At 41.5% G+C, this 72,089-nt stretch overlaps 1 protein-coding gene and 1 pseudogene across 1 annotated transcript; one reads left to right on the top strand and one right to left on the bottom strand.

The window, feature by feature from the left end:
• The first annotated feature begins 29,279 nt into the window (after positions 1–29,279).
• LOC139365831 (inactive carboxypeptidase-like protein X2) lies at positions 29,280–46,471 on the top strand (annotated as a pseudogene).
• A 473-nt stretch (positions 46,472–46,944) lies between these two features.
• Positions 46,945–51,211, bottom strand: LOC139365989 (adhesion G protein-coupled receptor E5-like). The gene is made up of 10 exons (XM_071103059.1): positions 51,165–51,211; positions 50,970–51,059; positions 50,506–50,637; positions 50,287–50,324; positions 50,048–50,164; positions 49,752–49,914; positions 48,844–48,966; positions 48,537–48,703; positions 48,230–48,394; positions 46,945–47,237 (listed from the first exon to the last, which is right to left on the bottom strand). Exons 1-10 carry the CDS (start codon positions 51,193–51,195, stop codon positions 47,079–47,081), a joined length of 1,185 nt encoding a protein of 394 aa, XP_070959160.1. The 5' UTR covers positions 51,196–51,211; the 3' UTR covers positions 46,945–47,078.
• Between the last annotated feature and the right edge of the window lie 20,878 nt (positions 51,212–72,089).

Raw genomic sequence — 72,089 nt, forward strand, 5'->3', positions numbered from 1 at the left:
GGGGAAGATGCTACATCTTCTAATTAAAATTTGATCTCTGGTCCCGCGGAGGTTTCTTCTCCAGCCCTGGTTTGATGTCCCCCTCTTTAGGGTCTTAAAGGGATACTTCGGGAGTTTCGCAATGAGGCTCTTTATCTACTTCCCCAGAGTCAGATGAACTCGTAGATACCATTTTTATTTTTGTTTCTGTGTCCAGTAGGAAGGAAGTCAGAGGGGGTTTTGCGGGCTAATGCTAACTAGTGTTAGCGTAATGACTGTCTACGGAAGTCTATGGGCATCTACTAGCATGTCACCCTGCTTACTTGGGTATCTCTCCGGTGGTATAGGTTATTTACACTGGCAGCTGGCTCCCCATTTTACGAGTTGTTGTGTGGGATTTCAATGCACTTGTTTGTGTCCAGATGCTCGTGGCTGGGTAGCGTTGAGACACTGAGAAACTGTCAGCCGTTTTGGTTTATTGGAGAGATCCTCCAAACAGGCTGCGACACAGCAAAGGAGTTAACACAAAAGATGATTGGAATGGCTGTGGAAGTGCAAAATCACAGCAACAGCCTGTTTGTGTGTATTATTTAGAATGGGCAGATGACAGAAAGGGCTGAATTACATGCTTGGTTTTGCCATTTAGAGCCTTGAGAAAACTGCTTGTCACAGTCTGTCCATTTACAGCACAGTGACTACAGATGTGATTCACAGGACATAAAACCACAGATGGGGTGCTCAAAGGAAAGACCTTACTTATACAGTACCAGTCAAAAGTTTGGGCATACCTACTCATTCAAGGGTTTTTCTTTATTTTTTACTATATTCTACATTGTAGAATACTAGTGAAGACATCAAAACTATGAAATAACACATATGGAATCATGTAGTAACCAAAAAAGTGTAAAACAAATTAAAATATATTATATATATATTGCCTTTATGACAGCTTTGCACACTCTTGGCATTCTCTCAACCAGCTTCATGAGGTAGTCACCTGGAATGCATTTCAATTAACAGGTGTGCCTTGTTAAAAGTTCATTTGTGAAATTTCTTAACTTCTTATTGCGTTTGAGCCAATCAGTTGTGTTGTGACAAGGTAGGGTTGGTATAGAGAAGATAACCTTATTTAGTAAAAGACAAAGTCCATATTATGGCAAGAACAGCATAAATAAGCAAAGATAAACAACAGTCCATCTTTACTTTAAGACATGAAGGTCAGTCAATATGGAACATTTCAAGAACTTTGAAAGTTTCTTCAAGTGCAGTCGCAAAAAACATCAAGCACTATGATGAAACTGGCTCCCATGAGGACTGCCACAGGAAAGGAAGACCCAGAGTTACCTCTGCTGCAGAGGAAGCATGGAGGAGGAGGTGTGATGGTGTGGTGGTGCTTTGCTGGTGACATTGTCAGTAATTTATTTGGAATTCAAGACACAATTAATGAGCATGGCTACCCCAGCATTCTGCAGTGATACGCCATCCCATCTGGTTTGTGCTTAGTGGGACTATCATTTGTTTTTCAACAGGACAATAACACAAAACTCACCTCCAGGCTGTGTACGGGCTAGTTGACCAGGAAGGACAGTGATGGAGTGCTGCATCAGATGACCTGGCCTCCACAATCACCCAACCTCAACCCAATTGAGATGGTTTGGGATGAGTTGGACCGCAGAGTGAAAGAATAGCAGCCAAGAAGTGCTCATCATATGTGGGAACTCCTTCAAGGCTGTTGGAAAAGCATTCCAGGTTACTACCTCATGAAGCTGGTTGAGAGAATGCCAAGAGTGTGCAAAGCTGGGTGGCTACTTTGAAGAATCTCAGATATCTAATATATTTTGATTTGTTAAACCCTTTTTTGGTTACTGCATGATTGCATATGTGTTATTTCATAGTTTAGATGTCTTCACTATTATTCTACAATGTAGAAAATAGTAAAAATAAAGAAAAACCCTGGAATTAGTAGGTGTCCAAACTTTGGACTTGTACTGTATGTCACTACATTTAGATGTATCAATATATCATCACTTCACCTCACATCAGAGAAGCAAGTACTGTACAATCTTAGAAAGAAAAGTGCTATCTAGAACCTGAAAGGGTTCTTCTGCTGTCCTTATAGGATAACCCTTTGAAAGACCCTTATTGGTTTCAGGTAGAACCCTTTTGGTTTGAGGTAAACACCGTTTTGGGTTCCATGTAGAACCCTTTCCATAGATGGCTCTACATGGAATCCAAAAATGTTCTACCTGTAACCAAAAAGGGTTCTACCTGGAAACAAAAAGGGTTCTCCTATGGGGACAGCCAAAGAACCTTTTGGAATCCTTTTTCTAAGGGTGGAGTTCCAGCAGATCCTACAGAGCGAGGGCTCTATGGCAGGTCTCTATAGGATATGGTAACTGACAAACAAAGCAAAGTTGGCGAGCACTAATACATTAGGGATGCTGACCCCTGCAGTGTACTGCACCGAAGGAATACTTCACCGGAGGAGTGCTGCACCTAAATGAGTACTACACCGAAGGAGTACTGCACCGAAGAAGTATTGCATCGAAGGAGTACCGCACCGACGGAGTACTTGCACCAAAGGAGTACTGCAGCGAAGAAGGCTTCATACTGTCTGTTGTAATGCTTTTTAAAACCATGACTTTGTACTATATCAGTCTCTATTACGTTTTTCTGGGTAAGAAATATGGCTATTGTAATGACATTCTACAGCAATATCGCCATGTAATTTTACTACCATGAACTACTACAACAACATATAACCTACACTACTACTACTACTACTATTAGAATAACAATAATAATAATAATTGTTATTATACCACATAATAATCTTAGGAACATGGTGTTTGTGTCTCCTACTCTCCCCGTGACACCTGGACACACTGTACTGACAAGAGGGCCCATGTGTTAATTAAAGTCCCATCTGTATGGCCACTGACGTATTCGCACCCCGGGACACTGGGGACGGCGAGGTGCACAGAACAACAGCCTCTTCTCTCTCAACTTCTCCTCTGCTCAGAGTCCTCAGAGTATTCCACGGTTAAAGACAACAGGCCTACAGCAAAAAAAAGAAGGGAAAGTTATTTATTATTGGAAGAAGTTGAATACACAGGCTTGTTTTCAGAAGACATACATTCATCTGACAAATGGTCTGCAGTGGACATTATATTTCTGTATTTATCCAATGCTCAGTGGTCTGATATTATATTCTGACCTGTTCCAATAGATAAACAGTAGAATTCGGGTTCTTGCATGTGCTATACAATGGAACACAGTGAAGTCTTTGTTAAAAACATGCAGGAAAGGGACATTACTGAACATCACAATGCTGGGTTCTGGAAGGAAAGTCAAATTATCCATATTACACAGACTATTTTGAGAAGTGAATATTTCCATAATCTGCCAAAAATCTGAGCCAAAGTAATTGATGTTTCTTCATAATGGATTACTGTTATTTGGAAGAAGGTTGTGCTCTGTTGTAAACCATTCTCACATATTTTTGGACAAGGGCCTTTACAAGCAAGACAGCCTCCTATTGTACTGGAAGATCTATGGCTCCAGGCATGAGAACCCATTTGGTTGAGGTTGATTGTGCAATCTCATATTTTGATTTGGAATGGTGTTGGGTAAGTGCCAAGTTTAACTCAAATGGTGGGTTTTAGTTAAAAACCATCATATATTCATGCTGCCCATGTAAATCACAAGGAATGTTCCATACTAATCCATGCCGCTCAACAGCTGTAGGCAAATTATTCAAGGAATACATCATCGTGTTCACCGGATGTCCTCCACTTGAAAAACCCTCCATTTGCCTCAGGTAGTCTGCGCTCACACAGGAGAGAGGTGTGGGGAAGCTAGAACAGACTCCGAGGTCAATGCAACAATGGTGGAACAGGTTTCTGCTGGGTCACAAAGTTTGATGCAGAACTCGGCAACAATTTTCAAACAATACAATGGCGAGAAATGGAGATGAACTGACCTGCGTTGGGAAAGATGGTTCTGTGGTTCTTCAACCATCTGTTTCCTATTCTTTTCTCTCATACCGCCTTCTCTTTAAATGGCTGTATTAATCGTTTTTCATATGGTTTGAATTTGAAAACCTACAAAATGACTTAGTGGTTGCCATGGCGGCGCTCTCTCCAGGGGGGGTCAGGGGTTGAAACACATGTCAGGTTTGTGTCGGCCCAGATGGAGGGCTGAAATACTTCCTCCACTTCCTCTCACTCTCCCAGGAGTTCTGTCCCACTCCCACACTAGAGAAACAGAAGGGATAGGCCCACATGGGAAATACCATTACAAATCTTTACATTAGGGAGTGCTGTGTGTGTGTGTGTCTGCATGTGTCTGTGCGTGTGTGTGTGTCTGCATGTGTGTGTATTTGTGTGTGCACGCGCGCATGTGCGTGAGTACAATATGTGTGTCAAAGTACATTTACAACTGTGCAAAAAGTAAGCAGAGTTGGCATATGAACCTTATATTCTCCCTCCTTTGTTTTTTGAGAACTTCCCAACTTCCCAGTAATAAAGCTCTTTAGCAGAACCTCAATGTTCTGCTCCACTCTTCCAAGAGAAAATGCTTGAACACGCTGATAGATTGTGACATGGTAATCAGCAAATGATTCCATTATGAATGTGTCTCATGTATCACATATGGAAAGGCAGCAGTAGGCTGCAGGCTGGATGCCATGTCTGTGATGGCTCACCATTTGAGAGGTACATGTATGCAGGCCACTCTTATAGACAAAACTTTGCACACGTTGTTGCACTAATTTAGATGTTTATCATCCTCAATGGGGAGCATGTTCAGTTAAGCAGGCAGATTACTTTCAAATTGAATATATCTCCTGGGATTTCCACGGGGTAATCGCTGCCTCCCAATCATTTGTTTTGCCACACTGATGCATTGTCCATATCTCACATCCATCCATAAATTAATATTTGCAATATTGAGGCTGGAATGGTGGAAAATTGGAGTAGGCATACATTACAACCATATTTTATTTGATCAGTATTGGTGGTACTTACAGTATAATGTATAAAGTGCTTTTAAAAAATGTGGAAATAAGTCATTTACAATGAAACAACTTAAACTGTCAGACAGAGAACTCTTCCTAGATGACCGCGTGCTTAGTTTTGACTCGTTTTGAAAGGGAGCAGACTGTTTAAGTTTCATCCCAGTACATACTGATATTGTATTTGATTTCATATTTTTTAATCTTATTCAATGTTATTTTTTATTTTTTTATTTGCATCAAGCCACTGCCAGGGGAAATGGTAAAATACTGTAAATCAAAACAACCTAAAAAATGAAACGCCAATTCAATAAATCCTATCCATACTTGAACTGAAGTTGAGGAAGAGGCTTCAGTTGGGCATCCCTAGTGGATCTCTGGCTCTTATTCATTAACTGAGTGTTCATTCTTTGAGTGAAAGATGTGGATGATTTTATTTATTTATTATGTATTTCACCTTTATTTAACCAGGAAAAGACCCTTGAAGTTAAAACCAATGTTTTAAGGGGGACCTGATAAGATGTCAGCAGAAAGTTGTCAGTGTGTACCCATAACAATACAATACATTAACAATGAACTCTTTTAACAGATAATCAAACGAGACACGGTTTAGGTATGTATGTGCTTATAGTTAACATCTGACCTGTTAAGTTTGTATAGTGTACATTACCTGTTCTGTATAGAGCATGATGCCAATGATGCAAAGCCCCATTACACTTCAATCCACACGTAGGTTGAAGAGTCTATGAGTCAAAGTTGGGAGGATTACGTAATTTAGATGTGGGTTGATCCATTGGGACCTTATAGAAGAATTCCTGCCTCCCTGCTAATGGAGCCCTCTTGATGTTTTCTGCCCCCAACTTAACCTAAACAAACCACCAACCACAAGAACCCAAGGTACAGATGACTTGATTAGATCATTAGTAGCTAAACACAAATGTATTTAGTCTTTGTATTCTTTAGTTATCCTGTGCATTCAGGCATTCAGCTCAGACTGAAATAAGTTGTACGCAAGCGGGGCTTGTAGCTTTTTGGCAACTCTACCTCATTCACATTCTGTTCGCATTGTACCAAACAGGGGGGTGATGTGTCTGCCCAGGGGCCCTGCCTTCAAACTCTACAGCACGAAGTTTGGCCTACAGAGGCTCACCTCTCTGCAAACAAACGCCTCCCCGGCTCTCCGTGAGCACCATAAAGCGCTTTGTGGTGCTGGGCAGGGATTTACCGCCAGCTCCAGCCTGGGCTCCGACGCGAGCCTCCCATTTACATACGGGCTCTCTCCTCTCCTCATCCTTGGCCCCTGCGATGTTCAATATTTCAGATGATGCGACGGGGAATCGGGCTAATTACCGCCCAACAATCCCTACGACGGCCTGACCTGCGCTTGTAGAAAGGGTACATTTCCATGTAGCGCCGCTATGCAAATGAGAGCCTTCTCTCTCTTTTCCACCCTCTCTCTTTTTCTCTCTCAGCTTTATCAAAAAATGATGACCCCCGGCTAATTATTAGCGAGCAGGCCCCTCGCCGGGGGACAAGCCATTGTTCTTTCTGTGGTTTTCACATTAAAGATGGATGTTGAAGGCAGAGTGTAGGAGGAGAGGAGGGAGCACGATGCTGAAAGACAGACAGGGGCACTCTCACGTCCACGGGGGAGCCAGAGGAGAGACGAGAGGGCAGATAAGACTTAGATATAGACCTGGAGTCCTTGTCTCGCATCTTGCCTTGAGTATTCACCGCATACATTAGTATTATCCTAGGGCATCAAGGATAAGCACTGCAGCATCCTTTACGAGAGCGTTGGGTTTCAGCAAGGCAATTCAGGACAAGTGTCTAGCTCCAGGGCACAACAACAGTGAGAGCCACCAGGGAAATAGACTTGTGAACTCGTTCACCACCCGTCCATTTCCTTAATCATAATATCACATTACTGTATGCGTATCACTTACCCCGTGATTGACGCCAAAAGCTTAAAAGGTAAAAAACGATAATGTTTGCAGATGCTAAACGACATTTACGTTGGGATAACAAAGTGAGTTTAACGTTAGCTTACAGCTGTGGAATATTGAACATATTATACACAATGCCTGTAAGGGAAATTGCTATTAGCTCGTTTGGAAAACCGCGAACAAAGAAAGGGGCTGGGAACAATTCTTTGGGTTTTCAATGCATGCTAACGCTCCATCTGTTCCCCTGTAATGACCTTTCCTCCCATACTTTAATTAAGGGGCCCCTTTAATTGTCATATACACAGATGAAAGGTGTCACTCGCAGATGCCTAGTGATGTCACCGTGTTCACATCATGCGCTGAAGAAATAACACAACCAGGTAGACATCTAGGTGGTCAGTCCATCCAGCATATTTACGTGGGCGGAAACAAAGGAAGGGAAAATAAAGAGAGAAAAAGAAAGAGAGAACCAAACGTCAAGGTCACAGGGTCTTTCACAGGTTGAGAGAAGAGGCGTGAAGTCTTAACTTATGCTGATCGGATTCCGGTTGTCTCTCAAGGCTGGTCATGTGCCTCAACAGGGACCCTGAAGAGCAAATACAATCAAAATAATTGAGCCTGAAACCAAGGGTCGGCATTAGCTATGGAATGCGCCTCCCAGATTATTTGCATGCTCATTAATAATAAATGGGATATATTGGCATGAAATTCAAAAGGCTTTACGAGAGCACTCTGACACTTGAGGAGTTTATTCCGTGTTGTTAAAAAACACTCAGGGAGTGAAGTCTGCACTAAGCAACCTGGTGTGATCACAATGGAAATGCTTTTCAAGCTCTGCAGTGGTGGTTGAATATACAATCACTAGAACAAATGGATGCGTTTCGGCGGCAGCCTTTGTCAGATTTTGGAGAACAATAGACATCAACCATATTTATGGATGACATCACATTGCAGTACTACAAAAAAAAACATAATACTGTATATACATTAAAACTTCAGGAATATTTCAGTGAGTGCGGCTTTTTCCTTCCTTCAAGTACAGTGCCTTCAGAAAGTATTCACTCCGCTTGACCTTTTCCACGTTTAGTTGTGTTACAGAATGGGATAAAAACGGATTTCATTTCTTTTTAAATGTCAACGATATACACAACACACTCTGTAATGTCAAAGTTGAAGAACAATTCTAACATTTGTAAACAATTGTGAAAAAATGAACAGTAATACATCTTCATAGGATAAGTAATGTATTCGCCCCCTAGGTCAATACATGTTATAATTTCCTTTGGCAGCGAATACAGCTGTGAGTCTTTCTGGGTAAGTCTCTAAGAGCTTTCCACACCTGGATTGTGCAACATTTGCCCAATATTCTTTTCAAAATTGCTCAAACTCTGTCAAATTGGTTGTTGATCATTGCTAGACAACAATTTTCCAGTCTTGCCATAGATTTCAAGCAGATTTAAGTCAATACTATAACTTGGTCACATATTCACTGTCGTCTTGGTAAGCAACTCCAGTTTAGATTTGGCCTTGAATTTTAGGTTATTGTCCTGCTGAAAGGTGAATTCATCTCCCAGCATCTGGTGGAAAGCAGACTGAACCAAGTTTTCCTCTAGGATTTTGCCTATGATTAGCTCCATTCCCTTTTTTTATCCTGAAAAACTCTCCAGTCCGTAGCGATTACAAGCATACCCATAACATGATGCTGCCACCACTATGCTTGAAAATAAAACATAACATAACAAACATAACACTTTGTATTCAGGACAAAAAGTGTATTGCTTTGCAACAAATGTTTCTTTAGTTCATTGTTGCAAACAGGATGAATGTTATGGAATATTTTTATTGAGATGTTCCACTCTTTACAATTTACATAAACTTATGTAAATTGTAAAGTATTTTGTCTGTAATGTCTTTTTCGTTCTATGTCGGACCCCAGCAAGACTAGCTGTCACCATTAGCTTCGGCTAACGGGGATCCTAATAAATCAAATCAATTAGGTTAATATTGTGGATTTACTACAATGTTGTTGATCCATCCTCAGTTTTCTCCTATCACAGTCATTCAACTCTGTAACTGTTTTGCAGTCACCATTGGACTCATGGTGAAATCCCTGAGCAGTTAGGAAGAACGCCTGTATCTTTGTAGTGACTGGGTGCATTGATATACCATCCAAAGTGTAATGAATAACTTTACCGTGCTTTTCTTACATATCTACCAGTAGGTGCCCTTCTTTGTGAGGCATTAGAAAACCTCCCTGGTCTTTGTGGTTGAATGTGTGTTTGAAATTCCCTGCTCGAAGCTTCCCAAGTGGCGCAGCGGTCTAAAGCACTACATCGCAGTGTTATGGGGTTTTATTTGACTAATCGCACTCTAGCGACTCCTTGTGGCAGGCCAGGCACCTGGAGTCTGACTTCAGTCATCAGTTGAACAGTGTTTCCTCCGACACATTGGTGCAGCTGGCTTCTGGGTTAAGCGAATGGATCTTAAGAAGTGCGGCTTGGCGGGTCATTGGGGAGTTGCAGCGATGAGACTGGATCACAATTGGATATCATGAAATTGGGAAGAAAAAGGGGGTAAAAAAAACAACCTTATAGATAATTGTATGTGTGGGGTGCAGAGATGAGGTAATCATCTAAAAACACTATTATTGCACACAGAGTGAGTCCAAGCAAATTGTTAAGCAAATGTGTATTCCTGAACTTATCTAGGCTTGCCACAACAAAGGGGTTAAATACTTATTTTACTCAAAACATCCCAGCTTCAAATTTTTTATTCATTTGTAAAAATTTCGAAAAACTGAATTTCACTTTGACATTATGGGGTTTTGTTTGTAGGCCAGTGACCAACAATATAAACGTAATCCAGTTTAAATTCAGGCTGTAACACAACGAAATGTGGAAACATTCAAGGGGTGTGAAAACTTTCTCAAGGCACTGTATATTTACATTTTGAACACAGCACCCAAAGACGTTTTGTTACTACAAACATTTGAGCTGAGCACGCCAATTTTTATTTCTATGAATATACAACCTCCCGTTAGTCTTTATACACTTTAAAAAAGGGTAAAACAAAAAATATAGATTTCTGATGTGTCATATAAAATACATTTAATTTGTTTTTGTTTTGTATGCTTCCCAGTGGGCAAAACAGGCAGAACTAGTGGAAATCTGGTTCTAATGACGTCATTGATTAAAAAGTATTGGCCACTGGGTTATGTTGAAACTGGGTTTTAAGCCAACAAAATATTCAAGCTAAATCCAATTAGTCAACAAACTGCCGTTGTCAAGAATATTCAATGTAATTTCTAAAATGAACATAATTATACCAATTTGATATTATAAAATTGCTTACATTAAATTAAGGTGAGAGGTACAAATTGCTTTATTTGCTGTTCATAGCCTTCGTTCTAATACAGCTTGACATACCCATAATGCAACTCAAAATCTTCACAGGAACTCAAGCAGAGAACTACTTACAGAATGGGTTGCTGCTTAAAACTCTCACAAACCCACCTTGGCATTGACCTTTGTTCAATACATAAACACATATTCAATCAGTGCCATGCTCTAGTCTGTTTAATAATCACAGACCAAATGTACATACATCTGGGTTTCAGCAGAGGAAACAGTGTGGTGACCTTGTTGTTATCTCCTTGACCTAGAGAGTACTTGGACATATCAGACACTCTCAGCTCTTCGGTTTGATAGGAGGCCTTGGTGGAACAGAGACCTTGAGTGACTGATTAATGGACTGGACGGCAGAGCGGCAGTCAGGGGGCCAGATTACAGAAATACTGTCTCTCATCTGGGGACGCCGCCTCCTTCTGTGCTGCCACGCCGTGAACAGAAACATCCAGAAGCTTCTGTGCCAATCCCCCTCTCCCGCGATTCTCCGCTCTACCCTGGAATTCCAGACGTTGGGGAAATTAATGTTCGGATCGAGGAGGGTAAGGCAAAGCGCTTGCCAAGCCATCTGAGATCGTCTCTCTTTTTTTCTATTTTGTTTGCACCCGTGAAATGCTGCCGGTTCCTAGCCTGGAGTTTTTAGTCTCCCCGTCAAATCCCTGCAGTCTTTATGGATTCTCCAGATCTCATTACAGTCAATGATGCTGCAAAGACTTTCAGATCAAAGTGAAAGACTTTAGCTCTGCAGGAAGCAAAGGGGGCAACAAAAAAAACAGCCACAGCGAGCCAACAGCAAGTGGGAACCATCCAGGAAACACAAGTTGGGAATAGGCGATAAATAAAGAGCGGTCAACAAAGTTTGCATCAACAACCTCGCATGTATACATTCAAAGCATTGTGTTCATCATAAATCCAATGGGCCCTAGTTTTAACATATTCATAATTCGACGGTAGATACTGATTTCCAAGTCTGAGGAGCTTACAGGCCAGAATGTGAGGAGCTGAATGTATGGAACGGGACTCATTGGCCTGACCTTGAATAAATTGGCCAGGGGGAGTAAAAGGCTTGCTAGCGTCAATGTGACAGATCTGTGTGTCCTAATGAAAATGAATGGTTGTTGGTGGGCTAGTTCAGTGGAGAACTGATGGACTCTCAGTGATCGATCAGGCAGTGAGCGTGGCATTATGCTCGACACCACTGTACACTGTATCTGTCACAGAGAAGTGCTGAGCAGGAGCCTTTCGGCCTCTCACTGATTATGGAATGAGTTGGGGCTCAGAGCAACAATGTGCACTTCCTAAGTAGGATTATTAGTAAATAATGACTTTGATCTGGTTTGGAACTTTTTTCCAATTCTAACAACACAGCCACAGCTTCCTGTCATTCGTTCATAAGGAGCTGTCCCAAAAACACCTTGGAAACACTTTTTCTTAGCCTAGATGGTTTGATCTCATTATACCTCCTTGTACCTTTTTTCGGAGTTAAAGAAATCTGTCGATGTCGTAAAAGCTATGCAAAGCACTTTCTGATTAAGTGTTAGGAACTTAGTGCCAGACACGCTGTAAGTGTATTAAAGTGAGCCTTGCCAGAAAGGCTATGTGAATGTCAAAAGTTAACTATTATTCCAGATCATTTGGGAGAATTTTTCACCTGAGAGTAATAGTTTAACTTTGGTGTTTTTAACTGTCTTTTAGGAGTCTGGTAGATAGCAATTTGTCATCAAATTGGGAGTATCGTCTCTCTGTCTTCTCATTTCAAACCTGGGACACTAAAAATCTATGAAACGGGACACGACTGAATTAGCCAATCCTAGTTCTTCATTCCTATAGCTGGAAACCATGGTCCATTCACAGGGACGACACAAACGGTAATCCCCTCCATAACAGACAGCAGTGCAATTCACATAATTATACGTAATTAATGATATCAGTAGACTGTAACAGATGGGGTTTTTATTTGTCCACGGGAGAAACTGAAAGCCAAAGGCCTGCACCCAGATCCAATCCAAACATCTGAGTGTTGTCCAAGTTCAAGTCCATTTAGGCTGAGAGCAAATACCATAGAGAAGGGAATGTTTAGTATATTGGTAGTAAGGTTTATTGTCATTCCCCACATGTGCAAGAAAGAGCTTATTTACATCAGTCAGTTGAGTGGTCATACAATATCAAGTTTAAAGGGGGATCCACTTCTCACAGTCAGCTGGTGAAACATTGGAGGAGGCTCATGTGGGAGCCATGTTAAGACCAGCTGAGGGGAGTGTTGTCCTGGGGCCATACAAGTGGTTAGAACTAACTAGGTGTGTTACATGGAATCCTTCTCCTCATCCCATTATTACAAGCCTTTGTTTTGATTCTCTTTTGTTGGGCCCCTGGCTGGCCCCCCTCAGGGGCCCAACAAAAAAAAAGAGGAAAGGGGGGTACTTCTTCAACCACCCACCACCTACCAACCACAAGATCCCTCTCTTCCCCCTCTCCCTTCCATCCCTCAGTCAGATCCCTCTGCTTTCTCTCTCCCTCGATCCTTCCATCCAAACCCCCATTGCACCCAGCATCTGCTTGGAGAATGAATAAATGAGAGCCTCTCCGGCTCCCTTCCCCTGACTGACAGAGGCCTGTCTTAATTGTAGCTGAAAGCCGGCTTTCTCTCTGCTAATTAGCAGATCGCGCTGTTAAATGATTTAAAAAGTCGGGGCTTATACAGGCCTGCCTATCATCACTTATTCACGTGTAGCGCGGCACTTTGTGCGAACACGGCGCCCGAGGTAAATTAATTTACTCCAATTAGCAGGCCTTGTCAGTGCGCATCACTGTCTCACTTAAGACACGCTTTTAAAAAGTAATGGACTTATTTTGTCCTCTGGTTTAGTTACATCCAATTTCCACTGGAGGGGAACGGGGCGAACACAACTGGCCACAGGAAACAGGACGCCCTCTCCCCCCACTCCTTTCCTCCAGGATGCAGCAAGGGTGCACATTGGGATCATGGCGAAGCCTTGTTCCCTGTTAAGGTGGGCGGAAGAATCTCCTCTCTCCTCTCCCCTCTTGTTGTTGTTTTCTCCACAGGAAGTCCACGAAGAGTTCCTGACAAAGGAACAACGAGGAATGCATGACACTTTATGGACCCCATAAACATTCATAAACGCTTGGGTTGGTATGTCACATTACAGTCTATGATAACTTGCACTTTTAGACATAAGCATACGCAATTATTCATGAATGTCTGCAGTCTTATCAATCTGCTATACAGTGCTCATCAACGTACTATCTTTGGGATTGGCAAGGCACATAATTTGCAGTTTACACCTCAAACTGGGTCCGAATTCAATCCATTGATGTAACATGATGCTAGCTGTGTCTGCTAATGACATCTGACAGGTAAAAGCCAAGTTACATTCAACCTGTATCGTAAGAGAGAGAAAGTGCACAACCCTCCACTGGCGTTAACAGGGAAGCCAAAGCATTGAAAGACAATGTGTGCCAAGTCCCAACTAACATTGTGATCCAGAAGGAATTAGACAAAGGCAGTGAAACAGGACAGGTTTGCTGAACTCCTTCCAAATGATGATGTCAGACCTGCACTCTAGCAAATTCACAAAGCTTTCCCGCAGTTTGGAGTTATTTATGATTCCGACCAAATGAATATTTCTACTCAGGAATATTGTTTATAGGGCCTGTGGGCTTTCCTTGCATGCACTGTGGCATGCTTATCATGGGTGGAATTGTTGCTTGTTCTATTACTATCTGACAATATTAGAATTCGTGCATGTTGTAAGAGACCTATTACAATTAGACTACAGTACTATTGGCATCAGTGTCAGTATTATTTCTGTTGTAGTAATAGTAGTCGAACTGTAGCATTAGTTGCATTAAAACCACTATACAGAAATCCATTCTCTGTGGTTAAATAAACATGCGTATTGTACTTGAAATTAAAGTGAATAGCTCCCACATTTGGTAGCCAGGGCTCAAAACTTACCACACAACTTTTGCAACCCTTTAGGTCCTCATAAAAGTATGCTGCCCTTTGTCCACCAACGGACCTCTCACAGCGTCCAGCCTTGGTTTGCAGATGGGAGCTCTTCAGCTGTGGAAGGAAGCATATTTCAGTTGAGGTAAGCAGAAAACCGTGTCAATCTCATCTGTGATCAGGAATGAGATAGAGAACTGAGTAAATGACATCATAAGTGGCTGCAGCTGGAGGAAGGTTTCAGTTACCGACAACAGAGGTTTCACATATCAATAACCATGTACTCTCAGCCGTGTGGGATAATGTGGAAAACAGTTCGAGTGGAGGTCAGCATCAGATATGATTTTAAAGTCATTTAATCCATAATGATCTACAAGGACCGATGACAGATTTCCTGGTATGCCACCTCCATGAGAATTCCATAGGCTTATTTAGTATTCTAATTGAACATCTGGATTATATTCATATATAGTATGGGGATGTATAGTATTATACATGACAGGTATAGTATGTTCAAATATAGTTCATATTATCATATGAATGTAAACTAGGAATTTTCTTTATTTTTAGAGGCTTCACAATCACCACATTTAATATCCAAGCAGTCCTGCTTATTTAACGAGATTACCAAGGATAATATTGTATATCAAATCCAATCTTTGCCAACATCTTTTCGGCTATTTTCAGCGCTCTCCAAGGTTCTGAAAAACCACCAGTCTTATCTGAAAGATCTAGGAAACTGTGACATTTTCCTACTTGTGGTCGCATAGTCTCTTCACACTTGAAAGGCAATACAATAACATATTATTAGCCATTTCTATTAAAATTTCAGTTTCTAATTGGCACCTACAAGTAGGGCTGTTACGGTGACCGTATTACCACCATACCGGCAGTCACGAGTCATGACCACAGTCAAATCCCATGTGACCGTTTAGTCACCGTAATTAGGCTTCTCCAAGCTCTGATGCTGCTGATAGTCACCAGTAGCCTACCAAACTTGCTAGCTGCCTGGTACTCAAGCACTCTATTGTCCCTCTAATCATTCTAACATCAATCATTTTTTGTGTTGTTGACTTTTTAAAATCATAGTTCCACACCTCATGTAGCCTAGCCCAAAGGCCTATATGTTTTGATAAGGTTTGTATCACAACTAAAGCTGCCAAATAACTCCTTAAAATTAAGCACATGAATCCACTTTACAACCTGTGTAGAGCCTACTGTGACTGGTATACATAGGCAGCGCATGAGTTTCAAAATTGGGGAAGATAATTTTCACCATAAAAATGCACCTTAACAATAAGGCATTACATGTATAATTGCATTTGTGTTCACTTTTGAGAATGGTGTTTTCCCAATAATTGACTGCATTTTGGATTGACTGCACTTATAGCCTAATGCCGTGTCGCATTGTTGAGCTTATAACGGGAAGAAATAACCTAATAGTATCTCAACATTTTAAGCTAAATGTTCTGATCGTTGTATCAGCCTCACTGCTTTTAAAATGTTCTTTAATGCGAGTGGTTGTACTAATTTGGGATCTATCACATCCTATCGCAAAAGAAGGACAAGTTGACCAATAGAATAGGTCAGCTATTGAACTTTTGGGGACAGTAGATTGACATAGGCTAGTGCTTTTTCTGTTTGTTAGGCCTACTCATCTTGTTGGCTGATGAAAAGTTGGCACCTTCAAATTTGATAAGAAGGATGAGCGCAGTTACGTCCCTGATGTGTCTGTCTTCACTTGTAACCTACTTCGGAGCTGACATAGATGCCTGTGAGAAGAACCCGATCATGTGACGAGCATTGGCTAACAAGAATGTAAATATCTGAGAGAGCCATGTGAGTGAGAGTTGCTTCGGAACACGCAGCCAGGAGAAGGGAATTCTAATTATTATATTCAGTCCAAGGGCACACCGGCCACTTGCCGCAAAAGGCTTGGATTTTTTTAGGGGGCATTATGGAAACACTAGGGGGATGCCACAGGGACGTTCAAGACATTATCAAGCGCTTGTCAAATTTGTGAATGAGAGACTGATGAAGTGTGTGCAGCCTGTGCAAGAAACAAAGCAGAGCTCATGCCTTTCATGTAACTTCTTTCAAACGATCATTAGAGTCACATCATGCAGCCTTAGAATGTATACAAAATCTAAACATATAGCCCAACATTTGTATCACAACTAAAGTTGCATAAATAACTCTGAATTAAGCATATAGGAGGACCTGTTTCTTTGTTAACCCCAGAAAACGTTTAGAGAAAACAGCCTTTCTATTTTGTTCAATTGTATTCTTCATACTATAAAATAATGCCACGGAAATCTAAGCATATATTTTTATTTAACTAGGCAAGTCAGTTAAGAACAAAATCTTATTTACAATGACGGCCTACCCCGGCCGATGCTGGGCCAATTGTGCGCCGCACTATGGGACTCCCAATCATGGCAAGATGTGATGCAGGCTGGATTCGAACCAGGGACACCTCTTGCAATGAGATGCAATGACTTAGACCGCTGCCCCACTCTGGATAAATTAACTAGTGTAGCCCACAGCCAAATGGCATAGCCAGATCAGGGTATGCTATTCTGTTCTTCTGAAATAGACTGCATTTTCTTCATAACATGTTTCTTTAGACCTGTCTAAAATAAATAATGGATTTATTGTGATGGTGTAGGCTACATTTTATGGATTTATTAGACTTTTTAAAATGTACAGTGCATTGGAAATTATTCAGACCCTTTCATTTTCCACATGTTGTTACGTTACAGCCTTATTCTAAAATGTATTACATTTATTTACACATCAATCTACACATAAGACTGACATACCCCATAACAACAAAAGCGAAAACAGGTTTTTAGAAATGTTTGTAAAAATATGATTTGGAAAGGCACACACCTGTCCATCGAAAGTCCCACAATTGACAGTGCATGTCAGAGCAAAAACTAAGCCATGAGGTCAAAGGAATTGTCCGTAGTGCTCCAAGACAGGATTCTGTCGAGGCAAAGATCTGGGTAAGGGTACCAAAAACTTTCTGCAGCATTGAAGGTCCCCAAGAACACAGTGGCCTCCATCATTCTTAAATGGAAGAAGTTTGGAACCACCAAGACTGTTCCTAGAGCAACTTTTGCCAAACTGAGCAATTGGGGGAGAAGGGCCATGGTCAGAGAGGTGACCAAGAACCCGATGGTCAATTTAACAGAGCTCCAGTGTTCCTCTAAGGAGAGGGTAGAACCTTCCTGAAGGACAACCATCTCTGCAGCACTCCACCAATCAGGCCTTTATGGTACAGGTGCCAGATGGAAGCCACTCCTCAGTAAAAGGCACGACAGCCTGCTTGGAGGCACCTAACGGACTCTTAGACCATGAGAAACAAGATACTCTGGTCTGATGAAACCAAGCTCTTTTGCCTGAATGGCAAACGTCACATCTGGAGGAAACCTGGCACCATCCCTACGGTGAAGCATGGTGGTGGCAGCATCATGCTGTGGGGATGTTTTTCAGCGGCAGGGACTGGGAGACTAGTCAGGATCAAGGGAAAGATAAACGCAGCAAAGTACAGAGAGATCCTTGATGAAAACCTGGTCCAGAGCGCTCAGGACCTCAGACTGGGGCGAAGGTTCACCTTCCAACAGGACAACGACCCTAAGCACAAAGCCAAGACAACACAGGAGTGGCTTCGGGACAAGTCTCCCAGCCAGAGTCCGGACTTGAACCTGATCGAACATCTCTGGAGAGACCTGAAAATAGCTGTGCAGTGACACTACCCATCCAACCTGACAGAGCATGAGAGGATCTGCAGAAAAGAATGGAAGAAACTCCCCGAATACAGGTGTGCCAAAATTGTGGCGTCATACCCAAGAAGACTTGAGGCTGTAATCGCTGCCTCAAGTAGAGTGAAGGGTCTGAATATTTATGTAAATGTGATATTTCAGTTTTTAATTTGTAATACATTGGCAAAAAATTATAAGAAACAGTTTTTGCTTAGTCATTATGGGGTATTTTGTGTCGATTGGTGAGGGGGGGGGGGTCATAAATATTAGAGTAAGGCTGTATCGTAAAAAAATGCTGAAAAAGTCAAGGGGTCTGAATACTTTCCGAATGCACTGTAGATGTTTTAAAGGTCTGCATCGGTGGTTTGTAGGTTATGCGCGGAAGTCAGCATATGCTAAATGTGTTTATGTTAATGAATGGTAAGTTACTGTGAGGCCGGAAATTATTTGCTCGACAATCACAGGCTGACAAAATGTCATGACCGCTACAGCCCTTCATGCAAGGAGATGAGGACTGAAAGGCAATGACGACGACTTGCTCCCTGACCTAATGCCAGATTCTCACACCCTCTTTAACAATCTCAATCTTGGCGACTCCTTGTGATGTGTGTCTTTAAGATACAGTTGTATCAGCATGTTATTATCACTAATTAACATGCTCTCATCATATCATATTCATCATATCACCATTTCGTAATTCTCAATACTTTACTTGAAAAGTGTTGCTCGTACATTTATACTACATGTATGGATATAAGTACATGACCTGAAAAAGATCTACCTTGGATCAAAACATTACCACTTATTAAAGGTGCGGGTGTTTTGGTTTCTAAGGTTTTAAACAAAAGGGTCTCCATAAGAATAAGATATCTGCAGAGACTTCCAAGTAAGTGGGTTGCCCATTATAATAAGCATCAGTCGTTTGCTTCCCACATTTTCAAATTGATGTTTCCAAGTCCATGCATTGTCGCCTTCTCTGTAAACCAGTCAGTTCTAATTACCCACGTCCCCCTGCAAAGTAGAACACGTTTAGAGTCCCACCGTAAACCGCATATGGTAATATGCTTTCAACACGGGTGTGCTATATAAATTGTGTTTGAGAAGAGAGGGTTTGCGGTTGCCTCGCCAGACCTTCGGGAAGGGGTGCTGCTGCGGTCGAATGTACGTTTACAGATGGGGGGGGGGGTCTTAAAACGGTGCCCTGAGAAAACTGTTTTCCCAGCTTGGAGTGGGAAAGCCTGAGTTAAGTGTAGGAAATGACACAAGCCGCCTTGCTTTTCCAGCGGCTCTGCCACATATGGCATCAATATGGCCTTGGAGCGTTGTGCTGCTGGGAGCGGGTCTGAACCCCAAGATGAATGCAGATGAATGCAGATGAATGAAGGTTCTAGATGAATGCAGTGAACGTGGGAAGCGTTGATAATCATTGCAGACCATGCCAACCCCTGAGAGGATTCTCATGGATGTATGTGAACAAAAGAAGAAGGTATAGGGTAAAATGGTATTAGATGATGAGTTTCGGTGTGTGGGTCTATTCCGGTGTGGTTACTCACCTTTTACGACTTTACGAAATGTTTATTGCTTTGGTCACACTAAATCGGTGAACTCAAAACTATAATCAGATCGTCATTGTCAAACTGTAACGTACAATAATACTTTCTTTTTTAAAATATTTTTTTTAAATATGTTGTTATGACTAGAGACTGGCTTGGATTACACTACTTGTCTAGGCATAGTTCCTGTACTGAGACCCAAACCATACAGACAAGAAACTTGAGTCTCACTGACCAATCCTAGATGAGAATGTTCCAATATACTAATGATGAATAGCATTAAACCAGACATCCAAGAGCATCTCTTTGGCTGAATATTCATAAACACCTGCCTTTCCAGGGGAAGAGCGTTGGGTTTAACAATGTGGGAAAGCTGCTTCAAAGTGATGGGAAGAGGATATGATGGCATGCCTGTGTGTGTGGGATGTTAGAAGTAACAGGTTGTAAGAAAAGGTCTTGTAACAGCATTTGGGGATTTTCTTTTCCCACACGCAGAACTAAGAAAACAACGATTGTTAGGAGGCAACACAATGCGCTTTGAAGTTCTTAGTTGAAGGCCTCCCCACACAAATCATCAAGATGTCCTTCACCAGCCATCAATGGGACTCGTAGGCATGAGTGCAATCTCCAGTTCTGGGATGATATGACTTCTGTCGAGAGGCCCATCTATCACGATGAAACAAATGCGTCTCATTACCGAGCATACAGTACATCCCAGCAAGGGCAATTTTGCTTCCTCAAAACGTGTGGGAGTTTTTAATATTGTGGAGTGGAGATTGTGTCATCGTGGGACCTTTTTGGCTTTTCATCAATCTGCCATTTTCCCCACACCCCCACCCTCAGTAAATGGAGGTGTACGAAGTAACATAACAAAACTCATTAGACTTTTTTTTTTTGGTTTTCAGATCAGTTCTCGCCTCATGAGGAAATCCCACTTGACAGAGGAGATTTTTCCCTGGCGCTGTGTTATGAAAGCTTTGTGATTGTTATAAAAATCTCTTTCAAGTGATTCTTATGTAAGCTTTTTTCTCAAATGTAATATCAAAGTTAGCATTTGTTCAGTTGGCAGTAACTCGGTCAGGAGCTTTTGTTTTTCTGATGTTTTCACAAATCTCTTCAAATCAGTTCAAAAACCACACCGGCACAAATTCTTCTATCGAGATCAGCAAATTAATATATTTTCATGATGTCAAAATACAGTAAGTTACAATATTATAAAATGTGCATTGATGTCGAACAAAATGTGCTAAAATGCTCCAACCCTCATTCCCCCTTGGCCCCATTGTGGTTTTAGTTAGAGGTTAGGGTTAGAGGTGGGGCTACAGTCTTTCAAAACTTAAGGATACATTCTAATACCATTCTCACATTGAAGACCCCAGGTCACTATGTCACCGTCAACATAAATGTCAACAAGACGGGGGCATCGAGTACCGACAACAGGAAGAGATAGCTTCCCATTGACAGACCGAGGACACAACTTCCAACTTTACTCCTCTTTGTATGATACTTTTCCTATCACCATGTGGTGGAAAATTGGCCCTCGAAAGAGAAGGATTATGATACCTTATAAAAAATGACCCGCATCTGGACAAAGGAAGATGGAGAGGGGCTACCGAGGAGGGGGTGGGGATTTCTTATCCTAAAAAACATCTGGAGAAGCAATCTGGTGCAAGTAAGCAGGCAGCGACTCATTGCCCACCCAATAAATAACAAAAGGAAAAGAATCACACACAATCTGCATTTTTTTGGGCCAGTTCTACAAGACCCCGAATTAGACTGAGCAGGAAAAAAGGGCTTTGTGAGAACATTGTGGTTGCCTCGACGCTCCCCAGGAAGTGTTCACATATGTGGGTACATTTTAGAATGTGTTTGATGCTTGTCACACATCAGTATGTGCCTTGTGTGTGCTAGCTTGAATGTGTTTGTGTACAGTATATGTGTGTATGTGTGTGAGTGTGAGTGTGTGTGTGTGTGTGTGTGTGTGTGTGTGTGTGTGTGTGTGTGTGTGTGTGTGTGTGTGTGTGTGTGTGTGTGTGTGTGTGTGTGTGTGTGTGTGTGTGTGTGTATGGGTGTGTGTGACAATCGGTGCTGTTTAAGATGAGGGAGGAACGATATTTATTTTTTATGAGCATGGCCTTATTTCTATTACATCATATTGGATGACTGTCATTCATATTCCATTCACACAGCTCAATGTAACATTGATATGTTTAAGCTACTACATGATACTTGAATAGTCCCTATACACATCATGATGTTACTACAACCTAGCCAATGAATGAAAGGTCCAGGCTGTATCACAACTGGCCATGATTGGGAGTCCCATAGAGCGGCGCACAACTGGCCCAGTGTCGTTCAGGCTTGGCCGGGGTAGGCCGTCATTGTAAATAAGAACTTATTCTTAATTGCCTAGTTTAATAAAATATGTAATAAAAAAGAGGTTGAGAGAAAAATGACACATGGACAGACAGTGACACATTCAATACCGCCTTGCACACTGGTGTCCATCTAGCTGATAGAGGGTGTAATCATTAGTCCAACAGTTACAAATGAGAGTTTCTATAGGACAAATTCAGGTATGTTTACCCCCGTTTTGTTCCATTTGCTACAGTTTAAGATTTTTTTTTCAACAGAATCGGCGCAATGAATACACCCCTGATCACTCACAAACACAGAACTCAGCCACATATTATTTGCATGATCACTTTTCTTGTTGTATATTTAATTGCTTCTCACATCTACCCTCTCTCCTCCTCTCACCTTTTCCCTTCGCTTGTAGACTTCAATGCACAATACAACAGCTGTCTGTGATAGACATATCCAGCTAGCTAAAATAGCACCCCTCTCTGTTTGAACCGGTGTTTGAGTAGGCTAAACTACCTGAAAGTGAAATTTAACCATATATATATATATGTACTGTATATACGAAATATAGCTAGCTCTCTCTCTCTCTCTCGCTCTCTCTCTCTCTCTCGCCTCACCTTAATTTTGGATGAAATTAATTTGTTATAAACTGCAGTGCTAGCTAGGTGTAGCTTATGCTTTCAGTAATAGATTCATTCTCTGATCATTTGATTGGGAAAGGGAAAGGTGGATACCTAGTTAGTTGTACAACGGAATGCATTCAACAGAAATGTGTCTTTCACATTTAACCCAACCCCTCTGAATCAGAGAGGTGCGGGGGGCTGCCATAATCAACATCCATGTCTTTGGGGGCCCAGGGAACAGTGGGTTAACTGCCTTGCTCAGAGGCAGAATGACAGCGTTTTACCTTGTCAGCAAGGGGATTCGATCCAGCAACCTTTCAGTTACTGGCCCAAAGCTCTAACCACTATGGGTGGACAACATGTTAGTTTATGCTGCAAGAGCTCTGATAGGTTGGAGGACATCTTTTGGAAGCTGTCATAATTACTGTGTAAGTCTATGGAAGGGGGTGAGAACCATGAGCCTCCTAGATTTTGTATTTGATTCAGTGTATCCAGAGGAGGACACAAGCTAGCTGTCCTCCGGCTACACCCTGGTGTTGAGGCTACTGTAGACCTTCATTGCAATACAGTGTGTTTTAATCAATTATTTGGTAACACGTGAATATCTTTAGTATAGTTTTATCTAAAAAGGATAACTTTTTAAATGTTTCACAAAAATAATCTTCTGAAATTCACTTAGGAGGATGGTCCTCCCCTTCCTCTGAGCAGCCTCCACTGGTGTGTGTGTGTGTGTGTGTGTGTGTGTGTGTGTGTGTGTGTGTGTGTGTGTGTGTGTGTGTGTGTGTGTGTGTGTGTGTGTGTGTGTGTGTGTGTGTGTATGGGTGTGTGTGCACACGTGTGTCTACATAATGTGCGTGTATGTGTCTATGTCTGTGTGTGTATGTTCCAGTTTACAACCGTGCCTCCTCGTTGCACTCTCATGTCGCCCCCCCAATGGGTCTCCTAACTTGGCTCGCTCCCCCATATTTCCTCTTGTCCACACCACAAAGTGGCCCGTCTCCCTGGGACGCTACAGCCGGCAACACATCTGAGAATAGAGGGATGCACCGCCATTGTGATAAAGCAAGCCGGCACACTGTCACCTTCTCCAGGGACACTCAAGTTCCTCTCTGAAGCAGACATAGCTACTTGTTTGTGTTGTTTTTCCATGCAGATAGGGATTTAGGTAAACAGCATATTGCCTGCTTAGGTTGGCACCAAGATGGTTTGTTAATTATAATTTCCATGCCAAGCATACAATCATGTGGTAATTAGTGTTGGAGCTTAGAATTGTGATATGGCTCTGAATATAATGTATTTTTAGTTATCATTATTGCCAATATTATTAGAAGTAGAAGTAGTAGAATTAGGCCTAGTGGTAATATTAGTAGTGATAATATTAGTAGTTGTAATATAGTTATAAATTGCGTAGGCCTACGGATAGGAAAAAGACAGATTTCCACTAGCAATGTCCTGGCACACTTTAATCACTATTCAGCCCTTCCATCTTATTTGCATCTAAGTTGAGCAGTAACTCCCTGCTTCAGTCTTTCAGCTATACCTCAGCAGCATCTCCTCTCGTCATCTCCTCTCCCCAGCTGTGGTGAGTGTTACCAGTCACCAGTCACCAGGCCCCAGCGGTTGAGGAGAGAGATGGCAGATGGCATGGGCCTAGGGGGAATTCGGACAGGTTCACCTCTTGAGGTGAGGAGTTCCCAGGTGGAGCTGGCAGGGGGTAGAGGGGGAGACCTGGCGAGTGGTGGGCTCCCCTCTACATCTATCAGGGCAGGGTGTTAATGAGAGAGGGGAAGGGAGAGAACCCAGGGAGGGGGGAAGAGAGAGAGAATGAGACAGGAGAGGGAAAGAGGGAGGTGGCGCATATCACTAACAGTGACAAACGATCGGATTAAGTGAAGCACAGGTGAAAGAGAGCGCTGAAGAGGTAGGAGGGGAAGAGAGAAGTAGAAAGGAGGTGACATATTAGCGACGGTGATCAATAAAAAACAACAGGAGAGGGAAAGTCCAAGCGGAAAGTGGTGGAGCACCAAAAGAGGGTTCCTCAGGGTGCAATAGAAAGGAATATGGAGAGATCATGTGGTTTGCGGTGAGGGAATGTGCTCAAACTAAATCAGGGAAAAAATGCCATATGATTAGAAATTAGCACTAAATACCGTATTCTGAGCAGGTCTTTCCCCAAGAGTGACTATACCGCCCATTTCTCCAATCATCCTTCACTCTTCCTGCCGATCTGTCTCAGTCTGGGCTCCGACCTTACTCCGCAGAACATTACACATGCATAATGGGATCTCAGGGAGGTGGCTGAGGGAAAGAGGACGCGCTTCATACATATTTGATAAAACATGAGAGGGACCAAACGGAGGTCGCCAGGAGATAGCGAAGGCCATCAATATTGTATCAGACTTCCACATGTATTGTTCATAGAGGGACCGTCAAGGGACTTTGGGTCCTCTTTTTTTTCTTCCGAATTTAGGGAAGTTTGAAAAAAGTTTGAAGTCAGTGTTCTGTTGCTCTTTTCCCAACGCAAATAAATATTGAACTCCAACACTATTCGAAGCAGTAGTTGTACTGTGTGGTCAAGAAGGATTTGAAGTACGAGTGTGCCACCAAAACAAATCTAGGCCCCAATAAGTATGAAAATGATTTACATTGATCCAGACCATTGTTCTTAGGACACCCCCCAACATCTAAACAATTATTGCAGAGTAGTCGGTTTCTTCCATGCCCTATGTTCCATTGTTTTAAACTATTCTGTATGCAAGCATTTAATACAGTAATATTTAGAAATAGTTGCAAAAGCATAATAGGTTTTATTATCAAGGGGGAAATACTGCCCCACTGTGTATCAAGCTATGAATAGAATATTACATTGCAAGACACCATGTATATCTTAATATTTTAATATTTTATTGGTCTTTGTAATAGTAATTTGCACAGTAACTAAAAACACAATTAAATATTGAAAAACTCATGTTGATAAATGTTGACAAATTATTAAATTCTGCATTTCTACATTTAATGCATTATAAATGATATCTGTAATATGCACAGTGCCTTGAGCTAGAACAACAAAAAGTGGCTAATCCACTGCACTAACAAATGAGGCACATAGAGTTAAGTAAGATTCAATTCCAAATGAAATAGCCTTTGGGAAGATTATCATAACTATTTATTTTGTCTTCTGATCTGAATCTTACTAATATTCAGCAATTATTCGGCAACAAATCTTTATATCAACTAATTTCAGCAAACAGTAAAATTGGTCTTTTCTCTCTATGAATCAATGTAACAGTTATTATTTGCCCCTGTGTATCATACTCATGACACAGTTGTCCTATAGTCCAAGTATTGTTAAACTATTATGATGTGAAAGTTGTGATATTCATTAGTCATTTTTTATCTGTTTTCCTTACTCATACTTTCGTCTTCAGCGTAACAAATGTAGCACACAATTTATGCGGGGCCATGAAGGAATAAACGTTTTACCTGTCTCAGTTGTGGGTGTAGTATTGCAGTCAATTCCCTGTCATGTTCCTGAAAGGAATCGAAAGGCGCTCTATTTTATCTGCAGTACGTTCACCTGGTCCTTCTGGGTAATTGGAGTTTATTTTAGTTCCTCTCCGCTGAGAAATGAGAGTGCTCTGCCAAATGGAGACCATTTACACTAAATCTCTCCTTTCGCTGATTGTGAAAGATACACATGTATCACACAAGGTGCAGTGAAACCGGGAACCCTGGGGTAATAAGGTCTTTAAGAGGGCAGTATGCAGCTCTCTCACCTGGTTTAAATCAGCACACACATACACACACACACACACACACACACACACACACACACACACACACACACACACACACACACACACACACACACGTTCACTCCCGCTCACACATGTCCACCCATGATCCCAGAAAGACACACACACACACACACACACACACACACACACACCCACACACGTCTCTCTGACCATTATTGCACTGACAGCAGTTGAGCGATAAACCATCTCTACTCCACTGTTTACTGTAAATGTGATATATTGAATCAGTGAAATCTTGGATAGTTAGTTATAACACAAATATCTGACATAAATAGAATGTATGTTCAATGATAGGCAAAATCGAAACATTCTTCCAAAAAAGTGATGAAAGTGAGTCAATACAAAGTCCTGAATTTGCTTTGTTGAAATGGGTTGGTTAGTGTTCACACATTTGTTTTTGTCAAGTCACTGTAACAAATCTATATGTTACATATGTATGGGAAATGTAGGGGATATGTAGGGGAAAAATACAACTTCTTAGTCCCAATTGACTGTGTCTGTCTAGTTTTTTTTTATCACACTGATAGTTTCATGACAGACATGTTAAAGCCAAATGTCTTCAACAGCATACTTGAAGAGTCTGAGAAAAAACAACATCCATAGGAAAACTAACACTCAGTTAGCATTAACAAATAGCCTACCGACACTTAGATTTACAACAGCAAAACTTTTGTGCAGTAAGAAATGAAAAGCAGGAAGATCATGTTTTATTGATTGATTTGTTAGATCCGATTATAATTGGCAATTTAAATGATGGTGCTACATTCAAAACAACTATTATGTTCAATTGGCCCACTGGGAGCCATAACACCAGGTGCTTCATGCCTCTTTCTGTTACACATGTACAAAACCTTCGGATCTCACAGATTGGTCTGTGGTTTACATTGCCTCTGTTATCCCAACTATAAAACACAATGTTCTGCCATGTTCAAATACCAATGAAGTCGGGGATAAGGTGCTAGACGTACAGTACATCTGTCATCAGATCACATCAGGGTGATTTTATTGACACCGGGCCTATTTGTTGTTGACTAGCTTGAGAACTAGTCAGTCACTCTTATTTGGCACCGGTGTGTGCTGAACTGTGCACATACATGTGCGTATGCGTTTCTATGAAATAAACATGGAAAAAGTTAAAGTTGCAAATTACAAAAATAATTTAAAAAACGACCATATTTGGTCAAGTGAAAAATGAAGCAGCATTCAATATTTCTGTTATTTGCTGTCCCCAGGCATGCTCTAATATCATTGGCTGGGTCCAATGCTTCACAGTAAAGGCTTAAACACCATCACACAGGGGCTAAAAAGACACAGGAGGATATTGGGGACAGGATCCAACGAACAGAGCTCCAAACACCTGCATGTGAGATTTCATTCCCCCCCAGAAGAGAGTCGGTGGGGCGGAGCCCGAATGAAGTGTACACTGGAAAACGTGCAAGGTGACTCATTTGAATAGCATGTATAACTTAGAAGGAACCGGAAACTCTGCTCAAGTGTTTGCTCAACATTGTCAAAACAAATCTTCAATGCATAATGCAGAAACATCCATTTATAATTCCTTGAAGAACAGCGGAAGGAAATCAAATAAAAAAGAGGACAATCAAGTAATAGCTACTGCAGTTGAATGGTAAGTCCGCAAAGAAGTAAAAACATAAAGGCTACTTCCTATATGCCTGTCATACTATTGCAATTTTCCATTCATTATTTTCTCCCTGTGTATTTATCAAAAAAGTATAATTTTGCACATTGTCTGACGTGATGACAATTATGTAAGATGATGAACTTATGTTATATTCCACAAAAAAAATACTTTGAACTAAATTGAGCTATCAAAGCTGATGTGGCTTACTTATCATGACTATAATCCATTAAGTAGACAAGACATTTTAAATGTTCATACTCAACAAAAGCAAAAATATATATATTGGTCCCTACTTTGGCCCTCAGATCTTCAGCTCAAACTCTGGTCACTGGCGCCATCTAGTGTGTGTATCTTCCCTACTACTTATTATCCCATTTACAGAATATCCATTTGCATCAAAGTCCACTGGCCCTACAATGTTAATGATACGGATTAAGATAAACAATCCATATGGTTTCCATGTACAATTTGACAGTTAAATAAAAAGTAAGACAGTAAGCCTGCTTTTATTCAGCCTTTTTGGAATGTCCTATAGGCTACTTGCTGAGGAATGCAACATTGCTTTTGATTCATTTTCCATTTGTTTCAGCTCTGTCTTGAAAAAACATATAGACAATAAACGCAAACGTCATCAATTATTGTCATTATTTTCGTTAAACTTTTATAGAATAATGTCATTAACATTACATCTTCATTAACTTTCAATCATAGGGTTCAGAAATGATTTATCTTCTACATTCAAACTGCACATGATTCTGTAACTTTTATCGTTGTAATACTCAACTATGGTCACTAGACAGAAGCGCATCCCCATCAATCTTTGGCTGTCTGATATTAGTGGAGAAGCTTCTGCTTTTTCTTCTATCAAATTAGAAGCTTAGTCGTATGATATAGCTGCCTCATTGTGAACACCATCATTGTTTTGCGAATAACTAGAGAGGAGAAAAACTCATATAAATAGGATGTAATTGTTTATGAAATATAGAATTGTTTTGCGTTTAATAATACTCTACAGCCTTGTGAAAAAGTGTAACTTGTCAAAAATGTGTAACTTTTTGAAACTGTCAAACATGGGCTCTTAATGTGACGTTGTCGTAAACGTTCTGGACACAGAATCTTATCGGCAGTGGTCCTGTCACTGCAGCATGCACAACAGATTGCGGAGGGGACCGTATATTATGTACATCTATGAGTGGACTTTCATGTGGAGTGGCGGACGTTTAAACGGTCAATATTCACCAGCAATGTCTGAAGGGACAGTTATGGTACAAGCCCTGTGCTTTACTTTAGTTGTGTCGTTTTGATATGTGGATCAACAACTACAGCGAGGTCTACTTTGGATTATAATAAAACCTCATCTGCTGCCGAGAAACGAGATTCTACAACTAAACCAAATACTAGCCCTAGCAATAATAGCGTCAATGCACCACCGGTAAGGTTGACATCTACAATTACAGCAAAGCCCAAGGTACGGACTACCACTACTAGACCACCCAAAACGTCCACCACCGCCAACTATAGCTTCAACATTGAAGTTTTAAATGAGGGTATCGACAGGAAAGGGGAAATAAATAGTATGGAACAAAGAACCTGATGATGAACACACTAGAATTAGGTGAGCATTCAAATGTATTTGCTGATGTAAAATGCAGGTCAACTGCTGAAATAATTGTTACATCAATATAATGCATACTAAAGTATTAATGTGTTATTATAGGCCTATACATTGTACATTATATATATTTGCCGACATTTTTAATGATCTCATGTGTCTTTATGAAATTGTGATATGACTGGAAAATGGCACAGCCCTATTGGTTAAAAAGCACCTCAATCTTTATCTTTTAGTTCTTACATGGAAAACATGTATACTATGAATACTGTCCATCAGGTTATTTGACGAACAACTCAGAAAACACACATTGAAAACTGACATGATAAATGACAATAGTGTGGATCACAATGCAGGGAAAACATGACTGACAGGGTGGTTGGTGTGTCCATTCTGCATAGCTGTGGTCTTAAAAACCAAGTCCAGGGGGTTGGTTCTACATTCCCACCTCTGTGTGGTGAAGTGTTTAGCCGGGGTTATCAGGTGGTGATGGAAACCGGCTGTGTCTGCTAACTCCATTCAGTACCAAGTCACCACAGTTCTGCATAGCCAGTGAATGTGTTGTATAGTCCTAATTACGGACGTCATACTTACACAATGTTCGTCGTTGTTCATGAGATGGTTTGCCTTTTGTAGCCAAGCGGTCAACCAGGAGTGATAAGGTAGTAAAGAAGCATAAAAAGATATGAAAGAAAATCAAGAAACCCAAAGTCCTGCCAAAGAAGCGCAAGGCCAGTGGGCGCCCTTCGCTGCTAGTGAAGCCAGTGGGACGTATGTATGGGAGAATACATGTACACATATACAGTATACGAATGAGGTTCACCCAGTGGTGTGGCCCTAATAGCAGTATTGAGATCTCTATTTCCCTACTGTGCAAAACGCAGTGTTCATTTTCGTTCCATGTTGGAAATGCAACATGATCGACATCTGACATTCACAGCATTGCTTGATGGCACATAGTTACAGTACTAGTGGTGGTAGAGCAAAACCAAAAATGTTCCCTGGCTTAAATAGTTGTTGTGCTTGCACCTGTTCTCCAGTGACTGACCTAGTCTTCTGTAGTATTTCCTACCCATCTCTCTCTCTCTCCCTCTCTCTCTCTCTCTCTCTCTCTCTCTCTCTCTCTCTCTCTCTCTCTAATGAAAGCATTGTTGACATGGGTTCAATATATTTGGAATCACTTCACTAGTTCAGTAGATAACTTGGCTACATGGCATGGGACACCACAGGCTAGGCTGCTATCAACAGTAGTTTTAAACAATTAAGTCTTGGAGCAGTGCAGCGCTTTCCTCACAATGAACTCAGTGGAGAGATCCAGCAGGCCTCTAAGGCAAAATGGTATTAGGGTTTTAAGAGAGACCACTGGCGGCACTGGCACAGGAACTGGTGTTTAGAGGGCCAGTCGACCAGGCTCAACTCCTCAGACAATGAGCCCCTGTCTGCTCCTCTCATGGAAACGCAGTAAAAACTGAGGAAGTCTCTCTCTTTTTCTCACTCTTACGCTCTCTTTCTTGTGAACCCTGCTGCTTTCCCTCTCGCTTCCTCACTTTCCCTATTATTGCCTATCATACTCATATAAGCCTTGTAGAATTGCACTCTCTCAATGCCCATGTAAAGGCATCAAATTCAGCCTGTAATGCTAGTGTTTATGGACGGTGGGCTTTTTATATAATAGATGCATAAGTAACCATTGGTTCCCACTCCTTCTCTGGTGGTCAATGATGTTTCCCTCTTTCACCATATGACAATCTCATTCTCCATGTCTGTCAGAGTGCCCTCCTCTGGGGCTGGAGTCTCTGAGAGTGAAGGACACACTGCCTGCCTGCCTGGGCGTTGAGGATGGGGACATCTACGATGGGGCGTGGTGTGCCCAGTATGAGGATAAGAAACAATGGCTGGAGGTGGACGCCCGTCGACCCACACGCTTCACCGGGGTCATCCTGCACGGACACAGCTCAATCTGGAGGTCAGTGCAGGTTTTTGTTCCACCCCAGCACTAACACTTCTGATTCAACTAATCACAAAGTTGCACTTACTGTGCAGTGATTTAGCCATTGCATAGATTTGTATGTATTGTAAATGTTGCATGGACATCGCTAAAGAGTTGCCCCAGTCTTTCCTAACAGTTGGGATTTCTCACTCACCATAGGTGCTGTTCAGTAATGATACCCTGGTCTGGAAGACAGCTATGAATGGGGCTAAAGAGGTGGTGAGTTGATTCAATACAATATATTAAAATATGATATGTAGTAACCATAATCTATTGCCTTCTCTCCATTACTTTTACTGCAACATTTGGATATTCCACACATTTTAATCTCTTGAATATCTTACTATTCGGTTCCTCATGATCCAGTTGTCAAGTTGTGTTTCATTATGTGGTCCAGTGAGGTATTATATCTACCATGCTCTGACATCATTGACCAATGACATTCCACTGCCGCTGGCCTATTTACACTGTAATGGAGACTGTGGCTATTGGCAAGCTGATCATGGCCCTGTCAGTGGTTCTTTTGGAAAATGTGCCCTGGCCAAAGCTGACTCCACTGTGCCAACCTTGCCAACTGTGTCAAACTTGCCAACTGTGCCAACTGTGTTAACCCAGCCTACTCTCCATGGGCACACTGTGGCAGATTGCACCATCTAATTACCAGTCTGTGGCACTGGTTTGGCAAAGGTGCAGAGGGGAAATGTGACTGGCAGAGAGATGTACACTGAGTGTATAAAACATTAGGAACACCTTCCTAATGTTGAGTTGCACCCTATTTTTCCTTCAGAACAGCCTCAGTTTGTCAGAGCATTGACTCTGTAAGGTGTCAAATGCATTCCACAGGGATGCGGGCCCATGTTGACAATGCTTCCCACAGTTGGGTCAAGTTGGCTCCATGTCCATTGGGCAATGGACCGTTCTTGATACACACAGGAAACTTTTGAGCATGAAAAAAACAGCAACCGGTGTGCCTGGCACCTACTACTATACTTCGTTCTAGGGCACTTACATTTTTTGCCTTGCCCATTCACCCTCGGAATGGCACACATACACAATCCATAGCTCAATTGTCTCAAGGCTTAAAAATCCTTCTTTATCCTGTCTCGTCCCCTTCATCTACGCTGGTTGAAGTGGATTTAACAGGTGACATCAATAAGGAATCATGGCTTTCACCTGGATGGTCACTTTGTCATGGAAAGAGCAGATGTTCCTAATGATTTGTACACTCAGTTTTTTAAGTAAATACAATGTATACATTTTTCATAAAACATATTTTTTATTTAAATGAATTAAGCTCAGATTAAGTCTTGTTTTGTACACTCAGTGTTTTCCGAACTCTGACATTGTTCATTCCGATATTTATTAATGACTTTCTTTTTACTTTCTTGATTATGTGCGTATTGTTTTGTTTTGCTAGGATATTATTACTACGCTGTTGCTAGAAACATAAGCATTTCGCTGCACCTGCAATAACATCTGCAAATCTGTGTACATGACCAATACACTTTGATTTGATTTGATTTGTTTTACACTTTTAACATAGGCCAGGCCCTGATGTTACCTCATATCCCCCTGGGGAGAAAACATTTCAATTTGCTCAACTTGCCATTGGCTCAATTTACCTCATGGCTTTTGGCTTAACTTACCCCAAGGCAAACATTTTGACTATATTATCCCACAAAGCTACAAGGATGTGCTTTCATGTTAAGTTTAGGGACCTAATATTAAAGCTTATAATATCAATCAAATCAAAGTTTATTTGTCACGAATACAACAGACCTTACAGTGAAATGCCTACTTACAGGCTCTAACCAATAGTGCAAAAAAAAGGTATGTGTGTGTGTGTGTGTGTGTGTGTGTGTGTGTGTGTGTAAGTAAAGAAATAAAACAACAGTAAAAAGACATTTGAAAATAAGAATAGCCAGGTAATATACAGACACCGGTTAGTCAGGCTTATTGAGGTAGTATGTACATGTGGGTATGGTTAGTGACTATGCATATATGATGAACAGAGAGTAGCAGTAGCGTAAAAAGAGAGGTTGGGGGGAGGCACAATGCAGATAGCCCGGTTAGCCAATTTGTGGGAGCACTGGTTGGTCGGGCCAATTGAGGTAGTATGTACATGAATGTATAGTTAAAGTGACTATGCATATAAGATAAACAGAGGAGCAGCAGCGTAAAAGAGAGGTTGGGGGGAGGCACAATACAAATAGTCTGGGTAACCATTTGGTTACCTGTTCAGGAGTCTTATGGCTTGGGGGTAAAAACTATTGAGAAGCCTTTTTGTCCTAGACTTGGCGATCCAGTACCGCTTGCCATGCGGTAGTCGAGAGAACAGTCTATGACTGGGGTGGCTGGGGTCTTTGACAATTTTTAGGGCCTTCCTCTGGCACTGCCTAGTGTAGAGGTCCTGGATGGCAGGCAGCTTTGCCCCAGTGATGTACTGGGCTGTACGCACTACCCTCTGCAGTGCCTTGCGGTCGGAGGCCGAGCAATTGCCATACCAGGCAGTGATGCAACCGGTCAGGATGCTCTCGATGTTGCAGCTGTAGAACCTTTTGAGGATCTCAGGACCCATACCAAATCTTTTTAGTTTCCTGAGGGGAATAGGTTTGTCGTGCCCTCTTCACAACTGTCTTGGTGTGTTTGGACCATTCTAGTTTGTTGTTGATGTGGGCACCAAGGAACTTGAAGCTCTCAATCTGCTCCACTATAGCCCAGTCAATGAGAATGGGGGCGTGCTCGGTGCTCCTTTTCCTGTAGTCGACAATCATCTCCTTAGTCTTGGTTACGTTGAGGGATAGGTTGTTATTCTGGCACCACCCAACCAGGTCTCTTCCCACCTCCCTATAGGCTGTCTCGTCGTTGTCGGTGATCAGGCCTACCACTGTTGTGTCGTTTGCAAACTTAATGATGGTGTTGGAATCGTGCCCGGCCATGCAGTCGTGGGTGAACAGGGAGTACAGGAGAGGACTGAGCACGCACCCCTGGGGGACTCCAGTGTTGAGGATCAGCGTGGCAGATGTGTTGCTACCTACCCTCACCACCTGGGAACGGCACGTCAGGAAGTCCAGGATCCAGTTGCAGAGGGAGGTGTTTAGTCCCAGGTTCCTTAGCTCAGTGATGAGCTTTGAGGGTACTATGGTGTTGAACGCTGAGCTGTAATCAATGAATAGCATTCTCACTTAGGTGTTCCTTTTGTCCAGGTGAGAAAGGGCAGTGTGGAGTGCAATAGAGATTGCATCATCTGTGGATCTGTTTGGGCGGTATGCAAATTGGAGTGGGTCTAGGGTTTCTGGGATCATGGTGTTGATGTGAGCCATTACCAGCCTTTCAAATCACTTCATGGCTACGGACATGAGTGCCACGGGTCTGTCATCATTTAGGCAGGTTGCCTTTGTGTTCTTGGGCACATGACTATGGTGGTCTGCTTGAAACATGTTGGTATTACAAACTCAATCAGGGACATGTTGAAAATGTCAGTGAAGACACCTGCCAGTTGGTCAGCACATGCCTGGAGCACACGTCCTGGTAATCCGTCTGGCCCCGCAACCTTGTGTATGTTGACCTGTTTAAAGGTCTTACTCACGTCGGCTATGAAGAGCGTGATCACACAGTCGTCCGGAACAGCTGATGCTCTTATGCATGCCTCAGTGTTGCTTGCCTCGAAGCGAGCATAGAGGTGATTTAGCTCATCTGGTAGGCTCGTGTCACTGGGCAGCTCGCGGCTGTGCTTCCCTTTGTAGTCTGTAATAGTTTGCAAGCCCTGCCACATCTGACGAGCGTCGGAGCCGGTGGAGTATGATTCTTAGCCCTGTATTGACGCTTTGCCTGTTTGATGGTTCGTCGCAGGGCATAGCGGGATTTCTTGTAAGCTTCAGGGTTAGAGTCGCGCACCTTGAAACGGCAGCTCTACCCTTTAGCTCAGTACGAATGTTGCCTGTAATTCATGGCTTCTGGTTGGGGTATGTAAGTACAGTCACTGTGGGGACGACGTCCTCAATGCACTTATTGATAAAGCCAGTGACTGAATGTGGTGTATTCCTCAATGTCATCGGAAGAATCCCGGAACATGTTCCAGTCTGTGATAGCAAAACAGTCCTGTAGTTTAGCATCTGCGTCATCTGACCACTTTTTTATAGACCGAGTCACTGGTGCTTCCTGCTTTAATTTTTGCTTGTAAGCAGGAGTCAGGAGGATAGAGTTGTGGTCGGATTTACCAAATGGAGGGCGAGGGAGAGCTTTGTACGCGTCTCTGTGTGTGGAGTACAGGTGATCTAGAATTTTTTTCCCTCTGGTTGTACATTTAACATGTTGATAGAGATTTGGTAGAACTGATTTAAGTTTCCCTGCATTAAAGTCTCTGGCCACTAGGAGTGCCGCCTCTGGGTGAGCGGTTTCCTGTTTGCTTATTTCCTTATACAGCTGACTGAGTGCGGTCTTAGTGCCCGTATCTGTTTGTGGTGGTAAATAAACAGCCACGAAAAGTAGAGCTGAGAACTCTCTAGGCAAGTAGTGTGGCCTGCAATTTATCACAATATATTCTACTTCAGGCGGGCAAAATCTAGAGACTTCCTTAGAGTTCATGCACCAGCTGTTGTTTACAAATATGCCCCCTCGTCTTACCGGAGTGTGCTGTTCTATCCTGCTGGTGCAGCGTATATCCCGCTAGCTGAACATCCATGTCGTCATTCAGCCACGATTCCGTGAAACATAGGATATTACAGTTTTTGATGTCTCGTTGGCAGAATATTTGTGATCATACCTCGTCTAGTTTATTGTACAATGATTGCACGTTGGCGAGTAATATTGACGATAATGGCAGCTTTCCCACTTGCTTTCTGCGGGTCCGGGCGAGGCATCCGGCTCTTCGTCCTCTGCGTCGCTTTCTTTTGCGAATAATTGATATGCCTGCCCTGTGGGGTGTTTTGGAGTACATCATCCTGCTTGTTGTTGATTTTTTTTGTCTAATCCGAGGTGAGTGTCACGCCCTGACCTTATAGAGTCTTTTTATGTCTCTATTTGGTTTGGTCAGGGTGTGATTTGGGTGGGCATTCTATGTTCTGTTTTCTATTTTTTGTATTTCTATGTTTTGGCCGGGTATGGTTCGGGTATGCTCTGCGCACTGTGTCTCTGGTGCGTCTGCACAGCCAAGTGCGTCCTGTGCCAGCGCCCCGCATTTGCAGGGCGAAGATACCATCCAGCCAGGGCGTGTTGTGCAGGCTCTGCACTCAAAACCCCCAGTGCGCCTCCACAGTCCAGTGTATCCGGTGCCTCCGCAAAGAATCAAGCCTCCTGTATGTCTCCGCAGCCTGGTGGGCCCTGTGGCAGCCCATCGCACCAGGCTGCCTATACGTCTCCTCCCATCAGTGATGATCCATTGCAAGAAGCCTCCAGTGATGATCCATGGCACGAAGCCTCCAGTGATGTCACGAAACCGCCAACAACGGCCTCCAGTCCGGAGCCTCCAGCGACGATCCCCAGTCCGGAGCCTCCAGCGACGATCCCAAGTCCGGAGCCTCCAGCGATGGTCCCCAGTCCGGAGCCTCCAGCAACGATCTCCAGTCCAGAGCCTCCAGCAACAAGGGTCCCCAGTCCGGGGCCAGCAATGAGGGTCCCCAGTCCGGGGCGCGCAACGAGGGTCCCCAGTCCGGGGCGCGCAACGAGGGTCCCCAGTCCGGGGCCCGCAACGAGGGTTCCCAGTCCGGGGCCCACGGAGAGGGTCCCCAGTCCGGGGTCGGCGACGAGGGTCCCCGCACCAGAGGCGCCACCAAAGTGGGGTGAGCTAGAGGTGGAGCGGGGTCTACGTCCCGCACCAGAGCCACCACCGCGGATAGATGCCCACCCGGACCCTCCCCTATAGGTTCAGGTTTTGCGGCCTGGGATCCACACTTTTGGGGTGGGGTTACTGTCACGCCCTGACCTTAGAGAGCCTTTTTATGCCTCTATTTGGTTTGGTCAGGGTGTGATTTGGGTGGGCATACTATGTTCTGTTTTCTATGTTTTTGGTTTTCTATGTTTTGGCCGGGTATGGTTCTCAATCAGGGATAGCTGTCTATCGTTGTCTCTGATTGGGAATCATACTTAGGCAGCCTTTTTCCCTTCTGTCATTGTGGGAACTTTTCTTTGTTAGGGGCACTATATTCTTTGTAAGCGTCGCGGTCATTTTTGTTATTTCTTGTTTTGTTGGCGACATTTTAACAAATAAAAGAAAATGTACGTTTACCACGCTGCATCTTGGTCTCATTCCAACGACGGCTGTGACAGTGAGTGATCGCTGTCCTGATATCCAGAAGCTTTTTTCTGTCGTAAGATACAGTTGCAGAAACAGTATGTACAAAATAATTTACAAATAGCACAGCCATCTCCTCCGGCGCCATCATTATAGAGACCCCAACTGATGTACAGAACAATCATAAAAGTATCAACTTTGGTTTAGATACAAGCATCGTGAAGCCTATAACACAATACATTTATTTGACTTGGTGAAACTTGCTTACCACTTTTTCCATGTGGTTTCTTCCTTCCCAGACTCCAAGAAATTATGAACTCTTCCTAAATATTTGGTCAAATTATATGGTTTCCTAGAAACAACACTGGCTCAATTTACCCCACTCTCCCATACTGTAGGTATTTGAGGGGAACCAGGATACTGAAAATCCAGTGCTGGCCCTATTTAATAAGTTGTCAACAGTGGCACACTACATCCGCATCAATCCACAGACCTGGTACTAGAATGGGACTATGTCTTGGAGCTGAGGTTCTGGCCTGTACCCTCCCAGGTATGTCCACCATCATCATCACAACATCCTCACAACACTAGCTTAACACTCAGGAAACATAACCTCAACAACATTCAAATGTTACCATTGAGCTTTTCCATTATGTTGTGTCATTTCACTCCTGTAGATCCCAACAACATCTACGTTTGGCAGCAGACGGAGCAAGGCACCCAGGACAAACTGGACTTCAGACAACAACTACAAGGAGAGGATGAAAGTAAGTCCTGAAGTAGAGACCTTCAACACTCATCCATAGACTACTGGTGTAGTTTGAGGGTTATTTAGTTGGTGGATGGATGACTCTCTATGTAGACCAACACTGAATGAAGACGGGTTAATATTTTGAAAATATAGTGCTGCATTCATAACCAAGTAGGAAGGTGGTATTCGGCTGGGAAAAATCCACTTGAATGCCCATCCAACTGGCAATAACGAGTGGGAATCTTGTCTATCATCCCTGAGCTCCGATTTCTCCCACATGTTGACCTCTGACGTCACCTACTACGGAAATGACCTCGATTAACAGCCTTTTTGACAGTAAAAAAAAATGTAACAACATAACATTATTTATAAAAAGCAATCTATTCATTTTTTTTAACACTATCATTTGTTTACAAGCATGTTTAGCTGTACTTTTAGTTTATGGTTGGCAATTAATCAATTGACGTTTCTCGAGGTAAAAGGTCAAAGCATTTGAATGCATCCAACTGGTATTCATGACTGGTAATTACCACCTTTCCACTTGGTTATAAACTCAGCATAGGTCGCGTTTCCCTGCTTAGAAGTTGCATGCATCAACCAATGGTTGCATGCCATATCATCGACTGTGTCATCCGGCACCAGATTGCTATAACATATGACGTGGTTAGATTAAAAATACCTTTTGGGGACAAGAGCCCTCTATACATCTCTATGGAACTGACCATATTCACATCTGTTGTGTTCCACTGCTTAGACTTTGCATGCATCAACCATCGGGCAACGTCTAAGCAGTGAAACGCGACTACTCAACTACTTCCTGTTTTCCTCTAACAATTAACAAACTTCAGACCAATAAGAATAGAGCCAGGCAGTTTCTAGGTAGATAATCAATCATATTACCATTCTAAACAACTGACTCACCATATTTTAGAACTAAACAGTGACAATGAAAATAAATCATACACTGGCTAAAATGTTGTGATCTTGTGCACTCTAAATAAGTGCAGTAGGGACCTTACAAAGGTGCTATCTAGAACCTTAAAGGGTTATTTGGCTGTCCCCATAGGATAATCCTTTGAAGAACCCTTTTTGGTTCCAGGTAGAACCCTTTTGGGTCCATCTAGGACCCTTTCCACAATTGTGTTCTACATGGAACCACAAAGTGTTCTGCTATGGGAACAGGAGAAGAACGCTTTTGGAAGCCTTTTTTCTAAGAGCATAGGCATCCATTGCATGTAACAGTTAGCAAGAAACTCCCTCCCTTCCATTCAATCTACTCTGTGTGGCGCTTGACTGAGCTGTCCTGGAAGCAGAGGGTTTGTGGTTGTAGCTACCTCCCTCAGTCTCACCGAAAAACAAATATTATTCAATTTTTTTTTCTTCTTTTCCCCTCCTCACTACACTGCCACCACCGCTCAGTAAAGAGCTTGAGGAGAATCTGACCATTATGATATAACACTGGGCTCTTGTGTCCACACACACACCACACTCTCCCCATGTGCTCTGTAAACTAATCCAAGACTTGGATCTATTTGTAAAGTAATAAAACTCTACTGCACATACTTTCTTCTCACACTTAACCACAGGAGGTTGGTGGCACCTTAATTTGGGAGAACGGGCTCGTGGTAATGACTGGAGCAGAATTAGTAGAATGGTTTCCATGTCTTTGATAACATTGCAGTTGCTCCGTTCTAACCATTATTATGAGCCATCCTCCCCTAACCAGCCTCCGCTGCACTTAACCATCATAAGGCAGTGTTACCCAATCCATTCCTGATGGACCCTGTGGGTGCAACAACAACAAAGAAATCTGTCCCCCAAAAATGTGCACACCCTGGGGTCCCACAGGAATGGAATACTTCTGCCCACCAGACAACACCATAATGCTCAGTACCATTTAACTCTGTCCCTCCTCAGCTCATGAAGTCAGTGACCGAGTCCTGTCCTGACATCACCCGTATCTACAGCATCGGGAAGAGCCACATGGGCCTCAAGATGTACGTCATGGAGATCTCTGACAGCCTTGGAAAGCATGAGCTGGGTAAGTAGATATAGACCTACTCCAGTTTATGAAGTTTTATCTTAAGGCAATACTACATAACGTATCTACAGTACCACTGCTATAGTACTTTGTACTGTATGCTCTCAGAGACTGGATTTAACCCTTGTCTACACTGACATGTCTAAAGTGTTGAATCGGTCTGCCAGTACTGGCAACCGCTAATACCCCTTACCTACAGTACTTATAATGGAAGAGAGGGAGCCAGGAATGCCGCAGCATAGACGGAGAACTGGTTAGCCTGCACACTGGAATAGAGAGGAAAATCCTATTATATAGAGGGTGACTAGTCTTCTTAATATGTCAACAGTGGAAATTCTTGGCCTGTTTTGTACGGAGTAAAAAGCTTTCAATGGTTTTTGACTGTAAATATTTGTTTATCTCCAACTCTCTTGGCAGAGGTTAAGTCAGACTGTAGTTTAACTTGTTGAATCTAGGGGTCTTTTTTTTATTTTTGGAAAAATAACGTTCCCAAAGTAAACTGGCTATTTTTCAGGACCAGAAAATAGAATATGCATATAATTGACAGTTTAGCATAGAAAACACTCTAAAGTTTCCAAAACTGTAAAGATATTGTCTGTGAGTATAACAAAACTGATATTGCAGGCAAAATAATGAGAAAAATCCAATCAGGAACGCAGCGGTTTCTAAATAATCCTATGCTTCCCTATTGAGCAGTGAATGGGATATCAACAAGATTCCTTTTTCTATGGCTTCCTTAATGTGTCTAGTATCACAAGACATGTCAACACAAGACATTTCAGGCTTTTATTTTGAAAAATGAGCCTGAGCTACAACATTGCGTCAGTGTCTACCTGATGGCTCTTTGTGTATTTCTCGCGCAAAAGACAGAGGTAGCCATTTTTCCACCCGGTCTTACTGAAAAAAGCTCTGTCCCGGTTGATATATTATTGAATAGATATTTGAAAAACACCTTGAGGATTGATTATATATATATATTTTTCGGGGTTGTCGTGACCACAATTTCCGATCATTTTCTCAGCCAAACGTGATGAACTAATGGAGCTATTTTTGGCTACAAAAAAAACATTCTGGAAAAAAGGAACATTTGCTATCTAACTGGGAGTCTCGTGAGTGAAAACATCCGAAGCTCATCAAAGGTAAACTATTTAATTTGATTGCTTTTCTGATTTTTATGACCAGAATGCCTGCTGCTAGCTAGGCATAATGCTATGCTAGGCTATCGATAAACTTACACAAATGCTTGTCTTGCTTTGGCTGTAAAGCATATTTTCAAAATCTGAGATTACAGGGTGATTAACAAAAGGCTAAGCTGTGTTTGAATATATTTCACTTGTGATTTCATGAATATGAATATTTTCTAGTAAGATTTTTTGTCCGTTGCGTTATGCTACTTAGTATCAGTTGATGACAATTCTCCCGGATCCGGGATGGGTAGTTACAAGATTAATGTTCCATTGGTAAATGACTGTCTCTCCATGTCATGTTCCAGTATTTATAATGTGAACTCACAGATAGTGGGTTCATAGTGAGAGAAATGTTCCTTGTTTCTTTTTTGTGGGTTCCTTCCTATGTAATCCCTAATGTTTTTCTGTAACACAAGGCTTAAAGGACGACTGTCCTTCCTGATTTGGCCTCGTTTTGAGTTTAACTCGTTAAGAAATGCTAGCAGCCATGACTGAAGCTAAACAATAGTTATCTTAAGAGTGTGGTTTGATGTGGGTGTGTTATGTTTGCATATCGTACCTTGGCTGGTTTTGATATTTGTCTCTCTTGAGTCACTGTAGCAACAACATAGCCACTAGTCTGAATTAATCTAAGATAAATCAAGAAATCTGTAATTAATTTAGACGTTTTTGCCGAGGTCTTTGTCGCGCAATTTTACATCTAGGTAAATTGTTTGGTCTGGCTGCATGCTCAGAACTGATTTCTGAGAAAAATAACATGTCTACAATGTCATCATCTGCAAGCTGTCAAACTATCGTAAATAAAGCACGAGCTACACACTGTTTGTCAGTGCCCAAAATAACTTGTTAACTAGCTAAATTCCAATTCTGTGTTTGTTAAAACCTCTAATGACTCCCCATCCCGCATGAGGGAGCGCAATCATCGACTGACACGAATTAGCATAACGCAACGGACATAAATATTCCTAGAAAATATCCTATTCATGAAAATCACAAGTGAAATATATTGAGACACAGCTTAGCCTTTTGTTAATCACCCTGTCATCTCAGATTTTAAAAATATTATTTACAGCCAAAGCTAGACAAGCATTTGTGTAAGTTTATCGATAGCCTAGCATAGCATATTGTCCAGCTAGCAGCAGGTAACTTGGTCACGGAAATCAGAAAAGCAATCAAATGAAATCGTTTACCTTTGATGAGCTTCGGATGTTTTCACTCACGAGACTCCCAGTTAGATAGCCAATGTTCTTTTTTTTCAAAAATATTATTTTTGTAGGCGAAATAGCTCCGTTTGTTCTTCACGTTTGGCTGAGAAATCGCCCAGAAATTGCAGTCACAAAAACGTTGAAAAACATTCCAAATTAGCTCCATAATATCGACAGAAACATGACAAATGTTGTTTATAATCAATCCTCAAGGTGTTTTTCAAATATCTATTCTATAATATATCCACCGGGATATGGTTTTTCAGTAGGACCGATTGGAATAATGGCTACCTCTGTATTTTACGCGAGAATCACTCTGGGAGCCATCAGGTGACCAGTTGCGCAATGTAGCCGCTTACGGGTATTCTTCAACATAAATGCGTAAAACTACATCACAATGCTGTATTGGGGAATACGGAGAAAAGGTCATCTGGTTGATAGCCCATTCACTGCTCAATAGGGACGCATTGGAACGCAGCGCTTTCAAAACATGAGGCACTTCCGGATTGGATTTTTCTCAGGCTTTCGCCTGCAATATCAGTTCTGTTATACTCACAGACAATATTTTTACAGTTTTGGAAACTTTAGAGTGTTTTTTATCCTTCCATGATATGCATATTCTAGCATCTTGTCCTGACAAAATATCCCGTTTACTACGGGAACGTTATTTTTCCAAAAATGAAAATACTGCCACCTAGTCACAAAAGGTTAATGAAGCTAGCAAATAGTAGCTAGCAGGCACATTGAGCAGCCAGGCCACAATCAGCTTATCAAGTCACTGGTGAGTGGAGACGTGTGTGCTTCGTTGTTGTTTAGTTTTATACAACTTTCTCATTATCTATTACCAGAGTGTGAGTCTGTCTGGCAGTGTTTCAAAAAAACTGTCACGGGAGACACAAGATGCTCACAAATGGGTTATGGAATATTGACAAGATGCAGTTTGGATACAAGTTCACTCTGATCGTATCAATTCTAATCTTGCCGAAAAAAAAATGGCAGACTCGAGTGATTGACACTATAAAAAACATCAGCAAGTGGCCACTCCATAAAAGGCTTAGGGCCAAGGGTTATTCCAACATAACATTGGGGACGTGTTGATTTATGTAAACAAGTCGGAGGCGCTGCGTAAAGGGCAGATCTGCTGTCTGGAGATTCTGGCTGCTATCTAAAACCTAAAAGGGTTCTTTGGCTGTCCCCATGGGAGAACCATTTGGAGAACCCTGCCATAACTCTCCTGTGACGATCTGAAGGATCAGGTTACTGTGGATCCGCTCTACAGTGTGCTCTCTCTGGTAGAGGGGGAGAGCAGGAAGTCTGCTGTTTTATGGGCGGTCATAAAATACGCTGCCTCTATGCTCTGTTGTGTTCGAGATTGGAATGTAAACTGTGGAACACAGTGACCCTTGGACATCAAAAGTTGAATAATTAAACAATATTTATATTTTTGGGAATGTGGGAATGGTCCGTGTACACTTAAGGGACAGTCATGTCGAGTGTGTTTCATTTGATGATCTCATGAAGGACAGGAAACACACATAACTGTATCTCTAAAAGTGTAAATTTCCCAGCTGTCAGGTTTACATATAAATATTGTGAAACATATGTGATTAAACATGACACTCTTTGTGAAAAGATGTAATGTGAACCTTCTAAATGAGAGTATGGATTTTCATATAACGTTTAACTAGTCAGTGACCACGCCCCCGTGAGCCCAAACATCCCATTAGGCATCATAGAACCGCCCCTTCTTCCACAGAGTATAAAACCACTTCCTACAAAATGTACATTAAGTCAGAGAACGCCGGGATGGATTCCCCACATTGGAATTGCTACAATTCTATAGGCCATCAGACCAGAAAATATGGAGATGACACTACCTGTTGAAATGGTTAGGCACTACAACTCTACCAAAGGATAGGACCATACAGCGTGGAGCATTGGCTACACCGCTGGAAATTGTTAAATTCTGAGACTATCAATTCAATTCAAGAAGTAAGAAATCCTAGGCCGTCGAACTACCAGTCTGCAGCTGGAAATGTACGAAGCCTAGGACAAGAATACAGACACCACCGAAACATCCATCCTATGCGACAACCATGGGTACGCCTGACATATCCATTATGAACACAACCAGAGACTTTCTGTCGATTGACTCTCCAGCAGACGGACCGGTGACCACAGAGAGAGACAGCAAGACATACACCAGTAAATATGTCAATTGCAATTTATTTTCGAATGAGCAGTTGTTCATGTAAGAATAGCAATATCTATGAGTGTAGTTATCAGCTATGAGTTTCCCGCTCTTGAGCGGTCCACATCCCCTTTCCTTTGTCTACCAAGCCGTCATATCGTCCACTGGGGACTTTGTCTTTGTATCATGTAGTAACCCTTGTATAACTAATTGTGTGTGTGATTATGTATTTCTGTGATTATTTAGTTAGTTAGTAAATAAATAATTAAGCCAATTTGTAGATCGCTGATTCATCATTTAGGCTAGGGTTCATGCAGATATCCAAGGGTTTGTGACATTCAGTAATGAGAACTGATGAGGTACAATACATTAATGAAAATTACTTATCGATAAGATGTGAAAATATCTGAAGAGTCAATTCGGGAAATAGAGACTCTATAAACATTTTCCAGTGGTGCCCCGACTTCCTAGTTAATTAAAGTTTACATGATTAGTTTAATCACGTAATAATAATTACACATAGAGAATTGATTTGATAAAATAACAGTCTTCACATTTAATGACCCTTTTTGGTTCTAGATAGAACCCTTTTGGTTCCAGGTAGAAAGAAGAACCCTTTTCACAGAGGGTTCTACATGGAATCCAAAAGTGTTCAACCTGAAACCTAAAAGGGTCCTCCTATGGGACATTTTTTTATGTCAGTAAATGATACAAGAAAACCTAGAAATTATGCTGTCAAATTGCCCCTAGATGGCACTACAGGAATATGTTATGACATTAGTAGGCCAAAGAAGCCAACCACTTACCAGTAGCCATTTTGTGTCCTGCCCCTACTGTAGTACCTGACGGGGACTACTGGCGCCTGCTGAACCCGGGTGAGTACGAGGTCACGGTGAGTGCCGAGGGCTATAACACTTCCACACATGTACAACCACTACCCCACCATCTGTGACTTCCGCCTCACAAACCCCCCCCAAGCAGAGGCTGAAGGAGATCCCATCCAAGGGAGGCAAGCTCCCCAAAGCCCTGCAGCGGAGGCTGCAACAACTGCGTCTGCGCAAACTGCGTGCCAGCACTAAGGCCATCAACCAGCGGTGGCTAGCAGGAAGGCACAGGGATTGTGATTTTGAACAATCACAGCCCACATTGTCTGGAGGGTTGTTGTATTTCATTGGCTCTTGTTAGGGCACTTTCTGGTTTAAGTCAGTTTGGGTGTTTGGAAGTCTTTACAACATGTGGGCAGGCAAAAAAAATATATGTTTTGGGAGAGCAATGGTAAAATACATTGTACTTTCAGTATGGTATAGCTTTATTGCTGAAGAAAGGGACCAATTGTATTTAGATATTTGAATCAGATTGGAGCAAAATATTGCAAGATGATTGAATGACAGGGCCAAATATTATTTTCACTTGATTAGCTCTCAGAAAATAGTTACAACAACAACAAAGTGGCTTGATACTTGACAAATGCAGCGTTGGGTGGATATACCACTATTCTAGGAAAATTCATGCCACAAATTATAGGTAAAACTCGTGAGCCTAAAATGACTTATGTATTTTGACATATAGTTAAGAGCTCATATGCTACAGTCTAGAACTAATAAGAGTTCTATACATGAGATATTGTATATCTATTAATATAAAGTTGTGTTCTTATATTTTTGTTTTTTTGATATAATACTTAATTTTTTTTTAAATGCTGGCATTTGGATGTCTTTGCAAGCCAAGAGACAATGTTACAAATGGATTCCAAGTAGCTTTTCTTAGAACACAAATAGTTCAAATCCATGTCTTATTTTCTATGTAGCTGTACATCCTCTTGCAGCCGGCGTCCTCCACGGCGTTTGCGGCTGACAAAGCGACACCACAGGGTGGTGATCAGGGACAGGAACACACAGGTCAGTGCCACAACAACACCCACCCACATCACCAACGACAACTGCCCGCTTCCCTGCCGAAGAGGAATAACAAGCATCAGACACACACCATCTAGACAGTATGAACATATCAAACAACAGCACTTAACTATAGCACTCAACAAGTATCAGACACACACCATCTAGACAATACGAACATATCAAACAACAGCACTTAACTATAGCACTCAACAAGTATCAGACACACACCATCTAGACAGTATGAACATATCAAACACACATTCGAGCCTCCAAAAGAACATCAGCACTTAAGCACTCAACAAATATCAAACTCCCCTAAATAATGTGACAAATTAATCAAACACTTACATTTAGTAGTTTAAAACACGAACATTTGAAGATGACAGTCTCTGACACAGAAGTCTCTGACACAGATATCTGGGAATATATTTTCTCCCTCTTCAGATGTGCTACAGTAAGTTTCCATCCATTTGTCAACAGATTTACATGGGAATACTCTAAAATCAGCATTAAAACAATATGTGCATTTTCCCACCAGAGAGGTGTTTCCATCACATTGACTTGTTGCGGATAAAAGGCTGTACTTGATGACATAGTGCAGATAAAAATACAGATAAAAATATAAAAATACCACCCCGGTATTGAAACGTGCCCTTAAGCCCACAGCGCTATTTGAAAGCAGTATCAAACTCATCACCATGCACATTCACCACCCTGTGAAGTTCAACATAAACATATTTAATCTGTTGCCTAATAAACTGCATGCTTTCCCGACAAGTCATAGTGGGAGGACCACACACGTCATAGCGTGACTCCAAGTTTACTTCCATATCATGGTTATTATATCAATATTTGGCCTTAAAAGCGTTTCCACCGACATGTCTTGCATAATTATTTTTACCGATACAATCCCACCATGTCTAGCTTATTTAGTTTTCTTGACATTGAGAAAGTTTTCATCAGGCCTGTCATTACATTTTTTAAACGACATGTACTTTACTCGCATAAAAAGGTGAGATGGAAAACAGGTTAGTGTTCTCTTTACCTGTCCCTGATGGATTCCCTTCAGCAGAGCGAATGTGCTGAGATGGTTGCAGGAGCACAGAGTGTGGGTGGAGTTCGAAATCACTAAGGTGCAACCCCTCCCAGACCACACCCCCGGTCCATTCTCATCCGACCAATAAACACAGGTGGGGTCAACATCACTGGACTAGGACACAGTGTATATGGGTTGGGGTCAATTCCATTTAGACTCAGTAAATTCAGGAAAGAATGTGACTTCATGAAAAATATATCAATGAACAACATGTTTTACTGACAGTCAGAAACTATTAAGTAGAGACAAGTGTTACCTGCAGGTGATGGAAGGTGAGATTAACCTGTTGGGGCAGGTATGTTGTATTGGAGTTGCTAACGGACACCGTCGCAGCACTGGACATGAGCTGCTGGCTCTGATGAGAAGTGTTGTCCTTCAGACTATCCAGATTCCTATAGCTGAGCAGAACGACATACGCAAACCCTGCACACAAAAAACAACACAAGAAAACATAAGGCCTGACACAAAAACATATACAACTCACAATATCCCAAGTGAATCCATCAATCTATGTCTTTAGTAATATTTTGAGCAGATGATTGGTACTGTAGGACTGTGGCTACCTAGGTAATTCTGGTCATCTCCAACCACCGTCTCCCAGGTGGTGTCAAGTTGAGTGTTCTCATTGGTCAGGCTGACTGGTCCTTTAGGTGGAGTCTTGTCTCTCCTCACCATAATCTCAACCTCTGTTTTTCATCATATTGACAAAATCAACACAGAGCAGAAATCACCATTACTGAAAGAACACAGTATTGCATTAATTATATTTTAAGTTGACACAATGTAATGTGCTTGTTAGTGCTCCGTTTATGGTCAGTATGGTGCTCAGATTGTGGTCTTCCTGTGGTACTGTAACGTCTGCTTCCAACTCACACTCCCAAACACGAAAATCCCCTGAACGCAGCTCACTTTCCAGCTCACACTCTCAAACACATAGATCCCCTGAACGCAGCTCAATCTCCAGATCCCAATCACCTGAATTCTGATCACCTGTTCACACACCTGTATGTCATCATCACGCACAATTTAGTTCAGTTCTTTGCACCCCATCATTGTGAGGTGTTTGTTTTGTGATACACTTCTATTAGGAGCTCTGTTTTTGCATCTGTAATTTAATCCTCCTGTGTATGATAGTGAAGCAGGCAAAAACTAACAATGCCTTTTGTCTATTCCCTGCCTGCACTATAGCCTATGGGATTTCCTCTTATCAACCTATTGCCTGATCTCCCGGACGTTACTAGTCTTTTCCCTGCCTGTACTGTTGCCTTTTTAGATTTTTTGTGTAAGACCTTCTGCCTGCCACTGGACCCAACTATCTGCCGCCTCCTGTGGTCCCTTACAAATAAACACCTGCTGTGCCCTGCGCTTGAAACCAGCTCTCTGTCTCCCATCGTGTTCAATAAAGGTACCTGCGAGGTGGTCAGTAAATGGTAAATATGTGGTCAGCGTGTGCTCAGTGTGTTTATGTTACCGGTGTGGTTGGTCTCTGTCCTGGTCACGTTCTCTGTCAGCAGTGGAGCGATCAGTCTGAATGAGATTTCAATCGTCCTCAGTAACTTAGTCACTTCACTGCTACTGCGGTGACCATTGGACTGGAGGCCCAGTTGAACAACATCAGTGGTATTAACCAGTAACTAGAGAGAGACATAAGGGTTTTGTACGTGTGTGTTAGAGGTCGACCGATTATGATTTTTCAACGCCAATACTGACACCGATTCATCGGCTGACCTCAAGTGTTTGCGTGTGTGTTTCTGTGTGGTGACTTACTGTCAAAAGCACATCTCCAGTTGTCAGCGGTCTTGTCGGTCCAGACGACGTAGAGCTGTTCAACACCAAACAGTTGTTTTTCAACAGAGACAAGAAACTATCAAAGCCTGGTACAGTCTGGGAGGGAGGAGGGGGGGGCATGTGCATTAGTGGGAAAAGGCATACAAGATGCATTCAAGATCATGGAAAAATACCCTTTTCCCAATTAATAATGTAATAATTATAAAGTAAAGCCTTACCTGTCCAGGCTGTGTTTCATACCGGTCACAATTAAGCTCTAATGTAAAAACATGGAGACATATTACCTCAAAAACCATTGTATGTACACTATGTACAGTATAAAACCTGACATAGACTTTTATGGTGGTTCAGTAGTCAGCCTGTACATGGAAGACAGACAAAAGAGTATTTAGACTAAACCCAATACAACAGCACCCAAGAGGAAATGTTTCTCTCACCTGCACACTGAGTTTGTCTGTTGTCATAGTTACTGAATCCTGTGGGACACTTGCACAGGTAGCTGCCCAGCTGATTGACACAGATTCCCCGTTCCCCACAAAAATGTTGGTTCTCAACACACTCATCTATGTCTGATGGAGAATGGGAGTGGTAAAGGGAAAAGTAGTGGAGATGGAAAGATTAAAGACTGTTTTTTGACAAAGAGAGGGTGATAATCCCTCACACGTTAACACAGTCACACTTTCAATAAGATTATATTGACCACCACATGATTCAAAGCCAAGCGATCTGAAGCCAAAATAGCAGAAAAAACATCCCACTACTAAACAGTACATAGTGTTGAATGTTCCTAAACAGGGTCTGTTTAATGCTGGAGATTATCAGAGGTCAACATTACTGATCAAAGCACATTCCTAAAGCAAAATACTATGCAGGAAATTATAACCATATTCTCCATCATTACCAATACAATTCAGAAACTCTGGATTGGAATTCGGTTGAGTAAAGCCATTCACACATCTAGTAACTCTTGTTCCTTGGTCCTTGAGTAGCGCTAAATGAAGACAAAGAAAAGTTGAACTGCACACATGCATATGTTAAATATTTTAAACAGACTTGTGGATGTGTTGGTCAAATAAAAAGCAGAAAATGGACCGACCCACAATCAGTAGAAATAGAATGGCTCCCATGATGTCTGACAACTGGTGAGTTAATGGTACATGTCAGCTTGGTTTTAGTTCTAAAGAATAATTTGGAGACCTCACGGATGTGGTTAGCGCAGGGAAGTAAAAATAGTTCCCCATAACTAGCACCGGCATTTTCTTGGAAGTCGAGAACAAAGAGGAACTGACTGGGTAGCATGAGAAGACCATTTGCATCGCAATTCACATCAGGTTAATTTGTCTAGTTTTGCGTAGACCACGTCCAGGAATTCCATCCCTGAATTAGACTCTAGTGTAGAGGGTCTATCTCCAAGATCAGACATAAGAGGACACACTGATCTAAAACACCAACATGCACAGTATAGACTCTTATCAACAGGGCCACATAAACCAGCTGCCTTACCAAAAGCAGACTTAGAATCCATATTTCACTCTGAAGCAAGGCTACTTATCTTTCTCTTTTCTTTTCAAAATGTCTTGCTCTTGATTTATTTCGAAGATGTCTGACCTTTATGCAAATTTTACAAGTTACTGCAGCAGCATTTCCCGTAACTTTCACATTCTCACTTGCTCTATCAGCATTAACGGGAAAGGGGTTGCAATGCTTAACATTTAGTGTGTCTTTGTGATTACACAAATGAAGAGCATTTCTGGGTTTTTCTTGAAGTGGTGGTGGGACTATTTGTCCATGAAATCAATCATTTTCCTGACGAAATCTCCCTCCATAGCCGAAGCATCCCAATATATTGAAAGGCTACATTATCTAGATTTATGTTAGCTCAAAAGGTAGGTCGATTAACCAATGAAGAGAGAAGTTTCAAGACCTATTGAGAATGAGAGATATCAAAGTCATGATAATGATGGCAAATGCATTTGTGTGATAAACAGCCTGTTGGAAAATGAAGAAGCAACTATGATCAAATGGTGGGAGACAGTAGATTTACAATATTAATATCACTCACACTATGTTCCTTCATGATGATCAATGGTAAATTTTAGGGCAGACATACAGTACATTTCTCTAGTCTGGCTGACACAAGACGCGAAGTTTTCTTGACAAAGCTATCCCTCTCTGTGCACTTGTCGTCACTAGTTACTACAGCCACAGCTTATTTCTAAAATGTCTCTTCTTAATTAATTAAAATTTTATTTGAATCCTAACCCTAAACTTAAACACACGGCTAACCATATGCCTGCCTAACCTTCAACTAAAACCAAAAAGCTTATTTTTTGGGGGATGGGAGATTTTTATGATTACAGCCCAGGTTTGGAACGCTCTTTCTTATTAGTCTATTGACTAATTTACTGCCTGGTGATGTCACCAGCAAGCCAAAACTTAATTCTACCTAAACAGGCTGACATTTTCAAACTGCTCTTACACTAAAAGGGCATTATCATAATGTCCACAATTTCACAGTCTTATTCCAACCTCAAAGTGTTTAAATATACATAAAACTCAGGAAATCATGTTCTTGACTGCACTGGGCCTTTAAGTCAGTTTGGAAGTCTTTACACCATGTGGGCAGTTCTATAGGCCTAGCCTAATGAGAGGCAAAAAAAACAATGTCTTGGGTGAGCAATTATCAAATTCTTTGTACTTTCAGCATGATGTTGTGCTTTATTATTTTTACAAAACGGACAGCTCATATTTAGACATTTATGTCAGAATGAAGGATATAATAGCAAGATGATTTGTGGATTTAAATACCTTCTCAAGCACTGTAAAATAAACAGGAAAAATATTACTTTCACTTCAAATAAGTCAGTTACAACAACAACCAAGTGGCATAAAATTACAATTTAAAAAAGAGGCAGCAGAGTAGCCTAGTGGTTACAGTGTTGGACTTGTAACCGAAAGGTTGCAAGTTCAAATCCCCGAGCTGACAAGGTACAAATCTGTCGTTCTGCCCCTGAACAGGCAGTTCCTAGGCCGACTTGCCTAGGTACAATTTAAAAAAGAAATACTGGACAAATGCAGCGTTGAGTGGATTTACCACTATTCTCATCTCTACAAATTACAAACCATGTTTATGAGACTGAAATTACTTATGTTGCCATAGAGATGAGAGCTCATCTATTACAGTCCAGAACTGATTTCTATAGATGCAAAATGTTATATCTATTAATAAAAAGTTGTGTTTTTGTTTTTGTTTGTTTGATACATTTTTAAACTACTTAAATAAATACAAATTCTGGCAATTGGATGTCCTTGCAAGCCAAGAGACAATATTTTCAAATGGATTCCAAGTAGCTTTTCTTAGAACACAAATAGTTCAAATCCATGTCTTATTTTCTATGTAGCTGTACATCCTGTTGCAGCCGGTGTCCTCCACGGCGTTTGCGGCTGACAAAGCGACACCACAGGGTGGTGATACGGAACACACAGGTCAGTGCCACAACAACACCCACCCACATCACCAACGACAGCTGCCCGCTTCCCTGCCGAAGAGGAATAACAAGCATCAGACACACACCATCTAGACAATATGAACATATCAAACAACAGCACTTAACTATAGCACTCAACAAGCATCAGACACACACCATCTAGACAGTATGAACATATCAAACACAACAGCAGCACTCAAGCACTCAACAAGCATCAAACTCCCCTAAATAATGTGACAAATGCATCAAACACATTTAGCAGTTTAAAACATTAACCTTTCCAGAGGAACCAAAGATAGTCTCTGACACAGATATCCTGGAATATGTTTTCACCCCCATCAGATGTGCTACACTAGCTAGGTTTCCAGCCAATTTGCGAAAGATGTACATAGGAATACTCTAAAATCAGCATTAAAACAACATTTTCATTTTCCCACCAGAGAGGTGTTTCCATCAAAATGATTTGTTACAAATAAAAGCCTGTACGTGATGACATAGTGCACATAAAATACCCTTTGCGGTTAAGTTAACATGTACCGAATAAAAAATAAAGTTACATGGGTTTACATGGCATTTTCAATACTACTGATGGTTTTCTCAACAAACAAAAAAAGCTTTATATAGCAAGTGTGCACACTCCAGTTTTGTCACGTGCCCTTAAGCCCACAGCGCTATTTGAAAGCAGTATCAAACTCATCACTCATTCACCACCCTGTGAAGTTCAGCATTAACATACTTAGTCTGTTGCCTAATAAACTGCATGCTTTCCCGACAAGTCATAGTGGGAGGACCACACACGTCATAGCGTGTCTCCAAGTTTACTTCCATATTATGGTTATTATATCAATATTTGGCCTTAAAAAAGTTTCCACTGACATTTCTTGCATACATATTTTTACAGACACAAAAAGATCCCACCTTGTCTAGCTTATTTTGATTTCTTGACAATTAGAAAGTTTTCAGAAACATTTTCTGTTTTCATCAGGCCTGTCATTACATTTTTTAAACAACATGTACTTTACTCGCATAAAAAGGTGAGATGGAAAACAGGTTAGTGTTCTCTTTACCTGTCCCTGATGGATTCCCTTCAGCATAGCGAATGTGCTGAGATGGTTGCAGGAGCACACAGTGTGGGTGGAGTTCGAAATCACTAAGGTGCAACCCCTCCCAGACCACACCCCCGGTCCATTCTCATCCGACCAATAAACACAGGTGGGGTCAACATCACTGGACTAGGACACAGTGTATATGGGTTTGGGTCAATTCCATTACCACTCAGTCAATTTAGGAAAAAATGTGACTTAATGTAAAACATGTCAATGAAAAACATATAAACATATTTTACTGACAGTCATAGACTATTAATTAGAGACAAGTGTTACCTGCAGGTGATTGAAGGTGAGATGAACCTGTTGTGGCAGGTATGTTGTGTGGGAGTTGCTAATAGACACCGCCGCGGCACTGGACATGAGCTGCTTGTGAACTGAATTGTGTCTTCCGCATTTAACACAACCCCTCTGAATCAGAGAGGTGTGGGCAGCTGCCTTAAATCGACATCCACGTCTTTGTCGCCCATGGAACAATAGGTTAACTGCCTTGCTCAGGGGCAGAATGACAGACTTTTACCTTGTCAGCTCGGGGATTGGATCCAGCAAACTTCCGGTTACTGGTTCAACATTCTCACCACTAGGCTACCTGCTGACCCATTGTAAATATGTGGTCAGCATGTGCTCAGTGTGTTTATATTACCTGTGTGGTTGGTCTCTATCCTGGTCACGTTCTCTGTCAACAGTGGAGCGATCAGTCTGATAGAGATTTCAATCGTTCTCAGTAACTTAGTCACTTCACTGCTACTGCGGTGACCATTGGACTGGAGGCCCAGTTGAACAACATCAGTGGTATTAACCAGTAACAAGAGAAGAGCGACATAAGGGTTTTGTACGTGTGTGTTAGAGGTCGACCGATTATGATTTTTCAATACCGATACCGATTATTGGAGGACGAAAAAAGCCGATACTGATTAATCGGACGATTTAAAAAAAAAACATGCATTTGTAATAATGACAATTACAACAATACTGAATGAACACTTATTTTAACTTAATATAATACATCAATAAAATCAATTTAGCCTAAAAAAAATGAAGCATGTTCAATTTGGTTTAAATAATGCAAAAAAAAAGTGTTGGAGAAGAAAGTAAAAGTGCAATATGTGCCATGTAAAAAAGGTAACTTTTAAGTTCCTTGCTCAGAACATGAGAACATATGAAAGCTGGTGGGTTATTTTAACAGGAGTATTCAATTTTCCCAGGTAAGAAGTTTTAGGTTGTAGTTATTATAGGAATTATAGAACAATTTCTCTCTATACGATTTGTATTTCATATACCTTTGACTATTTGATGTTCTTATACGCACTTTAGTATTGCCAGTGTAACAGTATAGCTTAAGTCCCTCTCCTCGTCCCTACTCGGGCTCGAACCAGGAACACATCGACAACAGCCACCCTCGAAGCAGCGTTACCCATGCAGAGAAAGGGAAACAACTACTCCAAGTCTCAGAGCGAGTGACGTTTGAAACGCTATTAGCGCGCACCCTGCTAACTAGCCATTTCACATTGGTTACACCAGCCTAATCTCGGGAGTTGTTAGGCTTGAAGTCATAAACAGCTCAATGCTTGAAGCACAGCAACGAGCTGCTGGCAAAACGCACTAAAGTGCTGTTTGAATGAATGCTTACGAGCCTGCTGGTGCCTACCATCGCTCAGTCAGACTGCTCTATCAAATCATAGACTTAATTATAACCTAATAACACACAGAAATACGAGCCTTGGGTCATTAATATGGTTGAATCCGGGAACTATCATCTCGAAAACAAGACGTTTATTCTTTCAGTGAAATACGGAACCGTATAGAACCGTATTTTATCTTATGGGTGGCATCCATAAGTCTAAATATTCCTGTTACATTGCACAACCTTCAATGTTATGTCATAATTACGTAAAATTCTGGCAAATTAGGCGGCCCAAACTGTTGCATATACACTGACTCTGCGTGTAATGAATGCAAGAGAAGTGACACAATTTCACCTGGTTAATATTGCCTGCTAACCTGGATTTATTTTAGCTAAATATGCAGGTTTAAAAATGTATACTTCTGTGTATTGATTTAAAGAAAGGAATTGATGTTTATGGTTAGGTGCAGTCGTGCAACGATTGTGCTTTTTTTAAATCATCCCCCGTTTGGCGAAGTTGGCTGTCTTTGTTAGGAAGAAATAGTCTTCCCAGACTTCGCAACGAGCCAGGTTAGCAGGCAATATTAACTACATATGCATGTGGGTTTAAAAATATATACTTGTGTATTGATTTTAAGAAAGGCATTGATGTTTATGGTTAGGTACACATTGGAGCAAGACAGTCCTTTTTCGCGAATACGCACCGCATCGATTATATGCAACGCAGAACACGCTAGATAAACTAGTAATATCATCAACCATGTGTAGTTAACTAGTGATTATGATTGATTGTTTTTTATATAATAAGTTTAATGCTAGCTAGCAACTTACCATGGATTCTTACTGCATTCGTGTAACAGGCAGTCTCCTAGGGGAGTGCAATGTAATCAGGTGGTTAGAGCGTTGGACTAGTTAACTGTAAGGTTGCAAGATTGAATCCCGAGCTGACAAGGTAAAAATCTGTCGTTCTGCCCCTGAACAAGGCAGTTAACCCACCGTTCGTTCCTAGGCCGTCATTGAAAATAACAATGTGTTCTTAACTGACTTGCCTAGTTAAATAACGGATAAATAAAGGTGTAAAAAAATCGGTGTCCAAAAAATACCGATTTCCGATTGTTATGAAAACTTGAAATCGGCCCTGATTAATCGGCCATTCCGAAAAATCGATCGACCGCTAGTGTGTGTGTGCGTTTGCATGTGTGTTTCTGTGTGGTGACTTACTGTCAAAAGAATATCTCCAGATGGCAGCGATCTTGTAGGTCCAGGCAACGTAGAGTTGCTCAACACCAAACAGTTGTTTCTCAACAGAGACAAGAAACTAACAAGGCCTGGTAGAGTCTGGGAGGGAGGGAGGAGGGGGGGCATGTGCATTAGTGGGAAAATGCATAAAACATTCAAGATCAAGAAAAAATAACCTTTTCTCAATTAATAATGTAATAATTCTAAAGTAAAGCTTTACCTGTCCAGGCTGTGTTTCATACTGGTCACAAATAAGCGCTAAAGTTAAAACATGGAGACATACAGTGTTAGCTCAATACCCTTCTACAGTACACTATGTACATAGCTGTGCATGATAAAGGAGTACATCATGGACAACAGGTGGAATGGTGCTTGACTCTCACCTACACACTTAGTTTGGTTTTTGCTAAAGTTAGTAAATCCAGCAGGACACTGGCACCAGTAACTGCCATTCAGGTTTTGGCCTGGGTAAATAAAACTTGACAAGGAATGTTATAGTGGTTCAGTAGTCAGCCTGTACATGGAAGACAGACAAAAGAGTATTTAGACGAAACCCAATACAACAGCACCCAAGAAGAAATGTGTCTCTCACCTGCACACTGAGTTTGTCTGTTGCCATAGCGACTGAATCCTGTGTGACACTTGCACAGGTAGCTGCCAAGCTGATTGAGATCGATTCCCCATTCCCCACTAAAATGTTGGTTCTCAACACACTCATCTATGTCTGATGGAGAATGGGAGTGGTAAAGGGAAAAGTAGTGGAGATGGAAAGATTAAAGACTGTTTATTGACAAAGAGAGGGTGATAATCCCTCACACGTTAACACAGTCACACTTTCAATAAGATTATATTGACCACCACATGATTCAAAGCCAAGCGATCTGAAGACAGAATAGCATTGACAGTAATAGCTTTCAACGGTGTTGATACAAGTTGAATAGCCTACAGATGTTCTTCTCATTTAAGCACTCATTATATCTACATGAGGGAGATGAGAGGTGAATTTAGAAATACTAGATTATCTTCCGAAAAAACATCCCACTACTAAACAGTACATAGTGTTGAACGTTCCTAAACAGGGTCTGTTTAATTCTGGACATTATCAAGTAGCCACCATTTGCCTCGATGACAGCTTTGCTTACTCTTGGCATTCTCTCAACCAGCTTTACCTGGAATGCTTTTCTGGCAGTCTTGGAGTTCCCACATATGCTGAACACTTGTTGACTGCTTTCCTTCACTCTGCGGTCCAACTCATCCTAAACCATCTCTATTGGGTGGAGGTCAGGTGATTGTGGAGGCCAGGTCATCTGATGCAGCACTCCATCCCTCTCCTTCTTGGTCAAATAGCACTTACACAGCCTGGAGGTTTGTTTTTGGGTCATTGTCCTGTTGAAAAACAAATGATAGTCCCACTAAGCACATACCAGATGGGATGGCGTATTGCTACAGAATGCTGTGGTAGCCATGCTGTTTAAGTGTGCCTTGAATTCTACATAAATCACTGACAGTGTCACCAGCAAAGCACTTCCACACCATCATACCTCCTCCTCCATGCTTCACGGTGGGAACGACACATGTGGAGATCATCCGTTCACCTGCTCTGCGTCTCACAAAGCCACGGCGGTTGGAACCATAAATCTCAAATTTGGACTCATCAGACCAAAGGACAGATTTTCACCGGTCTAATGACCATTGCTCGTGTTTCTTGGCCCAAGCAAGTCTCTTCCTCTTATTGGTGTCCTTTAGTAGTGGTTTCTTTGCAGCAATTCGACCATGAAGGCCTGATTCATGCAGTCTCCTCTGAACAGTTAATGTTGAGATGTGTCTGTTACTTGAACTCTCTGAAGCATTTATTCGGGCTGCAATTTCTGAGGGTGGTAACTCTAATGAACTTATCCTCTGCAGCAGAGGTAACTCTGGGTCTTCCTTTCCTGTGGCAGTCCTAATGAGAGCCAGTTTCATCATAGCGCTTGATGGTTTTTGCGACTGCACTTGAAGAAACTTTCAAAGTTCTAGAAATGTTCCACATTGACTGACCTTCATGTCCTAAATTAATGATGGACTGTCGTTTCTTTTGCAAGTATGTTAACACAGCTGAAAACTGTTGTACTTGTTAAAGAAGCAATAAAACTGTCCGCCATTAGACTAGTTGAGTATCTGGAGCGTCAGCATTTGTGGGTTCGATTACAGGCTGAAAATGAGCAGAAACAAATAACTTTCTTCTGAAACTTGTCAGTCTATTCTTGTTCTGAGAAATTAAGGCTATTCCATGTGAGAAATTGAACAATTAGCCTTTTAAAATTATAAACCTGGATTAGCTAACACAACGTGCCATTGCAACACAGGAATGGTGGTTGCTGATAATGTGCCTCTATACGCCTATGTTGATATTCCATAAAAAATAAGCCGTTTCCAGCTACAATAGTCTTTTACAACATGAACCATGTCTACAATGTATTACTGATCAATTTGATGTTATTTTAATGGCCCAAAAATGTGCTTTTCTTTCAAAAACAAGGACATTTCAATGATGATGTGTTGGTCAAATAAAAAGTAGAAAATGGACCGACCCACAATCAGTAGAAATAGAATGGCTTCCATGATCTCTGACAGCTGGTGAGTTAATGGTACATGTCAGCTTGGTTTTAGTTCTAAAGAATAATTTGGAGACCTCACGCATGTGGTTAGCGCAGGGAAGTAAAAATATTTCCCCATAACTAGCAACGGAGTATTATTTTAAGTAGAAAACAAAGAGAAACTGACTGGGTAGCATGAGAAGACCATTTGCATCGCAATTCACATCAGGTTAATTTGTCTAGTTTTGCATAGACCACGTCCAGGAGTTCCATCCCTGAATTAGACTCTAGTGTAGAGGGTCTATCTCCAAGATCAGACATAAGAGGACACATTGATCTAAAACACCAACATGCACAGTATAGACTCTTATCAACAGGGCCACATAAACCAGCTGCCTTACCAAAAGCAGACTTAGAATCCATATTTCACTCTGAAGCAAGGCTACTTATCTTTCTCTTTTCTTTTCAAAATGTCTTGCTCTTGATTTCTTTTGAAGATGTCTGACCTTTATGCAAATTTTACAAGTTACTGCAGCAGCATTTCCCGTAACTTTCACATTCTCACTTGCTCTATCAGCATTGACGGGAAAGGGGTTGCAATGCTTAACATTTAGTGTGTCTTTGTGATTACACAAATGAAGAGGGTTTCTGGGTTTTTTCTTGAAGTGGTGGTGGGACTATTTGTCCATGAAATCAATAATTTTCCTGAAGAAATCTCCTTCCACAGTCGAAGCATCCTAATACATTGAAAGGCTACATTATCTAGATTTATGTTAGCTCAAAGGGTAGGTCGATTAACAGGAAAAATATTACTTTCGCTTAAAATAACTCAGTTACAACAACAACCAAGTGGCATAATACTGGACAAATGCAGCATTGTATTCTCATCTCTACAAATTACAAACCATGTTTATGAGACTGAAATGACTTATGTATGTTGCCATAGAGATGAGAGCTCATCTGTTACACTTCAGAACTGATAACAGTTCTACACATGAGATATTGTATATCTATTAACATAAAGTTGTGTTCTTATATTTTTGTTTGTTTGATACATTTTCATACTACTTAAAAAAATAATTGCTGGCATTTGGATGTCCTTGCAAGCCAAGAGACAATGTTACAAATTAATTCCAAGTAAAGCTTTTCTTAGAACACAAATAGTTTAAATCCATGTCTTATTTTCTATGTAGCTGTACATCCTGTTGCAGCCGGCGTCCTCCACGGCGTTTGCGGCTGACAAAGCGACACCACAGGGTGGTGATCAGGGACAGGACCACACAGGTCAGTGCCACAACAACACCCACCCACATCACCAACGACAGCTGCCCGCTTCCCTGCCGAAGAGGAATAACAAGTATCAGACACACACCATCTAGACAATATGAACATATCAAACAACAGCACTTAACTTAAGCACTCAACAAGTATCAGACACACACCATCTAGACAATACGAACATATCAAACAACAGCACTTAACTTAAGCACTCAACAAGCATCAGACACACACCATCTAGACAATACGAACATATCAAACACACGTTCGAGCCTCCAAAAGAACATCAGCACTTAAGCACTCAACAAATATCAAACTCCCCTAAATAATGTGACAAATGAATCAAACACTTACATTTAGTAGTTTAAAACATGAACATTTGAAGATGAGCCAAAGATAGTCTCTGACACAGATATCTGGGAATATATTTTCTCCCTCTTCAGATGTGCTACAGTAGCTACAGTAAGTTTCCATCCATTTGGCAACAGATTTACATGGGAATACTCTAAAATCAGCATTAAAACAATATGTGCATTTTCCCACCAGAGAGGTGTTTCCATCACATTGACTTGTTGCGGATTAAAGGCTGTACTTGATGACATAGTGCAGATAAAAATACCCTTTGCGGTAAAATGTCCATGTACCGAATAAAAAATACAAGTTAAATGGGTTTACATGGCATTTTCGACTCTACTGAGGGTTTTCTCACAAGGGTTCTACTGAGGGTTTTCTTGCGCTTTATAGCAAATTTGCCCACTCCGGTATTGAAACGTGCCCTTAAGCCCACAGCGCTATTTGAAAGCAGTACCAAACTCATCACCATGCACATTCACCACCCTGTGAAGTTCAACATAAACATACTTAGTCTGTTGCCTAATAAACTGCATGCTTTCCCGACAAGTCATAGTGGGAGGACCACACACGTCATAGCGTGACTCCAAGTTTACTTCCATATCATGGTTATTATATCAATATTTGGCCATAAAAGCGTTTCCACCGACATGTCTTGCATAATTATTTTTACCGATACAATCCCACCTTGTCTAGCTTATTTTGTATTCTTGACATTTAGAAAGTTTCCATCAGGCCTGTCATGACATTTTTCATCCGACATGTACTTAACTCGCATAAAAAGGTTGGATGGAAAACTGGTTAGTGTTCTCATCACCTTTACCTGTTGCATTTCGTTCAGCAGAGTGAATGTGCTGAGATGGTTGCAGGAGCACACAGTCTGGTTGGAGTTTGACATCACTAAGGTGCAACCCCTCCCAGACCACACCCCCGGTTCATTCTCATCCGACCAATAAACACAGGTGGGGTCAACATCACTGGACTAGGACACAGTGTATATGGGTTGGGGTCAATTCCATTTAGACTCAGTAAATTCAGGAAAAAATGTGACTTGATGGAAAATATATCAATGAAAAACATGTTTTACTGACAGTCAGAAACTATTAAGTAGAGACAAGTGTTACCTGCAGGTGATAGAAGGTGAGATTAACCTGTTGGGGCAGGTATGTTGTATTGGAGTTGCTAACGGACACCGTCACAGCACTGGACATGAGCTGCTGGCTCTGATGAGAAGTGTGGTCCTTCAGACTATCCAGATTCCTATAGCTGAGCAGAACGACATATGCAAACCCTGCACACAAAAAACAACACAAGAAAACATAAGGCCTGATACAAAAACATATACAACTCACAATATCTCAATGTGTGCCTTTAATAATATTTGGAGCAGACGATTGGTACTGTAGGACTGTGGCTACCTGGGTAATTCTGGTCATCTCCAACCACCGTCTCCCAAGTGGTGTCAAATTGAGTGTTCTCATTGGTCAGGCTGACTGGTCCTTCAGGTGGAGTCTTGTCTCTTCTCACCATAATCTCAACCTCTGTTTTTCAACATATTGACAAAATCAACACAGAGCAGAAATCACCATTACTGAAAGAACACAGTATTGCATTAATTATATTTTAAGTTGACACAATGTAATGTGCTCGTTAGTGCTCCGTTTACAGACAGTATGGTGCTCAGATTGCAGTACCTGTGAAGTGGTAAGTAAATGGGAAAGCGTGATACCTAGTCAGTGGTCCAACTGAATGTGTTCAACTGAATTGTATCTTCTGCATTTAACCCAACCCCTCTGAATCAGAGAGGTGCGGGCAGCTGCCTTAAATCGGCATCCACGTCTTCGTCGCCCATGGAACAATGGGTTAACTGCCTTGCTCAGGGGCAGAACGACAGATTTTTATCTTGTCAGCTCTGGGATTCGATTCAGCAACCTTCCGGTTACTGTTCCAACGTCCGTTAGGCTACCTGCCGCCCCATTGTAAATATGTGCTCAGTGTGTGTGTGTTACCTGTGTGGTTGGTCTCTATCCTGGTCACGTTCTCTGTCAGCAGTGGAGCGATCAGTCTGATAGAGATTTCAATCGTCCTCAGTAACTTAGTCACTTCACTGCTACTACGGTGACCATTGGACTGGAGGCCCAGTTGAAGAACATCAGTGGTATTAACCAGTAACTAGAGAAGAGAGACATTAGGGTTTTGTACGTGTGTGTTAGAGGTCGACCGATTATGATTTTTCAACGCCGATACCGATTATTGGAGGACCAAAAAAGCCGATACCGATTAATCGACCGATTTAAAAATATATATAATTGTAATAATGACAATTACAACAATACTGAATTAACACTTATTTCAACTTAATATAATACATCAATAAAATCAATTTAGCCTAAAAAAAATTAAACATTCAATTTGGTTTAAATAATGCAAAAAACGTGTTGGAGAAGAAAGTAAAAGTGCAATATGTGCCATGTAAAAAAGGTAACTTTTAAGTTCCTTGCTCAGAACATGAGAACATATGAAAGCTGGTGGTTCATTTTAACAGGTAAGAAGTTTTAGGTTGTAGTTATTATAGGAATTATAGAACAATTTCTTTCTATACGATTTGTATTTCATATACCTTTGACTATTTGATGTTCTTATAGGCAATTTAGTATTGCCAGTGTAACAGTATAGCTTCCGTCCCTCTCCTCACCCCTACCTGGGCTCGAACCAGGAACACATCGACAACAGCCACCCTCGAAGCAGCGTTACCCATGCAGAGAAAGGGGAACAACTACTCCAAGTCTCAGAGCAAGTGACGTTTGAAACGCTATTAGCGCGCACCCTGCTAACTAGCTAGCCATTTCACATTGGTTACACCAGCCTAATCTCGGGAGTTGTTAGGCTTGAAGTCATAAACAGCTCAATGCTTGAAGCACAGCGACGAGCTGCTGGCAAAACGCACTAAAGTGCTGTTTGAATGAATGCTTACGAGCCTGCTGGTGCCTACCACCACTCAGTCAGTCTGCTCTATCAAATCTTAATTATAACATAATAACACACAGAAATATGAGCCTTAGGTCATTAATATGGTCGAATCCGGAAACTATCATCTCGAAAACAGGACGTTTATTCTTTAGGTGAAATACGGAACCATTCCATATTTTATCTAACAGGTGGCATCCATAAGTCAAAATATTCCTGTTACATTGCACAACCTTCAATGTTATGTCATAATTACGTACAATTCTGGCAAATTAGGCGGCCCAAACTGTTGCATATACACTGACTCTGCGTGTAATGAACGCAAGAGAAGTGACACAATTTCACCTGGTTAATATTGCCTGCTAACCTGGATTTATTTTAGCTAAATATGCAGGTTAAAAAATATATACTTCTGTGTATTGATTTAAAGAAAGGAATTTATGTTTATGGTTAGGTGCAGTCGTGCAACGATTGTGGTACACATTGGAGCAAGACAGTCCTTTTTCGCCAATACGCACCGCATCGATTGAATGCAACGCAGGACACGCTAGATAAACTAGCAATATTATCAACCATGTGTAGTTAACTAGTGATTATGATTGATTGATTGTTTTTTATATTATAAGTTTAATGCTAGCTAGCAACTTACCTTGCCTTCTTACTGCATTCGTGTAACACGCAGTCTCCTCGTGGAGTGCAATGTAATCAGGTGGTTAGAGCGTTGGACTAGTTAACTGTAAATTTGCAAGATTGAATCCCTGAGCTGACAAGGTAAAAATCTGGCGTTCTGCCCCTGAGCAAGGCAGTTAACCCACTGTTCCTAGGCCGTCATTGAAAATAACAATGTGTTCTTACCTGACTTGCCTAGTTAAATAACGGATAAATAAAGGTGAAAAAAAATCGGTGTCCAAAAAATACAGATTTCTGATTGTTATGAAAACTTGAAATCGGCCCTGATTAATCGGCCATTCCGATTAATCGGTCGACCTCTAGTGTGTGTGTGTGTTTGCATGTGTGTTGACTTACTGTCAAAAGCATATCTCCAGATGGCAGCGATCTTGTAGGTCCAGAAAACGTAGAGTTGCTCAACATCAAACAGTTGTTTCTCAACAGAGAAAATAAACGATCAAAGCCTGGTAGAGTCTGGGAGGGAGGGAGGAGGGGGGGCATGTGCATTAGTGGGAAAATGCATAAGACATTCAAGATCAAGGAAAAATACCCTTTTCTCAATGAATAATGTAATAATTCTAAAGTAAAGCTTTACCTGTCCAGGCTGTGTTTCATACTGGTCACAAATAAGCTCTAAAGTTAAAACATGGAGACATACAGTGTTATCTCAATACCCTTCTACAGTACACTATGTACAGACCTGTGCATGATAAAGGAGTACATCATGGACAACAAGTGGAATGGTGCTTGTCTCTCACCTACACACTTAGCTTGGTTTTTGCCAAAGTTAGTAAATCCAGCAGGACACTGGCACCAGTAACTGCCAATCAGGTTTTGACAGATGCCCACATTTCCACATACTCCGTCTGTATTACACTCGTCAATGTCTGAAAGAGGAAGAGAGAAAGAAAGAGATGAGGAATTAAGGGAGAGATGTTGAAAGTGTGGGATGACAAGAAAGGACGTCACACACAAACATTTTACCATTGATATTCTCAGGCTCTAATCTAAACCCAGGAAGACACAGTTTTAAACAGCCTGCGGTGTTGACGCATGTTCAATTGTCCCCACAGATGGAGAGAATGTCTATACACTCGTTGATATCTAAATAATGTTGAGTCCAAGTGTAAGAGAGTTTAAAATGTTTCCATCATCACCAAAATGGTACCTTTTCGATGGCGCATCTGACTAATGTGTTGTCAAGCAGACAGTTATGTGTGTTTGTTAATCAGAGGATAATTAGTTTGAGCCAGGGACAGTAAAGCAGGCACAGTGAAGCCTGTTACACAAGGGGTAAATACCAGAAACAGAATATTATGGGTCAGTCAAAATAACACAGCAGTGGACGCGACAGTCAGAAGACTCAAGAAGAATTGTGTTTCTCTCACCTACACACGGAGTGTGTCCGTCGCCAGAGTTCCTAAATCCATTGGGACACGTGCACAGGTAGCTACCCACCTGATTAAGACAGGTTCCCCATTTCCCACAAATATTTGGGAACGTAACACACTCCTCTACGTCTGAAAGAGAAAGCATTTGGTGAGGATGAAGTGGAGATGGAGAGATGAGGGTGAGAGTCTCTGATTATAAGGATGATACTAAAGACACAGAATTCTTACCCAAGCATTGTCGCGCGGCACCAGTAAAGTCATCAAACCCAGGATGACACAAACAGAAGTAGCTACCCTCAGTTTTGAAACAATCTGAATTGTCCCCACAGATGAGGGAGTTGCTACTGCACTCGTCGATATCTAAATGACACCACATATACAAAAGAATGTTATGACAGGTGTAATGTTGTTGCATGGCCATTTAAACGTTTTGGCTAGTCCTGCTTACATACGATTCACTCTCAAACTCAAGGTATCCATAAGAGTATTGATTCAAAGCTCTATACATCAGAGGAAAATAATGTTTAAAGTTCTGACAGAGATCATATTTACGTCAAGATAAATACATATTTACATATCATCATCACAAATAGCATAACACAAAATCCCTTTAGCTTTAGACCCACCTTCCTGTGGCGCTCCATGACCATAGTCCTTGAGAAGCGCTAAATGAAGACACAAAAGAAAGGTTGAACTGCACACATACATATAATATATATCTTTTAAACAGACTCAGTGATGATATGTTGGTCAAATAAAAAGCTGAACATTTACCGACCCAGAATCAGGAGAAATATAATTGCTCCCATGCTCTCTGACAAGCGATGAGTTAATGTCAAATACCAGCTTGGCTTTAATTCTAAGTAATGATTTGGTAACATCATGCATATGGTAAGCACAGTGAAGTATGAATAGCTCATCTTATCTAGCAACATCTTTCTCTTTAAACAGCAACCGCCCCTAAAAACCAACTTCTCATTTAGAAAACCGCCTATGTAGCATCTATATGAGTCCGAAATTGGATCATTTGTCATAAAGTCCGTCTTTAACTGAGTTCTGTGAGATTGTGGTCGTGAATACTGCATCACAACATAAATGAAGGTTGGGTTTGTTGAAATGGAGTGTAATGGATGGAATGGACTGAATGGAATATTATCAAACCCATGAAAACCATGTTTTTTATACCATTCCATTTCCTCCATTCCAACCATTATTATGAGCCATTCTCCGCCTCAGCAGCCTCCACAGCTGTTCAATACTGCACACAGATGGCAGCACACAAGTAATCATCAGTTCGGAGTGCAGCTGCACATGTCCTTATCCAGGCACTTGTCCTCTCCTGTCTGGACTACTGCAACTCGCTGGAGGCTGCGCTCACCACTTGTGCAATCAACCCCCTGCAACTTATCCAGAACTCAGAAGCCTGCATGGTTTTCAACCTTCCCAAGATCCCTCATGTCACCCCACTCCTTCACTCACTCTACTGGCTTCCAGTCGAAGCTCGCATCCACTACAACACCATGGTGCTTACCTACGGAACAGAAAGAGGAACTGCCCCTCCCTACCTTTAGGCTATGCTCAAACCCTACAGCCCAAACCGAGCACTCCGCTCTGCCACCTCAGGTCTCATGGCACGGGTGGGGGGGGGGAGCTCCCACCTCAGCCCAATCCAAGCTCTTTTCTGTCCTGTTACCCCAATGGTGGAACCAGCTTCCCCCTGAAGCTAGGTCAGCAGAGTCCCTGCTCATCTTCCAAAAACATCTGAAACACTACCTCTTCAAACAGTATCTTAAATAATTAACCTCCTCACCTCGACCACCCGCCATTTTTTTTATAAAAAAATAACACTTGCACTTGACACCCCCACCCCTCTTCTAGCTCTGAATCTACCGATAGCTACATTACTGAGGGAAAATGTACTTTCTATGCCTGTGATATGTGGTTCACCCACCTTGCTATCTTAAGATGAATGCACTAACTGGAAGTCGCTCTGGATAAGAGCATCTGCTAAATGACTAAAATGTATATGTAGCTGTCTCTTTTCTCTCAATTAGTTGGTGTCAAGTTGAGTGTTCTCATTGGTCAGGCTGACTGGTCCTTCAGGTGGAGTCTTGTCTCTCCTCACCATAATCTCAACCTCTGTTTTTCAACATTGACAAAATCAACACAGAGCAGAAATCCCCATTACTGAAAGAACACAGTATTGCATTAAAGATATTTTAACGTTGACACAATGTAATGTGCTTAGTTAGTGCTCCGTTTATGATCAGTATGGTGCTCAGATTGTGGTCAACCTGTGGTGCCTGCGAGGTGGTCAGTAAATGGTAAATATGTGGTCAGCGTGTGCTCAGAGTCCATGTGTTACCTGTGTGGTTAGGTCTCTGGCAGCAGCTGAGCGTTCAGTCAGAGAGATTTCAATCTTCCTCAGTAACTTAGTCACTTCACTGCTACTACGGTGACCATTGGACTGGAGGCCCAATTGAAGAACATCAGTGGTATTAACCAGTAACTACAGAAAAGAGACAAGAGTTATATGCATGTGTGTGTTTGTGTGTGGTGACTTACAACGTAGAGTTGCTCAACACCTAACTGTTTTTCTCAACAGAGACAAGAAACTATCAAAGCCTGGTACAGTCTGGGAGGGGGGAGGGGGGCATGTGCATTAGTGGGGAAATGCATAAAACAATTCTAGATCAAGGAAAAATACAATTTTCTCAATGAATAATGTAATAATTCTAAAGTAAAGCTTTACCTGTCCAGGCTGTGTTTCCTGCTGGTCACAGAAGCTCTAAAGTAAAAGCATGGAGACATTATCTCGATACCCTTCTACAGTACACTATGTACATAGCTGTGCATGATAAAGGAGTACATCATGGACAACAGGTGGAATGGTGCTTGACTCTCACCTACACACTTAGTTTGGTTTTGCTAAAGTTAGTAAATCGAGCAGGACACTGGCACCAGTAACTGCCATTCAGGTTTTGGCCTGGGTAAATAAAACTTGACAAGGAATGTTATAGTGGTTCAGTAGTCAGCCTGTACATGGAAGACAGACAAACGGTAGCCAAGTTTTTAGACTTGCACCCAAGAACCCAAGAAGAAATGTGTCTCTCACCTGCACACTGAGTTTGTCTGTTGCCATAGCGACTGAATCCTGTGTGACACTTGCACAGGTAGCTGCCAAGCTGATTGAGATCGATTCCCCATTCCCCACTAAAATGTTGGTTCTCAACACACTCATCTATGTCTGATAGAGAAAGGGAGTGGTAAAGGGAAAAGTAGTGGAGATGGAAAGATGATTAAAGATTGTTTTTTGACAAAGAGAGGGTGATAATCCCTCACACGTTAACACAGTCACACTTTCAATAAGATTATATTGACCACCACATGATTCAAAGCCAAGCGATCTGAAGACAGAATAGCATTGACAGTAGTAGCTTTCAAAGGTGTTGATACAAGTTGAATAGCCTACAGATGTTCTTCTCATTTAAGCTCTCATTATATCTACATGAGGGAGATGAGAGGTGAATTTCGAAATACTAGATTATCTTCAGAAAAAAACATCCCACTACTAAACAGTACATAGTGTTGAACGTTCCTAAACAGGGTCTGTTTAATGCTGGAGATTTACGGTGGGAACGACACATGCGGAGATCATCCGTTCACCTGCTCTGCGTCTCACAAAGCCACGGCGGTTGGAACCACAAATCTCAAATTTGGACTCATCAGACCAAAGGACAGATTTTCACCGGTCTAATGACCATTGCTCGTGTTTCTTAGCCCAAGCAAGTCTCTTCCTCTTATTGGTGTCCTTTAGTAGTGGTTTCTTTGCAGCAATTCGACCATGAAGGCCTGATTCATGCAGTCTCCTCTGAACAGTTAATGTTGAGATGTGTCTGTTACTTGAACCCTCTGAAGCATTTATTCGGGCTGCAGGGTGGTAACTCTAATGAACTTATCCTCTGCACTTGAAGAAACTTTCAAAGTTCTAGAAATGTTCCACATTGACTGACCTTCATGTCCTAAATTAATGATGGACTGTCGTTTCTTTTGCAAGTATGTTAACAGCTGAAAACGGTTGTACTTGTTAAAGAAGCAATAAAACTGGCCTCCATTAGACTAGTTGAGTTTCTGGAGCGTCAGCATTTGTGGGTTCGATTTCAGGCTGAAAATGAGCAGAAACAAATAACTTTCTTCTGAAACTTGTCAGTCTATTCTTGTTCTGAGAAATTAAGGCTATTCCATGTGAGAAATTGAACAATTAGCCTTTTAAAATTATAAACCTGGATTAGCTAACACAACGTGCCATTGCAACACAGGAATGGTGGTTGCTGATAATGTGCCTCTATACGCCTATGTTGATATTCCATAAAAAATAAGCCGTTTCCAGCTACAATAGTCTTTTACAACATGAACCATGTCTACAATGTATTACTGATCAATTTGATGTTATTTTAATGGCCCAAAAATGTGATTTTCTTTCAAAAACAAGGACATTTCAATGATGATGTGTTGGTCAAATAAAAAGCAGAAAATGGACCGACCCACAATCAGTAGAAATAGAATGGCTTCCATGACCTCTGACAGCTGGTGAGTTAATGTTACATGTCAGCTTGGTTTTAGTTCTAAAGAATAATTTGGAGACCTCACACATGTGGTTAGTGCAGGGATGTAAAAATATTTCCCCATAACTAGCAACAGAGTATTATTTTAAGTAGAAAACAAAGAGGAACTGACTGTGTGGCATGAGAAGACCATTTGCATCGCAATTCACATCAGGTTAATTTGTCTAGTTTTGCGTAGACCACGTCCAGGAGTTCCATTCCTGAATTAGACTCTAGTGTAGAGGGTCTATCTCCAAGATCTGACATAAGAGGACACATTGATCTAAAACACCAACATGCACAGTATAGACTCTTATCAACAGGGCCACATAAACCATCTGCCTTACCAAAAGCAGACTTAGAATCCATATTTCACTCTGAAGCAAGGCTACTTATCTTTCTCTTTTCTTTTCAAAATGTTTTGCTCTTGATTTCTTTTGAAGATGACTGACCTTTATGCAAATTTTACAAGTTACTGCAGCAGCATTTCCCTTAACTTTCACATTCTCACTTGCTCTATCAGCATTGACGGGAAAGGGGTTGCAATGCTTAACATTTAGTGTGTCTTTGTGATTACACAAATGAAGAGCGTTTCTGGGTTTTTCTTGAAGTGGTGGTGGGACTATTTGTCCATTAAATCAATAATTTTCCTGATGAATTCTCCTTCCATAGCCGAAGCATCCTAATATATTGAAAGGCTACATTATCTAGATTTATGTTAGCTCAAA

This window comes from Oncorhynchus clarkii, chromosome 14 (genome assembly GCF_045791955.1).
Source record: "Oncorhynchus clarkii lewisi isolate Uvic-CL-2024 chromosome 14, UVic_Ocla_1.0, whole genome shotgun sequence".
NCBI classification, from domain to species: Eukaryota; Metazoa; Chordata; class Actinopteri; order Salmoniformes; family Salmonidae; genus Oncorhynchus; species Oncorhynchus clarkii.

What these genes read in the sequence shown, in the direction of transcription:
- LOC139365989 (XM_071103059.1), bottom strand. Translation starts at nt 51,195, where the DNA reads ATGGGAGCCATTCTATTTCTACTGATTGTGG. An exon ending in TCTATTTCTACTGATTGTGG is followed by an intron (nt 51,060 to 51,164) that starts GTCGGTCCATTT and finishes GTCTTCATTTAG; the next exon opens with CGCTACTCAAGGACCAAGGA. An exon ending in AGATGACCAGAATTACCTAG is followed by an intron (nt 48,704 to 48,843) that starts GTAGCCACAGTC and finishes TTTTGTGTGCAG; the next exon opens with GGTTTGCGTATGTCGTTCTG.